Below are 72089 nucleotides of genomic sequence, written 5' to 3'. Positions count from 1 at the left end.
GAAGGAGGGGGTAAAAAAACAAGGGGTACATTTAGATGAGGTGAGATGTTGGACACAGTTTGGGATTCCAGTGAGTGATTGGTGAGTTCCAGGAAAATGAGGAGGTGGTCGGGGGTGATGGAGTTTGTGGTAGATGTGTTAGTTTTCCAATAGTCTTATGGGGTCATTACGAGTGAGCCGGTATGGGAAAATGCTGGTAAAATGGTTGGTACTACCACCTCTGGCATTTTCCACATAACGGCTTACTTCGAGTCTGCCGGTTGGGGCAGTGAACTATTGGCAGGGTTAACCTGCCGGGACTTCAGGCATCTACCGGCAGAGAAATCACTGAAGCACTGGCACCCCTAACAACTGTGCCAGTACTTCAGTGGCTCCCATCCCATGATGGAATGGGAATTTACTGCTGTTGCTGGCACCCGTAATATCCCAGTAACACCGGGATATCGGCTACTGGTAACTGCAAAGCGAGTCTGCCGGTATCCCGTCGGTCGCACCAGCGTGTTACCGGCAGACTCATTATGTGGCTCTAGTCTCCAAGTGTGTGTGGATTCCTGTTTTGTTTTTATACTTTTTGGAATTGACCATTCTTTGGGATGATATTGCCATTGCTCGGGGTGTGGTTGTTTAGGGTTTTGGTGCTGGACTTGTGCAGGCATCTATTGAGTAGATTACGGTGCTCTTCTCATGCTGGTTTTAGTTGAAAAGGCAGGTTGTTAGCTGTTTTTTTAATGTCATGTGGTCCTTCACTTCAGCACAGGTTTTTGGGTGTAGAGCTCCAGAGTTGGTTGCCAGGAGAGAGAAAGAGGTTCCTTCATGATATTTTCAGTCTAAGTTTGCCACATTTACTCTTTTATCATTGCTGAATTGAATTGGTCTCAGTCGTAGGTAGTGTGTGAAATTCCCTGTAATGTATTCAGGGCCAATGCTGTGGTAAGGTGATGGGCAATGCATAGCTTTTTGTAGTGAACCCTCTTTGATTGGGATACAGAGCAGTGTGCAGACTCTCAGGGGAAGTGTATTTATTTATTTATTTGCATTTATAAAGCGCACAAAAATAGCCCAGAATCATCGTGGCGCTGTTGCATGAGATCGACTTAGTTACAATTAAGGTATTGAGCTTAGTTGTGCATGTTAAATGATGGGTGAGATGGCTGCACAGGGTTACATCTTGTGTAGCATACCATTACATAGCAGGTTACAAGTTACAAAACAACAGTTAGAGGTTCAGTACATAGGTGTGTGGTCACGGGTGCATGGCGAGTCTAGGCGAAAAGTCGGGTTTTGATCGCTTTGTGGAATGCGAGGTGTGAAGGTTCGGACCTGAGGGGGAGGGAGTTCCATTGCTTAGCATCGATGAAAGGGAAGCTTACTCCCCACCCCTGCTCTGGAACGCTTGACTATGGGTATAGGGAGCAAGTTGGTGTAGGGAACTCGAGTGGGTCTCACGGTAGATGGTATGTTGACTCTCTGATAGAGGAATGGTGGGGCTGTACGATGGATGCATTTTTGTGTTAGGGCCTGTGTTTTAAAGAGGACACGATCGCAGACGGGCAACCAATGGGCTTGTCTTCTGCCCACAGTGATGTGTTCCCTTTTGGGGATGCCAATGACGGCCCGTAAAGAATTGTTTTGGATAGTTTGAAGTTTATCCATATTTTTTTCTGAACTGCCAGAGAAGAGGACGTTACAATAGTCCAGTCTGGAGCCGATTAGGGCTCTCGCATTGGACAGAGAGTTAGCAGTGGAGAGCAATGGCCTGGCTGAATTTAGACATTTACTGTAGTAGGCTGAAGAGGCGGCTATGGCGTTGACTTGTCTGGTCATGGTCAAATTGGTGTTGAGGTAGACACCAAGTGTTTTGACTGGTTGGGAGACTGGGATGATGATGTTGTCGATGGTGAATGATGAGTATCGGAGGTCAGGTTTTTCCAGCGAGTCTGCGGGTCCAGCAACAGAAGTTCTGTGTTTGCCCCATTTAGACAGAGGCAGTTTTCGGCCATCCAGGAGTGGATGGTGGCGTATGTGGAGCTAAGGGTTTTGGCATCTGTATCATAGTCACTGGACAGAGGAAGGAGGAATTGAGTGTCACTAAAAATTGTGTTTGTATGTACTAGGTTTTAGGGGTATGCTGGCTTCCATGTTTTGGACTCTTTAATGGCTTTTGAGTAGACATTCTGGATGTCCAAGGTGTAGACCTATAGTGCCAATGGGTTATGATGCATTGGATGCTATGGAGTTGAAGATGCAGCACCTAATATTGACGTTAACCAGTGGCTCTAGTGTAAGATTCCTGTCTTTTGTGATTCTGAAGATCCTCACTCTTGCCGTGGGCAGTGGACAAGAGCTCTTATGCCCAGTCAAGGCATTGGTGTGGCATTTGTTGGTGTTGCACTGCATATAATGAGCTCAATTTCAGGGTTGAACTTAAGTCTCATTAAAGTCAGCCAAGAGTCCACGTGTGTAAGGCATTTGCTGAGGGCTGATGCCTTCGCTGTTGGCTTATTTGTTACGTCGTAAACTAGTTGTGTGTTTGCTGCATAGTTAAAGCATGTGCGGCCTCTGTTGTTAACATGATCCAGTAGTTGTGTCACGTGTATGTTGAAGAGAAGAGCTACAAGGCTGGATCCTTGGGGTACTCTTCATGTCATGATGAGAGCGTGTGACCTGAAAGGGGCTTTAAGGGTTGTTTCTGTTTCCTTTGTTAGACATGGAGAGATGCAGCCTGGGGTGTTTTCCCTTACCCAATGTCCTCTAGTCTTTTTAGTAGGATCTCATGGCTAATGGTGAGGCAGGTGGCTAAAATGTCCAGAAGGATGAGTGCACTAGGTGAGTCTTTGCCTGCATTGGTTTTTAGTATGTTATCAACAATAACATGGATTCTGTTTCTCTCATTGGCCCGAATCCGCCTTGTGAAACATGGCTCTTCTCTCAGGATTTACAAAATGAATTAGTCTCTAAGCTTGGCCTATGTTAATTGTCACTGCAGATTCTTTTCCTGGAACTGTCATATTACAAGTATTGTTTTATGTCTTGTTGTAGCTCATGTCACTGTAACCAGTGCCTTGCTGCCCATAGGCTTAGCGTGCTATGCAAATGCCAAAATAAATAAATACATGCAGGAAGTAGCTCTTTTCAACATATTCCCGTAGCCGTTGATTGTTGAACTTCTCAAAAATGTTGATGATAAAAAGACGTGTTGAAGATTGGGCAGTAGTTTTCTTGGTCGTTTGGATCAGCAGTGTGATTTTTAAGGAGTGCTTTGATGAAGGCTTTTTTTGGAGGAGAGAAGGACAGCTCCATGCCCAATGGACGAGCTGAGCAGGGTTGGAAAATAAGTGTTAGCCTGGGGTGCTTAGTTATCATTTTGTAGATGTTGGGGCATGGAGTTGACCTTGGCGGGGAAGTCTTAGATGCTGAATGGATAAAAGGTGGTTAAACTCTGGGTACGAGTTTCTGTCAGTAGCATATCTCCAGTTAGGTAAGGTGCGGTTGTTCCTTTCCTGTCCATGTGATCTTCGTTTGGGTTGAAATGTGTCACAATTGAATGACAGAGTTCTTGCACAGATGTTAAAGCCATGTTTCAGGCTTCAGGGTATGTGAATTCTTAGATGATTCCAAAGGCTTCCTTCTGACAGCATTGTCCTTATTCAAGTTGATGTGAATAGTGGCCTTTGTTTGCTTTGATAGTTTGTGTTTTGTAACGTAACTGCTGATGATCAGGAAATTTGTTCGAGGGAAGTTGTTTCTACTCCAGATTTCTGTGAGGTTCCTTTTTTTAGGATCCAAATGAAAATAGGAAGTAAACCATTTGGCAACTTGTTTCTTTGTGAAACTTTGAATGGCTTTTTTGAATCTATGGTATCCAGAGTGGTGTTTATGCAGTTGCTGATGTCACTGTAATGGTCATCCTGTCTTCTGTCCTTGATGTTGGTTCTGAGATAGTTTTGAATGTTGCAAATGTTTCCAGGAGGATGTCCGGTTTGCTTTCCTGGAGGATATCAAGTGGATATCTATGTTTTGATTAGTGCTGGGGGTTCTTTGGATGATTTCGAAAAGCGCTGATGCTTCATTGATGATGTCTTATGCGATGGATAGGTGGTTTCCCCAAGGAAAGAAGATTGGTTTGGAAATGATGGTGACGTTCGGTTTGCAAATCCAATATTTGTCTGGCTTCGCGGGTGGGTCCCTTGATGAGTATTTAGGGGTGTAATGAACCGAGTTTTCCACAGAGTGAATTTATAGCATTGTTTCTCAAGCCAGATGTTGTAGTCTTTTTGTATGAGGAGGTGTTTACAGTCTACAGAAAGATTAGTAACTTCATCAGTAAGGTTGCCTGGTCTGGAAAAAAGGGGTTTTAGGATGGTGGTCTGTAAATAAGAATAAAGGTTAGTCTGGATGTGTGAGAGGTCAAGCAGACCGAGGCGAGTGATTTGCAGTTTGGGATGTTGTTAAGGATTGGTGTTGTAACTTTGAGTTGTCTGTCTCTCTGAACAAATTAAATTCCTCCTCCTCTCTTGTACTGTTGCAGGCTTCACATGTAACCTGTGGGAATGGTTTTGTGTATAACCACTGAGCTATCCTCTGAAAGAAAATTGTATGTGATAAAGAGTAGGTCTAGTTTGCTCTTGCATAGAAGATCGTAGATGTGAGAAGAATGATTGACAATGGAGACAGAATTGATGAGGAGGCATATCATACCAACCATTTCTTCATGGCTCCTTTGTGAAGAGGGAAGTAGAATGCCTTGTTTATTTTTTTGTGGTGTGACCATCAAACACCTCTTGATTGTTGCATTCACCCTAAAACAATGTGAGTAGGTTCTTTGAGGGATCGGGTTAATAGTCCTCACTCAACCAAGGAATGGTATTAGGGTGCTGTTTCATAGAGTATGGTGTAATCAATGAAGGCTAAAGTGGTTACTAGTGCAGTGAAGTAGATACTTAGTGCCTTGAAATTAGGAATTGTAGAGTGGCAATAAGTTACATAATGAATTGTGATGAAAATGTTTTTATCTATAACTTTGTTGAATTTTATATTGGGACAGATCGTTTTATTGTAAATAATATTTGTACTCAATTTTGGGTATTGTTGATGCTAATGGACCAATCTGAAATACATAACATTGAATTGAATACTAGCGTCTTTTTATTATTTCTTCATTGAGTTGCTGGCTTGAGGAGAGATTTACTCATCTGATGCTGATGCAGGAAGTTGTGTTAAGGAGGAATCTGAAGAAGATGGGCACAAAGATGGGCATCAAGTGCGTTTTAGTGGAGCTGCATCCAATGGCTCTCATTGATTACTTGTAGGTGTTGTGAAAGTAGAATCCTTTGCTTGCCTGCTTCTTTCTTCCACTGTGATCCTGCTATTATGTTATCTTCTAGGCATGAGGTTTTCTAGCTGTGTGACAGGTACAGGTGAAGATATTTTGTTAAGGAAAACTGGTGTGAGGTTCCGGTGATAAGGCTGTTGCACATACCCCAGAGTCATCATTCTGGTTGTACCTCTTGGGTTCACAATGTATGGTGGAACAGAGAAGTGTGGAACTAATTTGGGTCATCCAAATGGGTGATTTAGCAATGTACCAGATTAATCTTGCATTGTGCTGGTTGAGCTAGTGGAAATAGAGGGATATCAGAGAGTGTAGATAGACAAAATTGATGAGCTGAAAGACACTTAAAGCGGCTAAACAGGCTGTGCACTCGATTTTAGCACTCTAGAGCAATTCCTATGCATTAATGCAGGAGCAGGTATGCCTGTTTGTGAAAATACACCAAGCTAATATAGCCATGTAAAACTGAGTCTGGTAGTGCAAAACAATGACTTATATATTGTTATGTCTAATTTGATGAAAATTAGCTGAACAGTCCAAATTAGTACAGCAATGTAACAATAGATCAGGCAATGCAGAAACAATAGTACTAAGCAATCAGGGACTAAAGTGCCCAATGAGACACGCTATTCATGCAATGTATGAGCTATGTATGGGTGGCTTAGAGTATCATACACTGTAAACTTGAAATGTCTGAGGTATGGCTGGATGAACTTTTCTAGAGTGCTATCCAGGGGCGTTGCTAGGGGGAGGCTAAGGGGGATATAGCCCCTGATCTTTTGGTTGTAACCCCGGATAGAAACTCAGGAGCTACAGCCAAAAGACTAGCTAGCCCCCAGTCCCAACAGTTCCGACATCAACGTAGCCCCGGGTCTTTTCCAGACCTAGCAACTCCCCTGGTGCTATCCAAATGAACAATACATTTGAAGAAATCAGGTAGAGGTAGAATTGGGTGTGGAATAAATCTAGCATTATAAGAGTCGATCTAACCATGTAACACTGCTAATATTATGCATTCAAGGAGGGCACGAAAGATGATACATAATTAATGTATCAGTTCAGAGCTAGTAATATTGTATTGCAACAACATGTCAGGCTGTGCAGTGATAGATCTATCTGTGTGAAGAGATTAAACTGGATAAGCAAGGAAACATTTAGCTAAGCAACAATGAGTCTAGTTATGCAGCACTCATCTGGATATGCAACAGAGATCATGATTGTAACAGTCTAGGAGAGTGAATGGTTAGGAGGATAAGTGTCATGATCTCTGCTTCCAAAAGGTCAGGGTTTTCCCAACTCCCTTGGAAGCAGATCCATAACCCAGGTTCCGAGTGCCAACCAGTCCCAATTGGGACCTTTTGGACCCAGTCCTGGCGCCAGTGGCACCAGGCTCATAAATATGCCCAGTCCCAGCGCTGGAAGCGCCGGGCTCATAATGCTTGGGTGGACTTACCTGCAGCAGACCATGCTGCTTACTTGCCTGCCAGTTGAGTCTCTGATCCTCTTCTGTTTGGAACTACTTTTCCTGTTGGGTGGGGCAGGAGCCACTCCCTAGATTCAGAACACTGGAACTCTTCTGGAAAGCAGGAACTCTTTTCTTACCTAGGCGTGGCTGTGGAAGGAGACACCTAAGCACTACAGGAGGCTATTTAAACCACACCCGATGGATGAATCTTGCTTTGCGTTATTCTGCATCCTCAGCAGCAGAACGCTCATCGTGTCTTCTGCATCTGATCCTGGGCCTAAGGAAAAAGGCTTACCATTCTGAATCCAGTCTTCAGCAACACCTATAAAGACAAGAAATAACAGGTTAGCATTACGGTCTTCAGTGACAGCTCTTCACTTACCTGGTCCATCGGCTGTCACCAACGCCTCGCGCTGCATTCCGGCATCTGAAAGACAAAGGCTTACCTACTCTTCGTGCGCTCCGGAGGTCTTCACACTGCATTCCGGCATCTGAAAGACAAAAGCTTACCAACTCTTCGCACGCTCCGGAGGCCTTCGGCGCTGCATCCCGCATCTGAAAGACAAAACAAGGTGCGTTTAAAGACATTGGGGAACTTTAATACTCACGTGCCATTACTCCTTTCCACATCTAACCCAGTGGGTATTCCGGCACCCTGCAGCCGCCCGAACTTGTACCTGCAAAATAAAAAGACAGTTAGAGCGCATCGTGAAGCAGGCAACAAGCGCTTACTTACGTGCTTCCAGGCGCTTCTATTCATCACACGGGCTCCATCTTCAACTCACTTCAGCCCGCCATCCGCCATCGCCGGAACCCTGCAAAACAAGAGACATCATTACTAAAGACTTTAAAGACATTAGAATTACTCGAAATTTACCGTTCGTGCAGTAAACGACGGACAGCAGTCCTCTGAAGTCAAGAGGCCTGCTCCCCTTATCCAGTGAAGAAACTGGTTACAGCACCCTGCCTCGAGGCAGATGGAGAGCACGGCGTTCACTTACCTAAGGTGAGAGCGTTAACCTTTGGGGTTCTACAGGAGAAGAGAAAGGGAAGAAGAGAGAGACATTCAATAACCCAGTTCATTAATCCCACATTTTCTATCTGCAGACATCTTACCCTTCGAGCCAGACATACAGTGCACAGAGGTCCAGCCCAAAGAGCCAGCCGTGTGTTACACATCACCTTTGAAGATACGGTGTACGCCCAGTCAAGACCGGCGCCTCTACGGGAATCAGGTGAGCGTTACAATAAGAGTACAATATTTCACTATAAGTGAATAATTCTGGCTATGCAAGAATTAATCTCATAGAATGAAACAGTTCAGGCTATGCAATAAAACCTGGTCATATCTGGTGGTCCGGAAAATCAATCTGGTTAGATAACAGTCATTCTGGCCATGTCAAAGTTAATTTAGTGACATAAAAAGACATAAATCTGACTGTACAATGAACATCCTACTGTATAGTAATGCATCTATTGGTGTGCTTTAGTTAATCTGGATATGCAACAATAGAATTTGGATATGCAACAATTAAAGTGGCAATACAACAATAGCTCTAGCTATTGAGCAATACACTAGGTGAGATTAAGTTGGCTATCCAATAGTACCTATTAGTTTATTATATTAAGATGGCTATGCAGCAATGGCTGTTGCTATGCAACAATACATCTTACAATGTAAATAATTAAACTGATTATGCAACACTAAAACTGGCTATATGGCAATAACTGGTGGTGTGAGGAATGAAACCAGCTATGCAACAATAACATTTGTCAAGCAGTCAATGTGCTTATGCAACAACTAAACTGTTAGTACAACAACGAATCAGACTATGGAGAAGTTAGATCTAGTGGTGTTAGATTAATGTATACCTGGCTGTGGACCAATAGATCTGGGTATGCAACTATATAATCTAGTGGCATTGAAGAATTAAGCTTTGAATGTGAAATATTAGTCTGATTAAGTAGCAAAGAATATAACCGTGATTTAGTTTTTTGGGGGAAAATGTGGGTGATACATGGTTTCTTTCACCATTTGTAGAATATGTTCATTTCAATAATGGGGAGTGGAAAGGATCATTTTTGCAGGAGGGGTTTATATGTTTAATCCCGAAAAACGAGTGCTGATAAAGATTAATGTGTTGTTTCAATCGTGTGTTTTACAGGGGTGAATATTTAAAGCAAGTGAAACTGTCATGCATTGATTTATTTTTCCTTTAATTGTGCAATTACTCGTGCAGCAAATTACTTGGGGTAATTACGTCGAAAGAATGATTTTCTTTATTGTAACGCATGTTTAATCTGACAAAAGGCACTCATAGGAATGCTTTCTTGAAAGTATTATACAATATGAATCCGCATAGTTTTGCCACCACTATGAATGTTTTGGATGGCTGTTTGCGGAATCTATTTGTTGTTATCAACCACTGGTTTCACCGATTGTTGGTATTTCAAATTTGCCCTTTTTGGAACTTTTCTAGGTTCTAGAAGGGCGGGTAGATCCCCACTAGCCTTCCATTATCTATGGCCTTTTTTTCACCCTAATTCTTTATACCGCAAGTCGATAAAATCCCCAAAACCCCGTTCATTTATTCAAACCGTTGTTTTTACTCTTCCACCACCACCTTTTTAGTTCTCTCGGGAACACTTAGTGCATTCAGCAAATGGTTTGATTCTGCCATGGACTAGGATCACCGACTTTAAAGACTTTCAGGTACATCGCCAGGGCCATGCAGTGGCTCAGTCGCTATGCTGCTATACTGTCTGTTCTAGGCACTTTCTTGTTTATACTTGTGCAACATCACACTTTTTTATTTATTTTATTTATTTGTTTATTTGTAAGGCGTGAGAAGCCCACGGGCATCAGGGCGCCACATAAAGACAGTGACGAGACAAGGGAAGACATCAGGGAACAGGACACTAGGCAGAACCAACCAAGAGCGGTATCAGTCTAGCTAACTAGCTGTAAGTAGTTTGATTCAAAGCTACTGCAGAACACTCAACCATTAAAAGTTACTTCAGAAAACAATAACAATTCAATTTCTGACCAGATAGTCTCAAAAGCTAACCAGCATGAGGCCAGAACATCCACCTTGACCATGGTCACAATGAGAGCAAGCACTTAGAGGTAGTTGCAATATCACCTATAGCAGTCTGCAGTAGCATTTATATAACAAACATAGCCCTGGTGGTCAATTCTGAAAACGTGCCCCCTCTGGGCCCTGTTTTGTTTCTGTCTCTGACAAAGGATTTCAACCAAAACATATCTTTTTCTATTTTCAGTCACGGATGGTAGCAAATGAGGAGCATGGAACGGCAAACTGCATCACAGGGAGGCAAAAGGTAAAACAGGATGGGAGTGGCAGGCGAGAAGTCATCCAGTGCTGGACGAGGTTCTCTCTTGTGCAAAGATGAAGAAGCATCTATGCAGTGGCCCTCGTGACTCTAAACCCTGATTGACAGTCATGTGGAGTGGGGTGTCTTCTGTGAATTTTCGGATCTGGAGTAGCACCACACCTCTCTTCCATGGCACTTGGAATTATGGGACAGATTGGCAATAGGATGGTAGGTAACAAGAACATAGACATCTGTGTTTGCCCCCTTTGCACGAGCGGGTGTAGAATCTCCTTAAAAAAAGTAAAACAATTAGCACACCTCCTCGCTCTTCAAAAGAAACAGAAAAAAGACTCACTCACCTTCACATCCCGTTCCCCTTTATGCTCCCCTCCTCCCCAAATCACAGGAAAGACAGTGCATGGAACCCGATCATGAACATAAACTAATGCACACCTTTTTTCCTCCATGGCCCACAGGAAGAATGTGTTGTTTTTACTTTAAAAACGTTTCTTTGCAGCAACTGTGAAGGTACTAATTAGGCAGTCAATCAACCGCAGGGTGTTCCACTCCCGATTGTGCTGGCGGAGGGAGCTCCCTAGACCAGTTGTTGCACCTATGCTCAGTTGAAAGAGGCACACTGTTTCCCAATCCACCCCATTGTTTAGAGATGCGATTGCTCACAGGAGCAATATCCATTGGCATTACAAATGTGAGTCAGGCATGACGCGCACAGTCAGGCGGAAATTCAGACATGTGAGCACATGCCAAAGAACTGAAAAAAAGGTTCCTGTATTCTTCAGTTTCTGGAAGATAAAAAACAAGTTTCGTCTGGCACAGGCAGAGCTTGAAATGGGCAGCTGCTTTCAGACTCTCATAACTGCACTTATTTTATCAAAGTAAAAGCATGTCTTAACATGCAATGTTTAGCTATGTTAAGCAGTTTTTGTATAGCACATATAACATTTTCATGATCTCTTGGTGGTGCTGTGCTCTCTGATATACAGCATGAGGGGATATAATATGATATAAGTCATTTAAAACGCGCCTGTACACAAGTGTTTCTATGCGCAACAAGTCAAGGGAGGGAAGACAGAGGGAGGACAAGACAAACGATCTTACTAAGCCTTGTGTCATTCAGATCGTGCAAGCGTGAGAACGAGATGTGCAAGGAAAAAGGGGGGTGAGGAGAAGTGCCAGGGAGAGGGAAGGGAACAACAGGGCAACAGTGCTCTGAGTAAGTGCAGCACAGGGCAGTGCGGCTCTGGGTAAGTGCAAGGAGGCAAGGGACTGTAACAGGTCACAGTTATAGCCCCTAAGTGCATGGAAGGCCCGCAGGCAGTGCAGTGGCGACCGATCAAGAGAGAGACTTGTACCCAGTGAGACCCTGAGGGTAGTCACTTAACCAGTCAGTGCGGCAGACGGGTAGGTCAGCAGGCATCAGGGGTGGGGGAGAGAGAAAGCAGAGGAGAAGAGGAACGGTTTTACCTGCTTCCGGAACTTCAGGGGGCCCTGATCAAGTTTTAGAGGGGCAGGGAGGCCTATCCAGAGGGAGGCACCTGCAGAGGAGAGAGAGATCTACCCCTCACTCGCTGCCTGGCAAAGTGTCTGACCTTTAGAGTTGGAGGCAGCTGAGCGAAGGGCTCGAGAAGGCAGGTATTTAGGAAGAGAGCATTGCATATAGTGCAGGCCGTGGCCTCAGAAAGCCTTGTGGATATTGCAAAGTGTCTTGAACTTGATCCTTCCAGCCACCGGGAGCCAGTGGAGAGATTTCAGGGCTAGAGAGATACGGTCCCTCGGCTTGAGGCCAAGGATAAGTCTCACAGTCCTGTTCTGGATTAGATGCAGAGGGCAGAGAGTAGCAGAACGTAGATTGAGATAGAGGCTGTTGCAGAAGTCCAGCCTAGAGAGAACCAAGGTTCTGGAGACAGTGAGCTTCTGGGTTAAGGAGAGAAAGGGAAGAGTACCCTTGAGGAGGTGCAACTGGTGGTGGGACCTCTTGGCGACGTCCGAGATGTGAGGAGAGAAAGAGAGAGTGGGAGCAAAGATGACACCAAGTTTTTTAGCCTCACAGTAAGGTGAAGGAAGAGGGCTCAAGGAGGGCAGTGTCAGGAGTGCAATCCCGGTTGGCCGCAAAAGGTTGTTAAAAATACCTGCCCGGCGCCCCATGTTCCCAGTCAGGGGTACGGGCAGGTCTTACTACAGCGCACCGTTTTTTCAGCGTTGGCAGTTGCCATGGCACCATGGACGCCTAACGGACGTTCCAGGTCACATGATGCAACGTCACGTGACACAGCATCGGAAGTAAAACCGCGAAACACAGATGCGGCAGTGCTTCTGATTGAGCATTTTGTTGTGCAATCTGTTGGTGCTTCGTTTTTGGATTTCTTTTGTTTTCCTGACCTTGGCCTGCTTTTGGATATCTCTTGGAACTCCCTTATGACACTATACGGAAGCAGTACCCCCTTCCTCTGATTTCCGTGCTTCTTGATCAACTAGGCAAATCCACCATATTCAGTTGTATCTACGCGGTGCGTACAATTTGGTGCGCATACGCGAGGGTGATGGGTGGAAGACGGCTTTCAAAACTAAATACAGGCTTTATGAGTATTGTGTCTTGCCCTTTGGCTTATGCAACACACCAGTCACTTTCCAGAACTTTATAAACAACATATTCCATGACATGATGGATCAATATGTAGTGGTTTACTTGGACGATATTTTGATATATTCTACGGCTTATCAACAACATGTTAAGCATGTTTCAAGTGTTCTCCATCGCCTTCGCGAGAATCACCTCTATGCCAAATTAGAAAATGTGTTTTCCACACCACTGAGGTGGAATTGTTAGGGTATGATCTAACCAGCAAAGGGATACAGATGAATAAAGCAAAGGTCAGTGCGGTCTTGGACTGGCCCAGTCCTAAATCATTGAAGGAGCTGCAGTCCTTTTTAGGATTCGCAAATTTTTATAGGCGTTTCATACATTCCTTTTCAGGGATAGTGTCGCCTCTGACAACTTTGACTAAACAGCAGTTCTGTTGGACAGACAAGGCGCAACTGGCCTTTGAGTCATTAAAACGCTCCTTTACCTCTGCACCTATTTTGCAACATTCTGATCCTACTTCTCCGTTTCAAGTGGAGGCTGATGCATCAGGTTTAGCCGTAGGCACCATTCTGTCTCAACATTGCAAGGATACAGGTATGCTTCATCCGGTTGCCTTCTTCTCTCGGAAAAGTACTCCTTTCGAGAAGAACTATTCAGTCACTGACAGAGAATTATTGGCAATTCGTGAGGCATTCAGAGAATGGCGGCATCATCTGTTAGGGGCCGTTCATCCTATCCAGGTCTTTACCGATCATCGTACCCTCCTAGCCATGAAGTCGGTCAAGTGTTCCACTTCCCGGCATGCTCGTTGGCACCAGTTCTTTTCTATGTTTGACTTTACTATTACGTATCGTCCTGGCAGTCAGCATTCAAAGGCGGATGCCCTTTCACGTCTTCATGGCACTCCTCTTACATCCGATCATGTTGAAACACTTTTGTTGCCACATAAGGTGGTCTGCGGTTGTACCCCGCAGTCATCTCTTAGAGCTGCCCTCAGTGAGTGGGTTAAAAGTACACCTACAGAACTAACAGACTTGCATTTGGATGTAGTGAATATGCTGCCATACTTACAAGGTTGTTTGTATATACCAGACTCTAGTACTCGTCAGACTGCACTCCAGTGGTGCCACGATTTGGTCTTTTCGGCTCATCCCGGTCGCAGGAAGACTGCAGAATTGCTGCACCGGTGGTGTTGGTGGCCTTCCTTGTATCGAGACATGGCTGATTACATCAAGACCTGTGCTGTTTGTATTCAGTGCAAATCCTCGCCATCCAAGCCCGTATCTTTGCTCCGTCCCTTGCCAGTGCCGCAGCGCAGCTGGGCTATGGTATCCATGGATTTCATTGTGGACCTTCCCGCCATACAGGAGTATAACACTGATTTGTTTTTGAGGCATGTCTTCAGATTCTTTGGTCTGCCGTCCATCGTGGTTTCCGACAGGGGAACGCAGTTTACCTCACACTTTTGGAGATCCCTTACGGCTTCGTTTGGTATTAACAACCGGTTCTCAAGCTCCTACCATCCTCAAACTGATGGCCAGACTGAACGGTTGAACGCTAGTCTCGAGCAGTACCTACACTGCCTAATCCTTCAACATCAAGAAACCTGGTTGTCAGTACTGGTGGTGGCGGAATTTGCATATAGCAAATACCTCTACAGGGTCTTCCCCGTTCTATGCCCTCTATAGTCAACATCCGTGGGCCTTACGACTGGACCCCTCTGTGTCTATGGACAATCCGGCTGCTCTGGCTTGTGTCCGGGATGTTTCGGCTGTTCACAGGAGTGTTGAGGAACATCTGCATATGGCTCAGGAATTTGCCAAGCGATTTGCCGATCTGCATCGTTCACCTGAGCCGGATTATTGCCCTGGTATGAAGGTGTGGTTGTCCTCCAGGAATTTGCGTCTCCCTGGACGCAAGGCTTTACTACCCCGCTATGTGGGGCCTTATGTCATTAGTGAAGTGATCAATCCTGTGGCTGTCAGGCTCGTTTTTCCAACTTCTTGGAAGATACATCCAGTTTTTCATGTTTCGTTACTCAAATCTTTTTGTCCTGGTACCCATTTGTCCACTAACCCTGCTCCTCCGCCCGCTCCTCCTTCTGATGTCTTCGAGGTGAGGGCCATCCTTGATATGCGAGTGTGGCAGGGGTTGCTTCAGTTCCTGATTGACTGGAAGGGTTATGGGCCTGAGGATCGAACTTGGGAGCCTCTGCGGAACATTAACACGCCTCATCTGCTGGCTCGTTTCCTTAAGTCTCGGGGGGTGCGTACTCCTATGGGAGAGGGAACTGTCAGGAGTGCACTCCTGGTTGGCCGCAAAAGGTTGTTAAAAATACCTGCCTGGCTCCCCGTGTTCCCAGTCAGGGGTACGGGCAGGTCTTGCTACAGCGCACTGTTTTTCCGGTGTTGGCAGTTGCCATGGTGCCATGGACGCCTAACGGATGTTCCACGTCACGTGACGCGACGTCACATGACACTGAGTCATGCTGCGATGCTCGCGTCCGGAAGTAAAACCGCAAAACACAGATGCAGCGGTGCTTCTGATTGAGCATTTTGTTGTGCAATCTGTTGGCACTTCGTTTTTGGATTTCTTTAGTTTTTCTGACCTTGGCTTGCTTTTGGATATCTCTTGGAACTCCCTTATGACACTCTGCCTTCATGTGTACCAAACCTTGGACTTCTGATTGGATTGATTGTGGTTTTCCCTGTTCTTGCCTTGCCTCCTTGTTAGTGACTCGGATTGTTACTGACCTGCCTAGCTGTTGTTCTTGGATCCTTGTTCCTCTTTGTTTATTGGTACTCTGGGATAAACTTACCTTGGAATTTGGCTAGCTTCTCTTCTGCAACTCATCATCAGCGTGGATAAAAGACACTTTCCTGTTTCACTTTAAATGTCCTTGTGCCGGCGGGATAGGTTGTTTTTTCAGCAGCTTGGAACTAGAGACGCTTTCCTGTCTGCTGCGTAGGCATCCTTGTGCCGGCGGGATAGGTGTCTCTTTTGGAACTTTGTCTTCTCTCCGGATTTCCACATGGAATTGCAGGACTGGTATAGCCTTTGAACTCTGAGTGTCCCAGACCTTGGCTCAGGGTAAGATCTAACCAGTTTGTTGGTTTCTCTTTCTGGGTTACTGTTTGATCATTAAATTAATGGTGGGTCCTCCTATATTTTCATTGGTTACTGGGTGCGTTTTGGGACGTCACTTCCTTGTTCCTTCCCTGTCCTCATCACCTCCAATTAATTCATACAGGTGGGCACTCTTTTGATACAGGGCAGGGCGACATTCTAGTACTACTGGCTAGTAAACTGGATATTTTCTCTACATACAGGTGTTCGGGAGTGATGTCCTATCTTCTGACTACTGGACCCCTTTGCTTGTCAGTTTAAAACAACAGAGGGTTACAGTTGTAGGAAGAATTCTTCTTCTACTGTCTTCAGATCCATAGTGGTGAAACCTACTACGGAGTTCGGGGTGATTCATGACAGACAGCCAGAGTGAGAGAGGGAAAGTGGGAGTAGGCGTCCCAATGAGACGTATCTCCGTCTTACTGGCATTAAGGCAGAGATCGTTGGAGGCGCACCATTCCTGAATCGCAGATAGACAGTCAGGAATGAACGAGGGAGGAGAGGATGCTGAGCAGAGCCTGAAGGAGAACTCAGTATAATCTGCATAAAACTGAAAGTTAGAGGAGAAGTTAGAGATCAGGTGGGCCAAAGGGGCTAAGTAGAAGCTGAAAAACCAGGGTGAAAGGACTCAAGTTGGACCTACGAGGTGTGGTCCAAAAGGAAGGAGGTCAACCATTACAGGGCCTGATCCGTGATGCCCAGGTTCTCATGGAGTCAATTGATCAGGGTGGCATGGTTGACCATGTCAAATGCAGAGGAAAGATCCAAGAATGCTGGAATCAAGCTTAGAGAGCAGATCTTCACGGGTGTTCAGGAGAGCAGTTTCCATGCCTCTGACAGCTCTGAAGCCAGACTGATGTTCATGGAGTAAGCTGGGAGATGGCCAGCTTTTCCAGGAGTTTGCCCTGGAAAGGGGTTATAGAGATCAGATGATAGTTTGCCGGACAGGTAGGATCAGCAGACAGCTTCTTGAGGAGGGGGTGCACAAGGGAGTGCTTGAGGAGAGAGGGAAAGGTTCCAGTGGCGAACACGTGATTACAGAAAGTAATCCAAGGCTGGAGCAACAGTGTCAATATGGTCCTTGTTGCTTCTGGAGGAGTAGGGAAGCACCTGTTTGGATGATACTTTCATAGATCGGACTTGTCTAGAAACCTTGTCAGGTATAGTCAGAGAGAAAGCGGAAAAAGAGTGAGGAGAGGGAAAGTTGGACAAAGGGGGACCGAGAGAGAAAGAGGGAGAGGAGATAGAGGACAGGATGTCCCGAGTTTTAGTGGTGAAGAGATAGGCCGGAGCCATACTGAGGGCCTGGGAGGGAACAGGAGAGGTAGAAACTCTATCAGGATTGGGCAGTCCCATGCAGATTTTAAAGAGTTTGGCCGTGTTGTGAGAGGCCGCAGAGACGCAGGCTTGAATGCGGGCTCTCTTCTTGGACAGGACAGAGAGTCTGTATTGCCTTTGGAGCAGGCGGCAGGACAGTTTGCCAGAGGATGCGCCTGAGGCCCTCCACTTCCTCTTAACCACCCTGCACTTGCTTTTCAGGACGGCAAGGTTGGAATCATACCAAGAGTTGCACTTGGAGGCAGGCTTCAACCGAATTCTCATGACAAGGGCAAGGATGTCCAGAGTGTTTGAAATTGAAAGATGCAGATTAGAGAGGGATGTGTCAGAGTGTGAGTTAGCCACAGGAGTAGGAGGAGCAGAGAGAGTAGAGGCAAAGGCATCCACTGACATATGCTTCATGTGCTGGATTACCGTGAAGGTAGGTGACAGTGCTGGGGTGGGCTTTGCCTGAGGGATATATAGCTTTAGGTGAGAGGAAAGTAGAAAGTAGGCAGTCCAAAAGAGAGGAGTGGTGTGAAGGTTAGTGAGGGGGATGTCTGATGAGATGGGAACATCCAAAGTATGTCCAGCAGAGTTTGTCAGACCAGAGGGCAGGATGGAGAGAGAGACGATGTTGCAGAGGTTGCGGAAGAGCCCAGAGGAGGGATAAGAAGCATCCAGGTGGATGTTGAGGTCTCTGAGGAGGAAAAGGTGAGAGGTAGAGGCAAGGAAAGAAGAAGAGAGTTTAGCCCACTCTGAGAGGAAGAGGGCAACCTGTCCAGGTGGCCTGTGGATAGTGGCCACAGTCAGAGAAAGGCCAGGAGAGATAGAGAGCCTGTAAACCTGGCATTCAAAGGAGGAGCAGGCCTGTCTAGGAATGACAGAAGCAGGGAGCCACTCAGGAAAGATCAGGACTACTCCATCTCCAGGTCAGTTGGTTCTGGGTTCGGAAAGGATCTTGTAGCTGTCTGGGAGGAAAGTGTCAAAACTCGTGACAGAGCTGGCCTTGAACTATGTCTCGGTAAGAGCAAGGACATCCAGGCCAGGTTCTTCGAAGAGGTGATAGATGTCAGAGGACTGTTTGACAGCAGAGCGAGGCTTGAGATTAGCGACATGGAGCAGGTTGCCACCCAGCGGAAGTGGAAGAGGGGCCCAAGAGTGGGCATGGGTGGAAGCAAGAGGTGGCGGAGGAGCCAGCGGGTTGCTAGTAGGAGTAGCAGGAGAAGGAAGGAAGTTGATAAGACGTGGGAGACGAATATCAAACAGGAGGAGATTGGGCCATTCAGAAAGAGAATAATGATGACCTTGGAGGAGTGGAAAGAGGCCAAGAGGGCCTCCCACCAAGTGCCACCATTAATGGGAAAGGAAGAGATAGGAGGGAGAACCGAGACCATATGAAGTGTCCATAGGTCGTTTGAAGGAACAACTAAGAGGATGTTGGTGAGAGTCTGTCTGGTGGGGGTACTGATGTAGGTATCAGCGATAGGGAGACTTGGGTTGGAGACCAGCATGTCCCTCTTGAACTTCTTCCTTCGAGACCAAGTGAGAGGGATAGGATAGGAGATAGAGTAGTAGTTGGATAAGACGGGAGAAACAGAGAGCACCAAAAAAAGGCCTATTATTTTGAACACAGCAGCAATGTAAAACACCCAGATTAAACTTTCCTGATATGTCACAGCAGGCTGAAGGCTGCAGGCTTCTGGCTTCCCCGGTGGACACCGGCAGACACCATCTGGAGCTTCCACAATGGAGCAGTCCTTAGCCTTGGTGTCCTTTGTTATAGGGCTGCAACAGGCAGTCGGCTGCCCTAGGGACAAGAAACAAAAAAGGGCCTAGTGCCCAATCCAGACGGGGGGAGGGCAGAGGAGGAGGAACAAGGGGAAAGAAAGGAGAAGGAAGTAAGTGAGGCCACAAGGTGGCTAAGAGTAACACACAAATCAAATCCAGATTACACTTTAGGTCGGATATTTCAGTTTTCAAATTACATGCAGATGGAGCCAAACATACAGCAAAATGTCCCCAAAGCACTCACGAGCAGAACACTCGAGCTAACCTCACTGTGTGCATCAGCCAGTTCATGGGAAAATCTGGGCTGAAGCCAGAGACGCTCTGAGGCACCTAGGTGCTACAGCCAGTGCCCAATCAGAAACGGGGGAGGGAGGAGTGACAAGGGAAGGGGAAGGAAGGAAACAAGGCTGTGAGGCAGCTAAGAGAAACACACAAAACAAATACAGATTACACTTTAGGTCGGGTATTGCAGTTTTCAATTTACATGCAGATGGAGCTAAACATGCAGCAAATGTCCCCAAAGCACTCATGAGCAGAACGATCGAGCTAAACACACTGTGTGCCTCAGGCAGCTGATGGGAGTGATGGGGTACAATAAAATGTACAGGGGCAGCTCATCCATAATGGGTGACCGGACTGCAACTCGCCACCTATTACAGCCAAGACCAGTCAGCCCATTTAAAACACATTTAAAACACTGAACACTCCATCAACTGTAGCAAGCAGCGGAGGACACAGTCCTAGGTTGGCCTTACCTATCAAAGGGAAATGTGGTTTCCCTTTGACAGTGTTCAGTACCACAGCAAGGCCTGAGGAGTTTTGCTTCAGCAGCCATGCATCATCCATTGGGGATGTAGGCTGGGGTATTGCACATGTATGGTGATTTAGTGCTCATGAGAATGAGAGTGTGTATGTTGTAATGTTGTGTAGGTGCACTGGTTGAGTAGAGAGATTGAGGGAATTCTGTATGGTGCGAGTGTGAATTAGATCGTAAATTGTATGGGTGTGTGAGTGAGTGAGAGAAAATATTATTTGAATGCTTTATGAATGTGTGTATTCAGGGCGAGGGTGTATTCTGATTTGGCGGTTGGTGCAGTGCAGCCAGTCTGGACATATATTTTCACTGTCACATTACTTTATTTACTGAGCATCAATGTGGGGAAAGTCTCAACATATTTTTGTACTGGGCATGATCTTTTGTACTAGGTATCCAGGGAAAAGTTAACATGATGAATGTTCTTACATGGCCATACTCTCCTACCTCGGTGGAGGTAATCTTAAAATATTTTCTCACTGTGGCATGGCATTTCACTTCTGGGCAGTGTGACGATTCGCCAGGTATCGTCCCCAAGGGGAGTCCTTTCCCATGGGGCTAGGGAGGTGCAGCCACTACCCAATAGTCCCCCTAGGGGTGGTTTAATGTGGGAGGACCTCATGGAGAGGGGCTTCCCCTCTGGGGATAAGGACGACCAGCTGGGGTGCAAACCTCTGAACAAAGTCACCCCCCCCATTCCTTACCCCCACTTCATTTCAACCAACTATATTGAGAGTAGACCAATGTATTTATGTAGTACCTTAGTACCTGGAGCACAGCCAAGACAGAAAATACTAGGATGAGTGTCTCACAGGAGGCATGAGGAGTACCAAGGAGCCAGTGACAAGAGGTGTTGATGTTACGCTGGGATGGAGTAAGCCCTTTAAAGCAGAAATAGAAGAAGGACTCTGAATCTTCCTTCCTCGTCAGAGAACCCGGGATATTCAAAGTCCGCACTTGATCCAAGGAGAGGGCTCTGCAGAGGACACTGGTGAGTGGCTGAGGGAGTCTGTGATGGGTCCTGCATTAGCAGGACTGAGCCCAGCTGAAAGCTGGCGTGGCAGGGGCAGAACCTCCAGGAGGAGATGGGCCGTGCAGTCCTCTAACAGCGCTGAGACTGCAGAGAGTCAGAACATGCGGAATTGCTGCATAAGCAGTAGTGAAGGAGACTGCTGCAGGAAGCGGGAAGGAGACTGACCCCAGTACCAGGAGAGGCCGGCGCCATGCAAGCAAGTTCCAGAAGGTAACAGGAAGCACATGTGGACCATTAGGAATATGGGGGGAGTAGAGAGGTCTCCGACTCATGCCCGGGAAATCGTAAAGCCTATCAGAAGGCCATCAAGGGTCAGGGGTCCAAAGCAGAGTGAAGAGTGCATCCGAGGAGGGTTTCCTCATAGCAGTAGCAGGGATAAGCCCACTGACCACCATAGAAGGGTCTGGGACCCCAACAGAAGGGGGCCAAGCATACAAGGAAATCATCCTCGTATCAGTGACAGAAAAAAGCCCACTGACCACCAGAGAAGGGTCTGGGACCCCAAACAACAACCCGAGGAAACTATACTCACAGCAGTGGAGGATACAAGCCCATTGACCACCAGAGAAGGGCCTGGGAGCCAACTATAAGTAAAACAAGCATCAGAGGAAACCATCCTCACAGCAGTGGCAGAGCTAAGTCCACTGGAATCCAGAGACGGACTTGGGACTTTGCTGATAAAGTGAGAGAGTTCCAAAAGAAACCGCAAGTTGAAAATGAGCTTGCAAACACCAGGAGAAGGAAGTCATTCTTCTGCTGGGGGAACAATCCTTTCAAGTACACTAAAGAGATGCCAGGGAAAGGAAGACATTCCCCCTGGCCTTGTTGCAAACTATATTGATGAATGCAGACCAGTACCAGGAGAAGGAAGCCATTCACCTGGTCCATAAAATGGAGTGTACAAGGTGTTGGAACTACAAGCCAGGGGAAAGGATTAATTCCCCCTGGCATCCGTTTTCAAGAGCACATTTTGCGACACCAAGCGTAGAACAGGAGAGATAAGTCATTCTGCTGGAGAAGGAACTTCCTCTTAGATTGCTACAAGCCAGGTTAAGGGAGTCATTCCCCCTGGCACATTTTTGGGATCAACACCCATATACCGGAGAAGGGAGTCATTCTCCTGCAGAATTAACTTTCTGTTGGATTATATTATCCTTTAGTTGTAGTGTAAGGGATAGAAGTAGGTTGTGACACAGGACGGTAGGGTTTGATTTTCACTGACCTTCTGACGGATCCTTTAGTATTAGTTTGAGACAGGGAACCCCATCTTAGAGATAGGGATAGTAAAGTTCCATATTTTCCTCAAATAAATGTTTATAGCAACCACCATGCCACCGTTGTGTCAGTGTCCTTCTTTGACACCCTTACAGCATCAATGGTAAAGCCAGCATGATAAGTGTTCTTTTGTGGCCATACTGACTTAAATTGGTGGAGGCAGTCTGGACATATTTTCTTACTGTTGCATGGCATTTCACTATGGCCATAAGGGCCTGGTTTATGCCCAGGGCGACCTGGGCATCCACCCGGGGTGCCACTTTAGCCTGCCTGCCACGCTAGCTCTGGGGAGTATTTCAAGGGCTCTGCCAAACTGGCGTGGTGGCTGAAGGCGTGGCAGGCACCCTATTGTAATGATATGGCCCCGTTCATGTGCTGGCGCTGGGCACACCAGCAGGAGAGCGGGGTGCTTTTTATTACAATAGGGTGCTGATGCTAAACCAGCATGTGGCAGACTTTGAAAGGCAGCCCCATGATGGTTTGACAGCTGCGTTCTATTGAAGTGATTAACTCCCTGCTCCTGCATGGGAGCGGGGAGTTAAATACTTAATTAAATAGAGCATCGTTGCACGTTTTGTGGTAGCGCTCTATTTAACAGAGCAGCTAAAAATGTGGCGCTCACCTCTTACCCCGCAGCATGGACCCGGGTGGAGGGGTCCTGGGGGAGAGGGTGCCAAATTATGTTGACTCAACCGGGCGCTGCCAAAGCTAAGGCCAGACCTGCTGTGTAAAGCCAACATGATGAGTGTTCTTACAGAGCCGTACAGGCCTACATTGCTGGAGCCAGTCTGAACAGACTGTCTTACTGTGACATGTCACTTTCTACTGGGCATCAAGGGTAAAGCCATAATATGGAGTGTTCTTACATTGCCGTAGTAGCCTGCATGGATGCAAACAGTCTGAACATATTTTCTTACTGTGGCATGGCATTTCTTACTGGCATCAAGGGGTAAAGTCAGCATAATGAGAGTTCTTATGGGGCCATATGGGCCTACATTAGAGGAGTCAGTCTGGACATGTTTTTTACAGTGGTACAGCAGTTTTTAAGCCAATGGAGGTTTAGTCTTATATGGGAATATTTGCATATATTGATGCTGCAAGCATGAACATGTATGGGCACAGCTGGCATGAACATTATTTTTATTCCAGCATATATTCAATGGACAAAAGCATTGAGAACATATGTTGGAAAATGCTCCTGTGATTGTATTTTTTAATATGTTACCCTATACAACTAATTGCCAACGTTAAGCCTTTTTACCCAATTATTCCTCGTAAATGTGCAGTAAAATGCTCACTGTGTCTAACATTTTCTAGGTTGGAGGATCCTCCCAAACCCCACTTGGTGGGTTTGCTCTCCCTCGCTATGCGTGAAACAATTACGGCCCTCCAATTAACAAATTCACCAGCCGCCGCTGAATAGGGATATACTTACAAGTCTATAATGTTAAGAGTACAACTGGAACTTCTTGGAGAAAGAGGATACAGCGGGTTACAGGCACGTGGTACGGTGAGGGAGCAAAGGTTAAACCCATTCATTAAAGTAAAAACAAACAAAAAAGACTAAGGAGTCTTGTCGAGAATGGAGAATTCAGCATTCTGTTTATTACAGCTTGCAAGCAGACAAATACGCAGTGTCTCGATAAGCCCACCACCCAATGTAACCCAAGAATCTCCCTTCTGTTTCCGTCTCATCATCCCTTGTCATGTGATCGTCAACTTCTGGGTGGGTCACTCTGCTCTGACGATATCTGGCATCCACCTCCTCAGGTGATGGGCATAGGGCCATCGCCCCCTGACTCGATTGTGGCGAGGAATAAGGCTCCATTGTTCTGACCAGTACAGACTGACCAAATCAAAAGATGACAGCTCGGTGTTCTTCGCCCAGTTACACCGAGAGCCTCTGAAAGTGCTGCCTCAGCAGTCCAACTGCACATATCTCTTTAGAGAGCTCACAGGGACAAGCTGTACCAGAAGCCAATAGGTGAGGATTTCCCTATCCAATGTCCGCTAGTATTTAAAAAAAAATAATAAATGCACCGACTATGTGAAGTGTGTGACAATTCAGGAATTCAGATATCATTCCCTGTAACCTCATTTACTTAAGACTGCATGCACATCACAATATGCCTTTATGGCATTATCACAATACAAATCCTCTCATATCCCTCAGGGCCATTCACACACACAGACCCCCTTTTGCACTTGCTGAACAAATAATCTAATTATGTCTTTGCATTCCAACAATTCTACTCTTTAATCCCTCAGCTATGGTCCAATCCCGCTTTACATTTGTGCAGGTAAATCATCTAAAACTACAATTATTACTTTTCACAATACACAGAAACATTGTCATCATGTTCTAACAACTGCCCCAGCTCCTTCTGCAACATTATGGTTTCCTGCAGGGTGAAGAAGGGGCAATGACCAGGGACCGAGATGAGAGGGTGTATGCTGGAGGGTCTATTTTGATTACCATGGTTCCTTGTTGGTGACAAAATCTTCTACAGTAGCAGATTACCCCTCCCAATATAACATAAAATACTGTGGGAAGTGCAGTGGTGGTAATATGATGTTGTTCAGACACTTCTTGATTCACTGCACCAAAAACATCTCCTGGAGTTCATACACTGCAAAGGTGGGGGGTGCAAAGGCTGTAGTTCCTGATTCCAGCCAATACTAAACCACACATTTGGGGTAATTCCTGGGGCAGAGACACAGTATTGGAAGGCATTGTTGGGTGATTTGACTTCCCAGACATTGTGGCGTGTCAACCATTACCAGTTGTATCCAGCCCATGGACCAAGTAGTATCTTGCTTGCCAGTACACATACTCCCATGATTGGACCATGTGCAGTAAAGCAACATTCTTTATCCTCGCAGTACCAGCCACTGTACTTCCAGAAATGTCTCCATTGCCATAGGCATTTTGATATCTCAGAATCATTCTCCAGCATTCTCAGCCAGCTATTGTGTTGCATGTCTTCTTTGATCGATATCAGCTTGGTATTCAAGTAGACCAACACTTCTTCACACGCCATATCCCATTCCAGGTTCCTTCCTGCTTGTAACACGCCATCCATAAGTCTTTGGAGGGCATCCTTGGCAGGTTGACTGAGGGTGCCAATGACATGTAGCTCACCAATATGTGCCTCGCTACCTGTACGCTCTGATCCAGAGACGGTGGCTTTTTGAAGTCGGTGAACTCGACTTTCGAAATTGGACTCTTTGTATATCCCCAAAGTTGCAAGTGCAGTATTATCCACATTCCACTTTTTTGATAAATGAATACCCTTTTCGGTTGTCCTCCAAACAACTCAACTCGCTGCTGTGCCAACCGGATTGCAGCCCCTGAGTGCAGTTAGGGTAATGGGTGGTTACCTGGAAAGCAGACACAGGGACAGTAAACAAAACTGTAGCCACCGTTGCTTTTTATCACTATATATCGATATCCAGATTTGTCCAAGTTTGTACCACAATCATTGAATATATATCCATGAATTTCCCTATGTCCATCTCTGGATATTTCAAATGCTGAATCATAATGCACATGTTATTGTCTAGACTTCTGCAAACTCACGCTATACAGCTGTAGAATTTGAACCAATCTAGTACTATTCCTTTCATCCACAATTGTTAAAAGATACCTTTCCAAACATATATGTTGTTCCCTTCCTCTACCTACTATATAACACTAAGGTCCTCTAATTCACAATACCCTGGCACTACCACCCATTGCATAGCCATGAGTAAATTTATCAAGTCTGAAACTACACTTCCATTACCAACACGTTCTCTCCAGGCTGTCACCACCATGGTCCCTGTCAATTGCTTGTACCAATAGATGATTTTGGAAATCATCTTGTTCCTCCTCCTAGTGAAAAGGAACAAATGACAGTAATATGTCAGATCAGAAACATGGGATGACTCTGTGTACAAAACAGTACATTTTTCAGTGGTAGTGGGCATGTCAGTAGCAGCACTCGAATCTCTATCTCTAAGGTTAGGTCGGGGCATCATTGTGGGCTCTTCCTATTCGGTATTTAAGACTTTCAAATAGTCCACATCACTTATCCAATTTGGTAGAGCCTCACAGAGATAAGGAACTACCCCCACTGAACATTCAGATGGCCGTGGTATAAACCCCAAACAAAGATCTACCCCACATTGCCAGGCTACTTTCAGATGACAAGGCCCTCCTTGCCAGCGCACTATCCACTGCTTCCTAAACCACAGACAACCCCTGATATCAGCCGATGTCATGATGTTAGTCAAGTTCTTCATAGCTAAAATAGTTTGTGAAATAGAGCCATGTTCTCCTATGATGAAATTAGTGTATACCAGAACAGCTATACAAACCAAGAAGGGCACAGAAACTACACTGCAGGGGCTACTGCCGCTTGCAATGACTCACGTGCTCCCATGTCGGGTGCCTCTCAATCCTTACAGCTAAATTAGTGGTTAACAACACCAGATATGGCCCCTTCCACCTGGGGGCTAAGTCAGTCTTTCTTTGATGTACCTTTATCAGGACACTGTCACTGGGCTGCAACAAATTGCGTGTCTGGTTCCTATGGCAGAACAGCTTGGACCTAATAGTGAACAAGACTGAGAGAAGACATTACTGTTTTGACATATTCCAGTAATCGAGCATCAGACATCTGCAAAGTAACAGTTACACTTTTCAATGTGGGAGATACAGGCAGCCTCATAGGTCATCCTTAAAGGAGTTCCTAAGGGCTAAGTCCAGTTTTCCAGCTTGTTGTACTTCTCATACTACACAAAACCAACGGAAGGGCTTCTGGCCATTTCAACCCTGTTTCTTCCTGACCTACTTTGGCTTGTTTATTCTTTAAAACCCCATTTTGTGTATCTACTGCTCCTCCCAACTAGGGGTCGTGTTGGCACAGCAAATTATGCTGGATTTTTAGGATTTGGGTTGTTTGCCAATAAGGGAAATGTTCACAGCCGAAAAGACCGTAGCTAACTTGACTGTTACAGTCAAACAACCCATGTATTAGGAATACACTCCCTCCATGCCCCACCACTTACCTATTTGTGGCACATTGCCTTGGTTGCTGCCGCCGCCTCCCCTGATTCCCTGCAACACTGGTTTTGTGCACTTACGTGCTTGGGAACCAGCACCGCAGGGAGCTTTCCTTTTTTTGTTAAACATCTTTTTATTGATTTACGCGGGGGACACCCCTGCAACCCCCATTTCCATTATAGTGTACAGGAGGAGCGGGGGACACCCCCGCAACTCCTCTTCTCCTTGTTTGCTATAATGGGTTTGAATGGCACATTTGATTGAATGTTTGGCTGTGCAGCCTAAATTCGGTCAAATATGTCATTCGGTCTTTTAATTTTCTGTCTTTTTGGGTATTTCCTATTTTCAATGTGGACAGCAGCGTCCTGATGATATTATTAATAAAATGGGTGGTTTGATCACTATCATGTTATTCCAAACCTTGATACAAACTCACAAATCAGCAATTTTTGCAACTGTTACTCCAACTGCTTTCCTTCAGGGTTAGGCTTCCACCCACCCAAACAATTCATCTACCACCACGACTAAATACTGCCACTGATTATACTTCAGCAATTGAAGGAAGTCAATTTGTGACCCGACCAATGGACCATAAGAGGGAGGGTGTGCCCCATGTCTAATTGGCACACTTTTCCCCATATTATTCTGTAAGCAGAAAATACACATTTGACAGTATTTCTGAGCCATACAGGGACATTCGGGTGGAAAACACGAACGTTCCACAAAAATCGTCATTCCATCTCTTCCCAAATGTTCCTGTCCATGATACATCCGAATGAGGTGTGATATTAGTATTTTGGAGCCACTAATTGTACCTGATCATCTTGCCACAGAGAGTCTTCATGCAACTGGCAGCCATTCTTAATCCAATTGTACTTTTAATTTGAAAGGGCATTCTCCTGTACATATGCAAGGCCCTCCTGTGTCTTATACAGAGTCTCTTCATGTAGCATTTTAAATGGAAGCATATATGCATCACTCTCCTCTAAGGTAGCTGCCAATTTGGAGTTTCGGTCAGCAAAATAATTACCACAGATTATGGGGTCATCCAATGCCTGATGTGCTGCACATTTATCAATTGTGATCCGGCAGCCTTATAGTCTCCAAAAGTGCTAACACATATTGACCTATTGTTTATTGATTTGCTGGTTGGGGTCAAAATGGTAGGCTGCGCCAAACGCGGATTGCTAATTTGTGTAAATATTGGCAGACTGCTGGGCAGCCAATTGGTAATCCCTCATGAGGGCTAGCATTTCAACCACCTCCGCTGACATTAACAGGGGCAATTTTCCACTCTCCACCAATTCCCCTGCGGCACATACTGCATACCCTGCAACCACCTACCCACTTTGATTTCTAAAACACAACCCATCCACTCGAGGTCTGAGTAGGGCAGTGGCACGTCAGAGAGGTCTGTATGGGGCATCACCAGAAACCCAGTTACTGTCACACAACCATGAGGGGTGGAGTCACAGGGTTCTCTCTCCTGTGGGATAGACAACAAGGATGCTGGATTCAAAACTGAACATCTAGTCAGAGTGATGTTTGACGAGTTCATCAAAAACATGTGATATTTTCTAGCTCTTGATACAGATATGTGACGTATCATCGTTTTCAGTAATATTGATACTACTACGTGTGGAACAGCCACCTCCAAGGGTGACCCCAGCATGGTATTCTCACTCTGTTCCACTGCCAATGTTACAAGTCACAACTGACCATAGCCCCGGTGGCATCCCAGTTGCAACAGGATCTAACTCCTTGCTACAGTAGGCTACGGGTCAGTATTCCCTAACAGAAAATGACAAAATAATGAGGCTGAGAACGCAGAGTTTTTCTATTGCATTTTTTCGACTTTGTTGTACTTTTGTTCACAAAACATAGATGGGGGTTGAGTAAGGGAATACATTATGCTAAGGGTATGTGGGGGGCTGCAGGGGTCTCCTCTGCATTTGAAATAAAAAAAAGTGAAAAAAAACAAAAAGGGCATTTCTAAAATTAGATAAAAAATATTATGTGTTTTCAGCCTCATTATTTTTATTCAGTATTTCAACGTAGAACCTATGGGTCTATGATGAATCCTGTATCTCTGAAAAAGGCCAGCCAGTGCAAACCTGTTCCTCTCATGACAATACAAATGAAATCCCTTCTTAGAATCAGGCAGCCCAAAAGCAGGTGTTTCAGTGATTTGCCTCTTATTCTTAGTGAAAGCCTCTTCTGCCTCTGGCATCCATTTCAATGGTCACAAGTATTCAAGCATGTGTATGCCTGAAGTGGTTTGACTATTTCTGTATATCCCATGATCCATGCACAGCAGTAACCGACTGCCGCAAGAAAGCTCAAATTTGCGGCACTGTCTGGGGATTGGGGATCTTGTAAACTGTCTTCTTCTGCAAAGCGGATATCAGCCAATATGCCTTGATAATAACATGGTGCAAATAATGTACTCTGTGGGCACATAACTGTAGCTTCTTCTTCAAAGCTTTTTGGCCTTTCTCTGCCAAAGCTTTCAACAGTACCTGGATGTTTTCCTTAGAAGCCTCATACAAAGGTACGACAAACAACAGATAATCTACATATTGTACCAGTACTGATTTCCATGGCAACTTGATATCTAGATTGTTCTTTAGCTTTTGTGGAAAGGGGGTTAGTGACTCTGTGTAACCTTAGGACAAATGGGTCCACGGTTATTGGGCCCCCGATGAGAAAATGCAAAGAGATACTGACTATCTTGGTGTATAGGGACTGAGAAAAATGCTGGGCACAGATACACCACCATGAAGAGTCTGGCTTCTGATGGAATACAGGACAATATGGTGATCGGGTTTGGCACCACAAGGAAGGAAGGAATCACCACTACATTGACAGCCCTCAAGCTTTGGACAAAGTAATAAACCTCCATTCTTGGCTTTTTCACTAGAAAGATTGGAACGTTACACAGGCTACTGATGGGAACTATAGTCCTTTGACTCAGCAATGATTCAAAGGCTAGACTGCAACCTCTACTTTTACTCAACTGTGTATATATATCCTGCATCATTACCTTTGGTGGGCCAAGGCATAAATTAGTTTTCAAAAATTGATTAGCAGAGTTTGCTAATTAAAATATTTTTGATTCGCTAACAGGCCCATTTGATTAGCAATGTTGTACTGATCTTGTTAATGTAACCAGGAGTTATTTGTACCAAAGACATGAAATGAACACAAATACAGCAGCTTTGCTTACCGCTGAAATAAGACATTAGTGAGAGGAATCAGGCCTTGCAAATTCTTTAAACTTCAGCTAGACCTGCAGGTCGAGTAACTTAGTTTACATATTCAACCTAAGAGAAATTAATTCGACCCATAGCAACGAAGGACAACAAATTTAAAATGAGATTTCTGTAAAATGGTGCATGTCACTACAAACGTGCTTTGTTTGGCACACTGTTGCCCCTCAGAGGCCAGACAGGAACAGTGAACATTTTAATTGCTATTTACTGCAAACAAAGTAAATGTTAAATAAAAGTTTCAAACATCTCTTGTAAATGCTTCTCGCCCTTCATAAAATCTACTTGACTGTGTGACTTGGCGAAAAGACTTTGCGAGCCATTGATGAGTATCTCTAAAATGGTAAAGTTTAGCTGCATGAATGGACAGAAATAGATATGATAAAAAGGCTCTGAAAACAGTTTGGCCAGCTGTCTCCTGCAGGTGGTAACATATAATAAAATCAAAAAGCTAAGCAAGCTCTAGAGGCTAATTACAGTGTTTGGTATTGCAGTAGATGGATCTATTGATCACTACTTTGCGTAAGCATTTATTTTGCTTTGTGTTTTTATTATGTAAGAGGAAAGAAAGACTAAGCAGAGTGGATTGCGTAGCAGGCAGAGAACTGGCCAAATTAGGTGGAATATTGTAGTTTGTGGTCAGCTCACTTTCAGGGTACCTGGTATAAATCAACAGGGTGATATTGTAGAATCTCAAGGGTTTGGTCATGGGTTTAGCACCAGTTGCAACATGTATGCAACCTGAAGGTTAGAGAACTAAATTTGCCATCAAAAGCATTTCATAATCTACATGATTTTCAAACGATCACTAGTCAACAGGATGCATCTTACCCAACAAAATTAAAAATATAGTTGACGCTATGAAATTCAGATACGCTAACTCAAACTTTACTGTAAAGCATGAGGATAATGCAGTGTTTTACAGTATCAATACTGCAATTATGCATCATGTAACAACTTTCATTTTAGAAATGGAATTGCATGACTGTCTTTTTAAAAGATATAACATATACTGGTCTTTGCCAGACTAGATTTTGAAAGCTTTATAAAAGTATCATCCCGATTACTTCTGGTTTGCAATTCTTAAAAATTGAGCGTAGGAAATGATTACTGGTTCACTTTCCCTCCATTAGCACATGAAGTGAACAGAGAAAAGAGGGTGAAGAGAGCACCGAGGGCAAGAGGAATGCAGGGCGAGCTGTGGTTTCATTGAAGAGGGCATCTTAAATAGCTAACTTTGCTACACAAGTATTCATTTGATTAGCAAACCTACAGAATTGCATAGTAAATTGCTATGCAACACTGCTTATTTTATGCCTTGGTGGCCCATAAATAACAGAATACATTTGTTCATGCCAGTCTTCTGATCATTGCTCGTCTTTCTCTCCATTTGTACTTTCTTGTTCTTCCCTTAAGGTTGCCATTACTGCTACAGCATTATCAGAGGATACACTCAAATAACCCCATCTGGGGTGCCTCATTTTACACAACAAACCTCTCCCCAACACATTTCCTGGTGATGTGGGACTTAGAATAAAGGTGTGCTGGTCTGTAATGGGTCCCAGTGTAACTGTAATGGGCTTGGCCACCTGATGGACAATAGTAGTGTTAGATATGCATACGACGCTCACTATCACTCCAGATATTGGAACATGTGAAAAGGTATTTGATCACAGAGATGATTTATTTGCCTCAGTATACACCAGACAGGACACTGATTTCCTTGCACCTGACATAGGACATACAACCCCCTGATCAGCTGGAATAATAAGAGCTTCCAGAGTCCCTGCCCCATTTTTGTTGTCAGAAACCATTTGAATCCCACATCGGCCCATTTTGGTTTGGATAAACGGGTTAGCAATCAAATTCGGAAATCAAGGCATAGCCCCTTGAAGGGCTGCCTGCATTTGTACTTGCCCTCCCTGCTGTGGTATCTAATATGTGGTAAACTGCCCCCCACTATTGTTGTTTCTGCGGCGGCTGTTCCATATACCCTCCTTGATGATTTGGATATATTTGCTGCCCCACTTGGCCTCTGACTCTGCCCCTCTTTTGCCCCCCCCCATTTGGGGCTGATTCCCAGAATATTGTACTATACCTTGAAGCTGTCCCTACACTTGTCCTTGTAGACTCTGCATCTGTACGGTCATACATTTGTTTTCAAACTTTCCATCTTCTGTTCCTGGCAAGTGATGCAATGATTTGCCACTATCACCGACTCTGCTAACGGCTTGGTCTACATATGCATGCACATGTTTTAGGCTGCACTTGAGCCGTTGGTAAGAGGCCAGAAAAAATGTGTTTACTATGGCTTCCTGTGCTGTATTCTCTTGTTTTGTGATGCCAGAGTGCACCTTCAATCTATCTAATCTTATACTGCTTACAATTGGATATTATAGACCAATCTGTTTTTCTGGGGCATACCGCTGCAATTGCTGTCATTATCCTCTCCCTTGCTTGTACCAGGGTGTCCCCTGTTCCTGGATCTGTAACTAGCCAATTTACTTGGTCTACTAATCGCTGTCTCACCTCCGGAGGCATCACTATTCTCCTAAATTGGTTTGAATTGGTCCACAACGGGTTGTAACAGTTATTCCACAAATCGTTGGGACTCATCAGGGTATTTGTTTGCCAATATCCTAACGTCCACAGGTGTCCAGGGGACATGGACCTTGACAAGACCCTGATGGTGTTTTCCATCCTCATGTCCAGATGGCCCCTGTCTGAGGGGAGCTTGGAAATGCTGTGAATCCCTTCCCTACACTTTACCTCCCCTTGACATTTAGAGTGCATATAAGGGAGGCGGCCCCAGGGCTGACAGGGCCCCTGTGGGTGCCTGCCCACTTGGCCTTGCTATCCTAGGGGCAGAGGGCACCAAAGTTGACATCTCTACCAAGCGTGCCTCTTCACCCCGCACCCCTGTGGATGGCCTCATACTAGTGAAAAATTCCAGTATGTCTTTTGGTGTCTCACTAGCCAGATCTTCTTGATCCTCTTCACCCTTATCTTTGCTCTTTTCCCCTGCTTGAATTATCGGGGGCACATACGGACTACATCTGTCCCCCTTCTATCTCTTAAACATTGTATTTGTCCCCTCAGTGGGTCGTTCATCTCTGCCAGTCCCCTAATCTTCCCACCATTCCTCCAGTTTGTTGCTTCTTCCAGCCACGTGGCAACCCCTTCCCTCTGACTGTGAATATATGTGTGCCTTCTTCCTCCAAAGCCCTCCTAAGGACTCCTAGTTTGTCCAAAATCAATGTCCCTTCAATCAGGAATTGAGTCTGTCTATTACGTCGAGTCAAGTAATGCCATGAATCCGAAAAATCCCATGAAGAACTACTAAACTACCTAAACATATAGTAGGCTGGCTACCCCATTGGAGGTTCTTCTGCCTGTTTTAATTGCTGTTTGTCTATTTTTTTCTTTCCTTGGTTATCTCTCATGCACTCGCACCACTTGCCCCATTATCCAGACGCCCTTGCTCCAAGCATTCGTTGACTCCACTCCATCACAGTCCTGAGAGGGAACAGGTTTACTTTAATAACCAGAGACTCTTCTCTCCCTATTTATTTCTGGGCTTTGCCCTGCCCCCATATTATTACTCTAACCAGTACCCGGGTGTTACTCACATTCTGGGCCTCTTATTCCATTGAGTATCCTCCCCACCATGCTCAGTCACTACCCCTGGTATTTTGCCAAATTAATTTCTGGATAAAAGAAAGACAAAACGGAAAGAATCACAGCTATATAACAGGCAAATACTACAACCAATACTATATTCTTTTTATTTTTTTTATTTTATCGTGTTTTGATCAATACAATGATCTTTCACAATCATAAACAGAAAGAAGAAAACAATTTACACTTTCAAATATCAAATATAAAAATCCCAAAATATTGCATTAAAATATAAACATTCCATGTTAAATATACACTTAAGAAGGCACAAAGTGCACAATGACAATACACTTCTTCTATAAACAACAAATGCATCTGTCTTTAAGTAAGCCTAATTCATCCAACATTCCTATGACTTCTGCAGTTACAAATTATTCATTTCCAGTGTTCAGTCAATTCCAAATTTAATCAATCATACTCCCTTCTCTTAACATAAAGAATCGATTCAAATATGTTGTCCTGATTTCCCTGATCTTTGGGCACTCAACATATGTTTTAGAGTTTGTACAATCGCGTGTTCATTAAAAAAAACTTAATTTCGCCATCAATGGATTACGTTCTTTATCACAGGCCTATAAAATGTCCCCAGTGTGAAAGAGATTAAGATATAGTTGTAGAAACTGGGCTCTCATCCTAGGACAGGGAAATCGCATCAAATATTTGGGAAGTGTGCCTAAGGGTTTATCTATTACAGACAGAGTGGGGTATATATTTAAGCTCCGAACCCTTAAAATAGTGTGAATCCAATCTAGTTCCTTCATCCTTTTTTTTAACCCCTAAGGGATTAGAGATCATATCATTTTGTTGTTTGTCACCTTTAAATAAGGTATCCTATACATATCTCTCTATTGTTCCCAACATATTTTGGGGATCAATGAGCATGTCCTTACGGAAATCATTATACAGCAAGGTCTTGTTAGGTGACTAAATGTTCCCCATTAGAGTTACCACTCTCCATTGAAACCAGAATTGTAAGGAAAGAATACCCAATCCATAGCGCACCGAAGGCAATGAGTGCTGATAAGGGAAGGTTAAGCACCCTTTTCCATATGCAACCTTCAAACCTATCCCATGGCAATTCCAACGAGGAGATCTCCATTTACAAACTATACATGAATTTAAGGTATAACTTTTTCAATATAATATTGTAATAATGGTTTGATAGTAAACTTGCAATATTTATAAAGACTTTTCTTCATTTGGTAAGCCAGTTGATCAATCTTATTGTTAATCCACTTAATAGTTCTCTCCATATTGGTCTGCATGGCTAGATGGAAACCCAAGTATATGGTCCCCTGAGCTTCTTCCATTTCGGAGCCATCGATAGTTCATTTGAGGTAACCCGTTTTTATTGTTTTGCCTCCAAACTGAATTGTGTTACATTTTCTATGATTTATTAGTAAATCATTCCATTTTGCATAGTCACTCAAGGCATTTAGTAGTCGTTGGAGCCTAATTGGAGTCACATCAAGGAGGACAACATCATCGGCATATGCCAGCCAACTACACTCAAACCTCTGATTTTCAGACTTATCAACACCACTCCTTTCAAAGTATCCTTTAGGTCTGCCAAATATAGGTTGAAAATCAGCAGTCCAGTGTCCTGTGCGAAAATCGAGAAGAAAAAAGAGACCTCCCCGCTCTAAATATTAAACTTTGAGAATCATAAACAAGTGGCCAGTTCCTTTATATAAACATACCATTCATTGACAGCTCGAGTCATTCCATCCCTCTCATAGAGTTCTCCGTACCTGGAAACAAGGCCATGCACTCTGCATACCCCTGTCTGAAGTACAGGGATCACAGAATTAGTCCGCCCTGAGGAAGGCTCAACTTTGTTGCCATAGATACTGGCAGGCCGAAAACTGTACCAGTGCCCATTGTGTTTAAAGAAATATATAATGAACACTGATAAAATATGTCCAGATTGGTTACATATACGTAGGCAGACTATAGACATGATCATTTGTTGATCGTGATTGTAGAACACAGAAAAACAAAAACAACTTTGATGATTGTTTGATTTATGTTCATATGTTTTTTCTGTTTCCAAATTCAACTTTTTTGTGTTTTCAATTTGCAAATTGTATTTCATACTTTATGTTGTTTCAATCCTGTTTGTTTCTTCATCTTTCACAAACTCTGTTTACTTTATGTTAATTCAAAAAAAGATCTTTGACTCTTTAAAATATTGGTTTTAAGTTCTAGGCATGTTTCACTACCAGTCATTGTTTACTGCATTACTATTAAAAACGATGATATATTTAAACACTTGTTTAGGTTTTTTTTTAACTTGTGACTCTTTGAGCACAGCATTAGATGAACTGATATGAATAATGACAACAAAGTGAGTTGTCTTCAGTGTGGATTCCTTTTTCTTTGTTTAATAATGTATACTGCTCCAAATCCACACCTGCACTACGGGGGCAACCCTATTTTTCGTAAGAGATAAATATAGCTTAAAGAGGCATGGCAGCAGTATGCAACCATTCCTCAAGCCCATTGATATCTGGATCTTTTACAACAGGTTCCCACAGGGTTACCATAGGAATCCAGGGTCACCCTTATGAATGAATCAAAGTGGATAGATTCCAATATTGAAAAATGCAGAGCAAGAATTTTTCAGTTTTCGCCAAAGTATAGAGCGAGTCACCATATCATATGCTTTAGAAAAGTCAATAATAGCTGTATATAATAGACACTGTGACCTAGTTTGACACGTTGACACTTTCACATTTAGCAAAGAGATCACTAGACCATTTATCATGGTTGACATTCCCTTCCTAAAACCTGTTTGTAAGTTTGACAAGATTCCTCTATCCCGAGCCCAATACTCCAAATGTTCCAGGACAACCGATGCAAATATTTTACTATCTGAGTCTAGTAACGCTATCGGTCTATGGTTGGCTGGCTCATTACTGTCTCCTTTTTTATGAATAGGGATAATTACAGATTCTTTCCACGTTTCTGGCATTTCATGGTTATTTATTTTATTTATTGTGGCTTGTTAGGCGCCTATACAATAGGAAATACTGTTTCAAAGCGCCCACAGGGCAGGGAAGGAGCGAGGGTGGGAGGTGCATTACAACAAAGTATTTATAAGCAGAGGGGGTAGAGGAAGAGGGATGAATCTACTATGCCTTGGGAGCATTCAGAACGTGCAAGTGCAGAAAGGAGACGAAAGAGGGTGTAGGTGCTGGGAGACCGAGCTTGTGGGTGAGGCCATAGACAGAGTCTAGGATTGATGAGTGCTACACAGAATGGGCTGCGGGCGGTGTAAGTGCAAGCTTCCAGAGCGGAGGGTGAGCAGATGCTAAATGCTGTGGATAGACAGGAGCTGGGAAGAATTGTTGTTGGGAGGTCAACGCCCTGAGGATGCATAAGGGACATGACACTGATTCAGCAACTGTGGGATTAGCAGAGGAGAGAAGGAAGAAAGAAGGAGGTGCCTTAATTTAATTAGAATATCCCTAAATAGTTAGTATAGCAGGATTGACCAGACACCTTTATTCTGTTTTAATATGGCATTATATAAACCATTTGGGCCTGAGGCCCTGGATGAGGATGCTTGCGATATCAAGCTCTACGTGTCATCTCGCATAAATTGTATGTCCAAGGCAACTGTCTCACACCTACCAATATCATTCCTAGGTTATGCTGTATTATCATTTTCCTTTGTAGCTGGCACATTACCATTGGAATTATTCCCTTACCTTCACCAAGTGTCTCCACTGATAGAATGACTCTGTATTTCTTATTGGGCCTTACTGAGGTTATTTATCAATGACCAGACATTACAAGTGTTGTTTCATAATAGTGTGTATAGTATCTATTCATCATCCATTTGTTCCATCAAAGCTCTATAGTGAATTCAAAAACACAGCTCAGTATATTGCAGTCACTCGGCAAATAATCTTTGATCTCAAATGTACTGCAGGCTTCCAACATAGTTGTTTTACAAGACTACATAGTCAATACATGACAAGTGGGTACCTCTTTTCCAAGTTATCATCGCACTGGGATCCCTGATTATGCTCTCATTTACCACTGATAAATCTCACTCCTTAAACATTGATTTCCATTAGTCCCATAATTGTAAGTTTGGGCATTGTTTTTTTTTCTTAACATTCATGCAAAACAAGTTCAAATCCCTTGCCATAATCACGTGTTTGTTTCCCTTAATTAGCCATGGCCCTAGTAACTCGGCAATATGCTCCAAAGGAAATGTAATTCAATCACCATTTGCTTCCAGTAAAAAGTAATTATCAAGACATGCCAGATTTTATTTTCATTGATGATATCTATGGTTATGGCTAGGATGACCAGAATATTATTTGATATAACAACAACAGCCTTTATTTCTTAAATTAGTGTGGCAATCAGCAAGCCTGCTGATGACCTACCACCATCAGATTTGCTTGCAGATTGTTGAACAATAGTAAAGTCATCCAGCCAAATTTCAAATGTAAGCCAGGTTTCCTGGAACAGTACTATATCATAAACATCAACGAATTCATTATCTGCTCATGTTCATAAAGCTATTGAACCCTCTCGTATTCTAGTCCAATAATTTTATTTCACTTCTTGCTAGAGGCCCAGATTGGATCCCCTTTTCCCACTAATTATTTTTCAGAAAATTCAATAAGACAATACTGCATACCCAGACCAATAATCTCCATCTAATTTCAGCCTATCCCCTAAAAACATCCTATTCAAATTGTCCATGCCTTAGTCCCAAACGGGGCATTCGGTCCCTGTGCAGCGCTGCATGCATGCTCACCAACCCCAGTATTCCGGTCCGGAAACCCCCTTTGGAGATTTTTGAACCTAGGTTTCCTACCTTATTATCTTGAGCGCTTGAGGAGGTGTCCGGAAACAGGTGCTCGGGATCCAGTGGCTCGCAGTGTTGCGTGACAGAGCCGAGTCGTGGTCACCATCTACCAAAGTAAAAACAAGCAAAAAAGACTAACGAGTCTTAGCGAGAATGGACATTTCAGCATTCTATTTATTACAGCTTGCAATCTGATAAATGGACAGAATCCTGGCAAAAACCCACCACCCAATCTAACCCATCCCAACTCCAATTGGCCTACCCCTTATGTTCCCTTATGGGCCAACCCCTTGCAATAAATGTCACTCCAATTCTATCTTTCCCACCACCAAAGTACAACAATGGCATCCCTTGTGACTTTCCAGAGTCTGTCATATGTTTCCTTCTCATCATCCCTTGTCATGTGATCATCAAATGCAGGGGCCGGTCACTCTGCTCTGATGATATCTGGTGTCCACCTCCTCAGGTGAGAGGCGTAGCGTCAATTCCGTCTGACGCGATTCCGTCGAAGACTAAGGCTCTATCGTTCTGATCCCCATTAACCGGACAAATCCAAAGATGGTGGCTCGGTGCGTTCACCCGGTTACCCTGAGAGTCTCCGAAAGCGCTACCTCTGCCGTCCTACTGCACATGTCCCTTTAGAGAGCTCTGGGGAGAAAAGCATTAGCAGAGGCCAATAGTTGGTGATTTCCCTATCCAATGTCCGCTACGATTTAAAAGAAAAATAATAAACACTAGGGCTATATGAAGTGAGTGGCAATTCAGGTATTCAGATATTAAGACTGCACATAACAATATGCCTTCATGGGGTTATCACGAAACAAATCATCCCCCTTCCCTCAGGGGCATTCACGTTCTCACACTATTGATTAATGTTTTGGGTGGATCCACTGATCCCATTCGGCTAAAGAATAAGAATAACATTATTATTATGTGTATTATTATTAACAATAATAACAATAACAGTGATTATTACTAACAATAATAATAGTAATCAATTGTGTTACTAGTATTGTAAATAATAATAATAACAATAACAACAATACTAATAATACTAATAATAATAATGCTATTCTTATCCATCAGCAGGAGGGCATCAGTGGATCCACCAATTTTTTTAATCAAAAGTGTAATTATTATTATTGTTAATAATAATAATAATAATAATAATAATAACAATAATGGTATTCCTGTAAGTTCTCCATGTTCTGACCTTCCTTACTGCTCTGTTGATTCCCTGAGTCTGCCCTAGTGATTCTCTCCTTTGCCATCTTCTGCTGTGATGACAATACTTTCAAATGGAGAGCACCAGTAATTATAGTTCTTCTCAATAATAAACAGCAGGTATCATGGCATTGGGAGCTGCACTTCTACCTTTCAAATTCAAGCAATAGGTACAAATAAAATGTATTTATTTATTTATTGTGCTTTTGTAAGGCGCTTATACATGAAGTAAATTGTTTTTATCGAACTTTGGAGTTTGTAAAGCATTAAAATACCATGGGTGTGGCCTGACACCAATGAGTGCTGTTTGGTTGAGGGTTGCTGCATCCTATTGGGTTCCCAGTAGACTGTAAACTTACATTTAAATATGCTGCATACGTGTCATGCATAATGACAGAGTAATTGCAACATTAAGAGGCAGACCCAAGGCTGTCAGATACTTTTACCAATAGGCAAGAGGCGGAAGCTATGTTGGGGTTGGGGTTGCGGTGCGTTTTGTGAGAGTTAATCCGCGGCTTGTGTTGGGTGGCTGAGGAGTTTGAAATGGTACATACGGCAGTTAGTAGTTATGTAGCACGGCATAATGGGAGTGCAAAATAGGCAGGTGGTACTGTGTTTGGTATCCAGACAATCGCTTGCTAATTGGGTGTGCTGCCTTTTTTTCTTCTAACAGTAACATAATTGCATGAGGTAAAGAAACTATATACGACATTCCTTGTAGCGGTCCCTGGTCTAGGTTCTTCTTGAGGTGCAGGTTTGAGGGAAGCCCTGGCCTTCGTGACACATTTGACGGAATGGTCAGGACCAGTGTGCAAGTCTCAGCATTGGTCATCAAGTTACCGCCTCATTTTACCCGCTGCCTTGAATCGTTGTTCTGTCTCCCAGTTTCAATTCACTCTCCAATGGTTCCTGTGCTGATTCTCTGCTGAAACTGCCCTCCGACTCACCATCCTCTTCCGCTCTTCCGGGCCATCACAATGGAGAATGCACTGTGCTCTTATCATTCTCTTTCTTTTGGGGAAAGAGGCTTTAAATGCTTCTTCGTTCGCCTATCCAATGACCTTTGCTGTATAGCTATGATATCTTTTTAGCATCCATTAACCTGTTGTTGCGAAAGAGCTGCATCCAGTGTCAGAAAGGGCGTTTGGTAGAGATTAGCATAAGTCGTTCTTCATTCATCAAGCACTGCTTCACTGACTGTTGAACACAGGCTCGGGTCATAGATATAGAATTCTCTCTTTACATTGGAGTTCGCCTGTTTCCAATCATTCCCTATATTTGAGGGTAAGGCGACTCATCCACAAGCCTATAAATTGATATACCTAGGATCTCACAGATTGATTAAGTGGGACAACTTGGATATCTACCTGGATACCCTTGATTCAAAGTTTCACAACAAATCACCTGTGCAGCACCTCCTCGATTGAACGAACGCCCTACAAGAGTCACTCTACTCAGAACAAGGTAGACTTGTTTCTAGCGATCGTAAGGCCTTTGGTCTTGATAGACATTTAGGGGAGATTTGTGGGGACGAGAAGACCCATAAGATGGCATTTCTTCTGGATGCAAAAAGTAGTAACTGAATGCAACTTCCTCCCAACAGCAGAACTCTCTGTTGATGAAAGAATAGGCAGATGATTTGTGCCCACTTTAACTGCAAATGGGCTATATTTGATGCTTTTGATGTAGAGCCAATATGGGGCCACTTTGGGGTCTAAGCTAATGGATCAATAGGTGAGTGACTACTGGTACCTTGCCCCTACCATGGTTGTGTGCAGCATGAGCTTTACTCATGTGTTCCAATGATCAAAATTATGTCCGTGATTATATTGAGTTGGTGAAAGAGTTCATAAATAATACAGTGGGATTCCCCACCCCCCTTTTTCTGTATTTGTGATTGTTTGAATGTTTGTCTTGTGGCACTGTTTGATGCACAAAGTTAACTTGTTATGGAGGCGACTATGTATATGGGGAAAGTAGAATTTTGCTCTGACTAAAGTAATGTACAATTGAATTAATATGGTTAATATTGACTTGTATAGTTGCTTATACAGTAATGTATAACAAAATGATCATATTGTTTGAAGAGGTTCATTGTGGTAATGTTTTACCTCTTTAATTTGGAAACATTAAATAAAGATATTTAAAAAATTAATTAAGTCCGTGATTTGTTTTTGGGAAAACATTTGAATTAAAAAAGGTAAGAGAAAATGAAAGTGTACTTTATGAGAGACTACTGAATTTAAATAAATTCTCCACCTATCACTTTCCTCCTCCAAAGCCAAAAAAACATTCTCTTTTAGGGCTAACAGAAAATAATAGAGGTAGGATTGCTGTGCTAGCCAAAAAAACAATGTAGGGTGTTTGTAGTTTTGAATCAGATCTCCTGCCTGAAGAAGACATCCGCGTGGTCTTGAAAGCTAACAGACAAATGACACAGTAAGTCCTCTCTCTCTTGCGCACTTCAGCTCTTTATCTCCAGCTGGATGTACTCTTGTGCAATACAGCCAGGGTACGGGAAGGGCCTGTCTGGAGACATTGTACTGTAAGAGGTGGGGAACCTCATTCTCTAGCATCCTCTTCCCTTTGAGTTCCTCCACCTTTTTCTCTCTCCTATTACACCTTCCCTTTCTTCATTCCATTTGAGCACACAAATAACCTACATGCATTCAAAAATGATAGATACATCTAAGTGCGTAGATGAGAACTAAATTCATAGAATGATTGTTGGGACCAAGAACAGGTGGTCAGTTTTCAAAATAATGTGAAAATGGAGAAGAGGAGGCGTGAAAGGAACTGGAGAGCCAAGTATTTACAACGTGTCTAACCGTAAAGCAACATAATTCATTTCGCTAAAGTGTTTACCCAAAGACATAGGGCCTGATTCATGGAAAAGTCTGCATTCTCCCCACAAAGTGCACGCACTGAGAAAAGCACTGGGCGAATCTGCACGCAGAATAAAAAATGTGCGCCCCGCGTATTCATGGAATTCACTGCTCAAAATAACTGTATACGCCAGTCATGCCTGGAACACCCCTGACACTCCCCCACGCAAAGCAAACACAGTCAGAGCAGCTAGTTTTGCGTTCACGCCTGGGCGCAAATAGATGCACCCTTCAAGCAGGCCTGCACCTCGGGGACCCAGCGTGGGGTACCCCGTAACTGTTACCAGCACCCCGACAACATGCTTACGATATATTGTAACTCAGGTAAAACTCAGAAATTCTGCGTGCGAACCCCTGTAAACTGTTCTTGCTCCACACAACACTGCATACACGCACCCCTAAGTCTGATTTGATACTTGGTTGCTTACCCACCCCCATAAATCCGACATGCAAACCCACCTCTGTGCTGCGATTCCTATGTGCAAGTGTATTTACGCCTGTCTTTGGTTGGCGGAGAGAAGGAGGGATTTGCGTGGGCATTTTGCCGTCGAAAGGCTGTGTGGCCACATCAATGAATACGCTTTGTCATGCGCATTTGTGGGCATGCTATTTCATTTATTTATTTGTCCATTTATAATGCACCGGAACCCGCAAGCATCAGGGCGCAGAAGAAGAAGACGGAGAAGGGAAAGCCATGGATCGAGGTCACGGTGAGTCCTTAATTATTCAAAAATAAAAATGTGCAATTGCTTTGTAAAACTCAAGAGATTAGGTTCTACACATAGTTCTTTCGGGAGCGTGTTCCAGGCTTGAGCTGCCTGAATAGGAAAGGATCTACCATATCATCTAACCCGATTACTAATGGGAGCAGCCATATGTATACCATCGCTTCATATAGTAACTCTCCTAGGGATATGCATCTTCATACGGTCTTTTAAGTATCCTGGGGCTTGTCTTTAGTAGCATGTATGTAAGTGCCTTGAAGCGAGTCCTGGCTTCCACTGAGAGCCAGCACACATTTTTTCTGTGTACCGAGGTTCATATCTATGCATGTTTTTCATATGGCATTATTTTCCAGTATCTGCAAATGTCCTAATCCTCCATTACTAGTGCCAATATGCAGAGTACTACAGTAGTCGATCCTAGACATAATCAATGCTGTGACCAAGGTCGTACAATTAGCTTTGGAGACATAGGATTTGACTAGTTGCAATAGCCTAAGGTGATCCTGAGTTTTATTGATGACGTTCTGTATATGAGCATCTGAGCTGAGTGATGCTTCAAAGACAACTCCCAAGGTCTTCACTTTTGCGACTGTGGGGATAATGTGTTTATCGATGGTAAATCCAGCATATAGATCCTCAAGTTTCCGTCACTCACCATCCAATTCTGGATAGATTTGTAAATCAAAGATAACCTCTCAGTATCTTTCTCATACACTCCACACAGCTCGATAACGAGTTGTTTGATGTCAGCAGAAATGGTGAAACACACTCCTAATTTATCCAGTAAGACACATAGAGGTTGGCAGTAGATATTAAACAGAGACGTTGAGAGGCAGGTGCCCAGCAGGCACACCACATTTCAATGCTTCCAAGGGCGTGCCAGCATTACCCCATACAACTCTGGACATTCGATCCAGGCGGTTGCTTCATCCGAGCATCCACCAATATTCTTCAGCCTGTTTATGAGCTTTTCATGATTTACTGAGTTAAAGGCTGCTGATAAATCTAGTAGCATCAGCAGCCCCACTTTACTTTTGTCCATGAAAAGAAGCATTTCCATCTGCAGGTCCACCAGTGCACTTTCATTGTCATAGTGAGCCCTGAAGCCAGATTGCCTCGGGTGTAAGGCCTCTGAGCCTTCCAAATGCTCCTGTAGTAAGGCTGTTGAAATCTTATCTATTATCTTCAATAAAAAGGGTAGATTCGATATAGGTCTCAAATTAGAATAATCCTTAGGACCCAGACCCATTCTTTTAATCAAATCACTTCCCATAACACCCACTTTTTCCCTTGTTCTTCACCATTTTCCAAGTTCCGCCCACTACCCCTGTGATGAATCAACTTCTGGGACACCAGTGGTCCAGGGCTGAATATCGGTTTCTAAACCATCAATCAACCCCACACCTCTACTACACCAGAAGGGATCCGAACAGATTGGAATACTAGTAAATTATAAGACCTCCTTGTCCAATTCTTGTAACATGGAGAGAACGGCAGGCTTATCTCCGCAAGGTTGTGGATTATTGGTTAGTTGAAAAACAGCAGGAATACAATTATTACCCAATGTTAAAAGGGTCTGTCCAGTCAAGGTTGTATACAAAATATCTACTTTATTATTACTACAGCAGACAGTTCTAGCATACTACAATTGGAACCCACACTATAAAGGATCACGGAGGACAGACAGTTTCACAAAGGAAAGGGATGCACTCTGGATACTGACAAGAGAGTAGTTGGTAAAGCAATCAGTCTTACCGCTCAAGGTTATTTGGTTACAACACCAAGGGGGCAAAGAGCCGTAACTGTCTCTAGGAATCAGGGGGGCAGGGTCACAATGTACCTGGTGATGAAGAAGTTCTTGGTGCTCGACAGTGCTGACGCGGTTCCAGCGCGCTTCGCAGTATGTGAGACAGAGTTAGTGGCGGGAGACAGCTGCGGGTAGCAGGTGGCAAGCAATTCTGCTAGTGAGACTGGATGGACGTCTGCAGGCTGTCTGCCGCAGTGGCTTGGGCCAAGAATCATTGTCTCTGTGCTGGTTGGCAGATCTGGAATGCTGGTCGAGGCATCTCGGATGCCTCTGGTGACTGTGATGTGACAACATTCACCGGTGCAGCCGGATGTGGTTCGAGGACTCGACTGTCTCGAAATTGTGCTTAAAAAGATGGATGCTGGATGATGATTGTGTGGCACTCCTCCTAGCTTCTTCGCAGGGCTCATTTCCTTACAAGGCAGATGGCCAAAAGCACAAGAGGGTGTTAGCAGGCAACGGCCTTGTCCTTTGTCCAAAGACTCTCCGGCACTTCCCACCTAGGATGCTGGCTGTCAGAACCTAGCAGGGCGTACTGTGTGCTGGCTGGGTACTGGTTCTGGAGCTGCTGGATGGGTCCTCTGAGTCCGGTATCTCCCTCTGTTCCCTGGGAGATGTTTAGGGGAGGGATCTTGTTTCCCTCTTGGAGCTCCTAGTCTTCCTACAATGGTGGAAGATTTAAGGTAGACTGTACCTTCAGCTCGGGTCCAAATGAGTACTTCTTATTACTCCTTGCGAAGTCTTCAGATGATCTGATCAGTGAGGGTCTCAGTCTTCTTTTAACACCAAACAGGGCCATGGAATTGGTGTAGGCAAATTCTAACTTAAGTGAGCCAATCCTAGCTCTCCACCAACAATCTTTAGTGATGCTTCAGGTCAGTACCAGGGTGCTTGGCAACAGACAGGGGAAGGATGACAACATATACTTCTAAGTCCGACCCATCTTCCTGTCTTCTGTACATCAAAGTGTCTCCCTATTTAACTGAGCCCTATGCTGTGCTTCATCACAACATGGGCCTCCTTTTGTTTCCTACAATTCGCATGCTTCCCTGCTCTGAAAGGAGTGGTTTCATACAGGACATTCACTTGTTGTTAGTAGCAGGTTGACACATTGCATTACAAAGAGGTATTGCCACCTGGTCTCCATTGTCACTTCCTGCACCCAGGCCTTGCCTGAGGTCTGCTAATTAACATTCTTCAGTATTTGCCACCACCAGCAAGGTTTGACAATGGAGATGCAAATCCCTGGGGCCTTGAAATTCTAATCAGGCTGCCCACAGCCAAAGGCTTTTGATGTACCCATGGCTGTCGGGTGTCAGGTGTCAGCTACACATGACACAGGGGAGGGCGGCACTGGTAAGCTGTGTCCTCCCAGAGTACAAGACTATTTTTCTGCTGCGCAGTGAGCCTGGAAAATATGTGCGGGAATAGCCCCACATATTTTCGGAGGTTGTTCTCCCATCATTCATTCCTTTAGATAAACAAAAAAAAGGCCAGGCGAGCGCACTCTTTCCGTGGGAATGGTCGAATCCCTCACAACCCCGCCCTCTGCGCAGGCCTCGACCATGCTCTGTGTGGTGTCTCACGCAAGGCACTCGACCACTACGTGCAAGCCCCAGAAAAGTCCTGCGCAGTCGATTCCATGAATCGACAAACAGAGATTTGTGCACAGAATGGCACGCGAATCCCTGATTTTCCACACAAAAAAATAGCATGAATCTACCCCATACTTTTTCATTGCAATACAATAATTCCAGCTCCCAGCGCTCCTTGCTCCTGACTCCAGGCCAGGGGCTATGAGTGGGGCCGCTCCAGAGATCTTCTGTGTGATACATCGACAGCAACAGGAAGGGGCTTGCACTGTGCAGCGCTTCAGTGAGACCCTCCATGCAGTGTGCAGTGCTTAAGCGGGATCCTCCATCCCAGCTCATTGTGGCCAGTCAGGTCGACCAAATATTATGCACATAGCTCTCAACCATTTGTCTTGCAAAGGCGGGTGAAATCACCCGATTTTGTTTCTGGCGGGTGAGACGCCCATTGGAATGAATGGGCGTGCAGGAGGCCTGGCGGGTGAGTCAGCCCTTTGAAAGGCGGGTGACACCCGCCAAAAGCGGGTGAGTTGAGAGCTATGTATGCAGTGTTAGTGAACCACTGAACTGCCAGTTATGGCTTTGCAAAGCTAGCAGGTACTGCAGGACGGCAGTGGGACATTTAATTAAACAATCAAACAGTACACTTCAAAACATGTGTATGTATTTGTGGGTGTACTCAGTGACGTGTAATTAACATGTGACTACGAACCTTCCATACTTGGTTCAACACTGGCCAGAGGAAAAGAGTACGTAGACCCTTCCGTGCACTCTTTGGCCTGTCCTTCATTGATTCAGAGTCACGGGGCGGCCTCATAGTTCCATTTAATAGCCTCAAGTCGGCGTCCGCTTGTTACCGCGAACGCTCTCCCCACTTTTCGGCAGATTCCAGCATCATGAAGAATGCTTTTGTTTGGTTTCCATGGAAACAGGATCTTTTTAAAACGTGTTCATCAGTTTCTGCTTTGGGGGATGGGGAGCAGACAGCTTCCTAAATCTAACACCTATTGAGAACGACTCTTAAGCTGTTACACACACAGTGTGGCCCACTTCCCATATATACCCAACACAGCACCCCTCCTTCATGCTTATTTTTCTGTGGGACAATGGGCGATTGGGTGTTACAGACAGAGACAAAGGTCACTTTCCATTGTAGAATGCAATCCGGAATCCCGACCCTCCCCCTTCCTCTTTTCCTCCACCCCCTGCAGAAAGATGCTGTCCTCATTGAGAAATCTGCTGGCACCATTCACGGGGTCGAATTTGCAGCCAATTGGCTGGCAGGCTGATGAGCACTGTTTAAAGGGGACACCCCCAGTCATGTGTCAGCGCGCAATGTGCCAAAACGGTATTTCATAACATTGTAGCCAAGGCGTCGAAGAAACCTGCTCGTTGAGTTGAAGAAAGCAGAGGAATCGTTGGCTCGTACACATGCCCGATTCAGCAGGCGCCATCACTTGCAATGCAAATCTCGTAAGCGAGGAGCGAACCGGCGCGCGGGCTCACCGACGCGTTAGCAAACATTGCCGCATTGGCTGAGCGCTATGTCTCAAGGATGTGGGGTCATAGATTTCAAAAGTGTGCGCCAGGGAAAAAGAAAATGCAGCATCAGTAAACTGCTGAATTTGCGGCACGTTTCCTTAATTAAAATACGCAATCTACAGACTGCCAAGGTTGATGATATTACTGTGCTTTATGATTGAACACAAGCAGAGGCGTTGCTGGAGGGTGGGGGGAGGGGGGCGGCGGAGGGGGCTATAGCCCAAGGTCTTTTGGTTGTAGCCCCGGATAGAAGCTCAGGGGTTACAACCACAAATGCTAGCGAGCCACCAGTCCCAACAGTCCCAAAATTATCTTAGCCTGTGATCTTTTCCAGACCTAGCAACACCCCTGAACACAAGTTATCAGAGTGAGTTGTTTCATAAGAATAACATACGTCCTGCGTGGTAGGGCAATGGATGCATGTTATAAACAGGGCCATCTTAAGGGAATTCATGGAAAGGGCCGCGTCTGGTGGTCTGGCCTAGCTCTTAAAAGACGAGCCAGGGAAATGGCTGAGCGAAACGGGAGAGGGGCCACCAGTGGCGTAGGAGACACCTACAATTTAGGGGGGGACAGGGGACCCCTTGTGGTCATTGCTAAAGACACAAACCTTCCCCATAGATCAGTTCACCCCTGCATAGTTGACGTGATTGAGCTCCATTTAGTACAGGGGTGCACAACTGACAGAGGGCCGAAAGTACCTTATATGATGGCTATAGTGTGCCGAAAAGTAAATATGGGTGGGGCGGTAGGCACGGTGGGGCGTGGCGTGGCAGGAGGCTTTTTAACCTCCAATTTTTATTAAACACATGGAAAAAGAATACGTTTTTGAGGTATAATGATTTTTATTTGTATTTTAAACTTATATTTTGTACTACACATTTTCCATTGTTATTTATTTCGATTTAGTTATTGCATATTGTCTGTTTAATTCAATTATATATATTTTATTGACACTTGATTGGACATTCCATTATTTTGGACTGCTATACTTTGCTGTTTGGGTTGCCAAAGAGGAGTATAGCCTTCGTTCAGTCAGGTTTCCACAAAAAGCTAAGGATGTACATCTCCTAACTGTGCCTGTTTTAGCTTTATTTTTGGGTTCACTCTTGGAGTGCAACACTATGCCCTATTGCCCCCACCCCTCAACCAAACACTATGCCCCATTACCCCCACCCCTCATGCAAACACTATGCCCAAGACACCCACCCCTCATGCAAACACTATGCCCCAAGACACCCACCCCTCATGCAAACACACTGCCCCAAGACACCCACCCTCAAGCAAACACTATGCCCCAAGACACCCGCCCCTCATGCAAACACTCTGCCCCAAGACACCCACCACTCAAGCAAACACTATGCCCCAAGACACCCACCCCTCAAGCAAACACTATGCCCCAAGAAACCCACCCCTAAAGCAAACACTATGCCCCATGGCCCCCACCCCTCAACCAACACTATGCCCCATGACACCCACCCCTCATGCAAACACTATGCCCCAAGACACCCACCCCTCAAGCAAACACTATGTCCCATGGCCCCCACTCCCCGACCAAACACTATGCCCCAAGACACCCACCCCTCAAGCAAACACTATGCCCCAAGACACCCACCCTTCAAGCATACACTAAGCCCCATGGCCCCATCCCCCAAACAAACACTATGCCCCATTCCACCAAGCATGCACCATGCATACACACTCATACAGACCCCAACCCCCCCACCCTCAACTCAGCACACAAACTCACAAGCATAAACCATGCACCCATAAAACTCAAGCCCCCCCCAACTCAGCACACAGACCCACAAGCATACACCATACACCCATACAGAGCCGAACCCTCCACCCCCAACTCAGCACACAAACTCACAAGCATACACCATGCACCCATACAGACCCGAACCCCCAACCCCCAACTCAGCACACAAACCCACAAGCATACACCATGCACCCATACAGACCCAAACCCCCCCGTAACTCAGCACACAAACCCACAAGCATACACCATGCACCCATACAGTCCCGAACCCCCCCAACTCAGCACACAAACTCACAAGCATACACCATGCACCCATACAGATCCGAACTCCCCACCCCCAACTCAGCACACAAACCCACAAGCATACACCATGCACCCTTACAGACCCGAACCCCCAACTCAGCACACAAACTCACAAGCATACACCATACACCCATACAGAGCCGAACCCTCCACCCCCAACTCAGCACACAAACTCACAAGCATACACCATGCACCCATACAGTCCCGAACCCCCCAACTCAGCACACAAACTTACAAGCATACACCATGCACCCATACAGACCCAAACCTCCCACCCCCAACTCAGCACACAAACCCACAAGCATACACCATGCACCCATACAGACCTGAAACCCCTCCACCCCCCAACTCACCAAACAAACTCACAAGCATGCACGCATACAGACCCGGAGCCCCCACCCCGCATCTCAACATACACTGAACGTGCACACAACAACAACAAACATTCAGGCAGGCCCGAACCCCCCCAACCCCACCCCAGCATCTCAACATACACTGCACTTGCACACAAACACATTCAGGCAGACCCGACACAACACACACACCCCCCTCCTCATCTCAACACACACTGCAGTTGCACACAAACACATTCAGGCAGACCCGACACACACACCCCCTCCGCATCTCAACACACACTGCACTTGCACACAAACACATTCAGGCAGACCCAACACACACCCCCTCCACATCTCAACACACACTGCACTTACACACAAACACATTCAGGCAGACCCGACACCGCCCCCGCCGCATCTCAGCACACACTGCACTTGCACACAAGCACATTCAGGCAGACCCGACACACACACCCCCTCCGCATCTCAACACACACTGCACTTGCACACAAACACATTCAAGCAGACCCGGCACGCCCCCCACCTCTGCATCTCAACATATATTGCAGACATACAAATACAAACACCCATACACACCTGACACACTCCCCCACCCCCGCATCTCAACATACATACATAAACAAAAAACACAGTCAGGACGGACCCGAGACAGACACACACACACACACACACACACACACACACACAAACATACAGCCCCCCCCCCCCCACTATGTACTTACCAGACGTGCTGGAACACTGGCAAGGCTTCTGGCACTACGGCTGGTGTGGGCGTGACAAGGCTGAAATGCCTTCCGGCATCAAGCCTTACTGGCCACGCCAGCCGTAGTGCTGGCACTCCATTGGTGCAGCACACACGCACTACGTGGCTCGTAGGAGCTGCGTGGTTCGTGTTCACTGAACCCATGAGGTCCAGTGTTTTGTCCGGCCCGGAAGACAGCAAAGACTTTCCTAATGGAGGGCGGCCGATGCTGCTTGCAGGCCGCCCTCCATTAGGAAAGCCTTTGTTCCTGGCGGGCTGGACAAAAAGGCATGGCGGGCCGCAACTGGCCCGCGGGCCGTATGTTGTGCACCCATGATTTAGAATGTCTCTTTTATCTTTACTGTGTTTTTATGTGCTGTGTTTGTTGTTTTGTAAGGGCACCACATGCATACATGGATGCTTCTGGGCTTCCCATCCATCTCAGCTGATTTGAAGGTGGTGGATACTGCAGGTAAACATATTCATTTAAGGGGTACCTCCTATCAAAATCTCACAGGCAGGGGTGCTTTTGAGAGTATAGGGCAACCTGTGCTTTCTGATTTTATGCAGTCATTTTCTAACAATGATTTTAGGATGTACTCTGTGGCACTCAGCAGATTTACTGCAGCATTGGTGGACAATCTATGGCACACTGATGGGCATATATGACGATGCAGGACATTTCACGCGGATTGTTGGGAACAGGCTGCTAAGCAATTTAATGCACGTGACATTTCATGCGCTACATTTTGGTGGCATTTCCTGACTATTTTTTAAGATTCACTCTACTGAAACTGCTTTATGAACACATCATTTTGCTCCTTTCCTTTTTAGTTTTGGTCAGTTGGTGGCCAGCTGCTGCCACCGCATGCTAAGAGTGGCTGAGCAGATCACCTGGTTTAACCAAATTTTTTGTTATTCTCAAAGTAGTGCCTAACATGTGCCTGCCTGATGCCCTGCACAAGTAAACAAACAGTACAAAAGGTTGTCTTTGCTACAATAGGTACCACCTGCCTTTCCAGTAGTAAGGGATGAAAGCATTAATGGGAATCCTCTGAGGTGGCAGCGGGGAAGGAAATGCACCACAAAAACTGAAATGGAGACGGGTGGAGGGAGAGAGGGGTGTCATGATCCTCACCCGTAGAGGGACATGTCATCCCTGCTCTCCTCTCGCCTGCCATACTGATGCTCTCATAGCCCAATAAGCCCATTTCCCCAAAACAAATATTTAGCAGCAGCGATGCAATTGCATGGTCACACCTCCTCACCAGGATTCAAATGACAGCGCCCGCCTCCTGACTGCAGCTACTTATGAGGATTCCTTCCTTGGAGAGCCATACTGTTTGGCTACTGGCTCTTTCACAAATGCACTGCTCCCAGTAGCCAAGGCGATCCACAACCACAAGGCATTTTAGCTGAGCAGTGAAACAGAGGAATCTGTCAGACACGCGCTAAAGACAAACTTTTAATCCGGGTCACGCTTCGCTATATCCCTTGAGGTCGACATCACAGTGGGTGCATGACTCTATTCCTGGGCATATGAGTAACACCTGGTAAATGCGGCTGGTTCTGTGCAAAATCTTTTATCCCTGACCGTCTGAGCTGATTCTGCATATGATGTAAAGTTTTCAATATTTTGGCAAATGAGCGTGTGCCTTACATCCAAGACTGTACTTTTGCATATGAGACTGTTCCTCAAATACAAGGCTGTACTTGGCCCTGGAGTTCAGGGCCTGGTATGCATGGAGTCATTTTGCATAAGATGAGTAAAATCCTTGATACAGCCCTGGATATTACTCGGTGGTGCTTTGAGATAATTTGCAGAATAAACAAGCTATACATGTTGATAGATTAAATTACTGGTCGCCGGGGCTGCGCTGCAGTGCACTGCGCATCATGTGATGTGAGCATGAGGAGCACAGAGGACACGTGCATTTCTTTTCCCGGACGGTGCCCCACCTCAAAGACGCAGGCGCGGGCAGAAAAGAATGATGTGCACCAGCACCAGCCAGCCACAGCCAGTGTGACTGTGAGCGATGAGCGGAACCACCCAAGCTGCCCTAGATGCTCGCTCTCACTCATATAGTCCAGGCCATCCCTGATTTTACTTAACGCTTCCCTGCTGCTTCATCACTTCACTTCTTGGAAAAATAAAAATAAAACTCCTGCCTCTGATTGTGGGGGGGAGAAATGGCGTTATATCCCCTTGCCAAAAATTGTGGGGGGATTTGTCCCAATTTGTCCCAATTTCCTAGACCCTTGGGGGCCACAAAAAGGGCAAGTAAAGGGATTAAGGGAGATTAAAGGGGATAGTGAGGGCTTGAGGCAAGAAAATTAGCTAAATAGGACTGGGTGCAGCAAAAGACTTAAGGTGTTGCGGCATCAAAAGGGGCTAAAGGGGGCTGGGGCAAGAAAGTGGGCTAGAGGGTGACAAAAGTGCCTATTGAGACTGGGGCATCAAAAGGGGCAAGAAAAGGAGCTAAAAGGAACTGGGGCAGGAAACGTGGCTAAAAGAAACTGGGGTGACAAAAAGGGGCTAAATGGAGCAAGAACAGAGGTTAAATGGGACTGGGTGGTCAGAAAAGGGACAGGCGGGACCAGGGGCAGCAGAAGGGGTTGAGTGGCACCAAAAGGGGCTAAATAGGATTGGGGGTCAAAATAGGTGCATAAAAGGACTGGTGCAACACAAAGGGCTAAATGGGACTGGGGTCATAAAAGGGTCAAAACTGCACTAGGGTTCAATAAAGGGGCAAAATGGGAATGGGGAGCTAAAGAGGTTGAGGGACAATGAAAACGGTTACATGGGACTAGGGGTAAAAAAAGGGCAAAACGGGACTGGGGATCAAAAAAGGGCAGAACGGGACTGGGAGCAGCTAAAGGGGTAGAGGGGCAACAAAAGCGGCTAAATGGGACTGTGCCGTCAAACAAGGGCAAAACATGACTGGGGAGTTAAAAAAGGGGAAAAATAGGACTCGGTCAGCTAAAGGGGTCACCTCTCCCAACTAACACTGTATGCGCTTTATTGTGGGTGACTGCTAGTTTTTACAACCCTTGTTTGTAGGAACAAATCTCTACACCTGCATCATATTGGTTGCCTTCATGACCATAAGTCTGGCTTCAGAGCTGCCAGAAGCATGAAAACTGCTCTCCTGAACATCCGTGAAGACCTGTGCTCCAACCTTGATTCTAACACCCCCTGTGTCCTCATCTTGCTTGATCTCTCTTCCGCCTTTGACACGGTCAACCATGCCTTCCTGCTCAAATGTCTCTGTGATGACCTCGGTATCACCGGTCAGGCCCTGGCATGGCTGACTTCTTTACTCTCTGACCGACCCTCCCAGGTCCAACTTGGGTCCTTCCTCTCTGCTATCTTTTCCTCTACCTGTGGTGTCCCCCAGGGGTCTATCCTCTCTCCCTGGCTGTTCAACCAATACCTGGCACTTCTTGCCCACCGCATTGCCGCTCTATGCCCCAACTTTCAGTGCTCTGCGGATGACACTCAGCTCATTTTCAGGCTACCCTCAGCCACCTCCTCTCCGTCTCTCATCACTGACAGTCTGTCTGCTATCCAGGAGTGGTTTGCCACCAATGACCTCTGCCTTAATGCCAGTAAGACTGAGATTCTCCTCATCAGCACTCCCACTCCCTCCTTTCCTGTCTCTCTCTGGCCAGCCTCTCTTGGCCCTCTTCCTGCTTCCACCTGCGAGGCTAAAAACCTCGGGGCAATCTTCGACTCCACACTCTCCTTCTCTCCTCAAATCTCTGACGTCTCTAAGAAGTCACACTACCAGCTGCACCTCCTCTGAGGTATTCTTCCTTTCCTCTCCTTCCCCCAGAAGCTCACTGTCTCCAGAGCTCTGGTTCTCTCTGGGATGGACTACTGCAAAAGCCTCTTTCTAAATCTGCCTGCCTCTACTCTCCGCCCTCTGTAACTCATTCAGAACAGGACTGCGAGACTTGTCCTTGGCCTCAAGCCCATGGATCGTATCTCTCCAGGACTGAAATCTCTGCACTGGCTCCCAGTGGCTGCAAGGATTAAGTTCAAAACCCTCTGCATTGTACACAAGGCCTTCTGGGGCCTCAATACCTTCAACTCTCTCTTCCCAATTATCTTCCTTCTCGAGCCCTGCGCTCATCCGCCTCCTTCAGGGTCAGTCGCTTCTCCAACCAACAAGTTGGTGGTAGATGTCTTTCCTCAGCTGGGGCCTCCCACTGGAACAGCCTCCCTGCCTCCCTGAAACTTGAGGAAAACCATCTGCGGGTCTGGAAGCACCTCAAAACCTTTCTCTTTGCTTCTGCTTTCTCTCATCCTCTCCCCCGCTGACCTCCTAGCTGAAACAGTACTGGTTACCTGGCCACCCTCTGACCTCGGGCCCAGATCCCTTACCCGCCAGTCACACACACCTGCACTGTCTGCCTGGCAACCCCACACTTGGGACTGTTCCTGTATCCCTACAGTCAAACCACCAGCACTTGACACCTGATTCCTGCACTTACCTCTGCACTTTCCACCTGCTGGCCATTACTTACATTTGTGATTACTTTTCCCTGGTACTGCACTGTCACTTTCCCCTCCCCCTGCACTTTCCCTTCCCCTATCCCATGCACTTGCACGATCTGAATGACACCTGGCCTAGTAGGATCATTGTCTGTCCTCCCTTTGTGCCCCCTCCCTTGCCTCGTCACACCTTGAAACACTTGTGTATAGGCTCGTTATAATTGCCATATCATATCATATCATATAATATTGATGCTGTGTACCGTTTTATAGCCAACCCATTATGTGCTGGTACATTTCTCTGTAGAGCAGTAGGTGTTGCTGTCACAAAATTATATACACACACAGGTTTATCAACCCTAAACATAGGAAAGGCTGCGTTTGCTTGCTGGAGTTTGGTACTGTGATCTGGCATCTGACAGCAAATCTCTGCAATGAGTGTTTACCACACAAAGATATCTTCTGAAAAATCGTAGCACGTCAATTTATACATTTTCATTTCAGCTTTCAGGGTTGCACGTGATCAATCAATATATTCCCCACAGAAGGGGGAGAATGCTACAGGAGTTGTGTTACAGAGAACGGACAAACTGGGGCAGATTCTCAGAAATTATTGTAAATGAAAAAAGCATAGATGAATTTTCTTTTATCATTTGTGCTAGTTTCAGAAATTCACAGGTCACCTTATTCTCAAAGGTGAATTGCACATTTAAGGGGTGGATGAACAGTAGCATAAGGATGTGCTGTCCAGCCCTCTCAAGCGCCTGACACTAATCTGTTACAGGTTTCCAGTGCCCACATGCAAGCTTGGAGTGTATTTTAGAGTGACAGTCCCTTAGTGGCCCCCCCTAGGGCCAAACACCCCCCAATTCCCTTCTCAGAACTAATCAGGAAGATAATTCCAGGGGACATCTCAAATATATATTTGGGGCACTATCATACTCACGTTTGACAGTTTGCTTTTGAGGCATGGAGTTAGCAGATATCCTCTCAAATTGGAAATGTCCCAGTCAGCAAGCACCTCCTGGCACTTTCTTCCCTTTTTCAGGACAGGAAGTCTGCCTTCATGTTGAGTTGGTTCAGAGTCCTTCATAAACAAGGTACACGGTGTAATTCTCCAGATGGTATCCAGATTCAGCCCTCAACTAATGAACTAATCAGGACAGTTGCGTGTCTCCCCGACATCTTTTCCAGATTTTGAATCCTCTCCTGTGTGCTCACACTAGTTTTAAAGTGTCCAGAATTCACATTATTATGGCATAATTATGTCATACTATGTGATTGGCCAAATACTTTCATTGGCCTGCCTCTTAGTTTGACACTCCTATTGAATGCACACCCCTAATGCTCATTGGTGGTTCATATTTCTATATTTGAAAGTGGCAGAGGCCAAAACTAACCACACTACTTTTGGCAGCAAACTTGTTTTTTCCATAATTCAAAGCAGCAAATCTAGACACACAGCTATTTGTTATATTCCTTCATAAAATTATGAATTTCCCATTTTAATACTTTTTGATGAATGTATAAAATGTAAGTATTATAGTTCGAGAATTATGAATACTATTAGCTTTCGCATATAGGGTCAAGTGTAAATAACATGAGCAGCTTAGGGAAATGTACATGATTGCACATGCCCTGTTTTTCAACTTGGGGCCTCGTGCTCAGGACATGAGTTATATGTAAGCAGCTCCTTCTGAGGCCTTAATTAACGATTGACAGGCCCCATTGACCTCCTCACATTAGTCCCATCAAATGTCTGATTTATATGAAAGAGAAGGGCGAAATGGGACCAACTAATGGATGGATTTGCTTTTGAGGCTTGGCCATATAATAGACCATCTGGCCACTTTAGCTGTTGAACGTCTGTGAAGACTCCAGATTTCATTTTATTGGAATGCCAGTTGTTTCTCTGAAGAATGTCCACTGGAAGACTCCAAAAGGTGAGGAAGAGGGGTTAGCCTGCTCCTTGTTAAAACCATGGTCATCTTGAAGTCAACAAAATGTAGGGCCATGTGAAATGAATAGGAGTGTTATGTAAACCAATAGAACCATTGTTTCTATTTTTACTTAATTTATGATTGTATAATTTTTACATTCAACATTAATTCACATGATTTGAATACAATGCATTGCAAGATATAGTCCACATATCAATATACTTGCCCTCATTAAAAGTTTGCCGGTCTGGATGCAAGGGTGCTGGTAAACTCACCGGCACCCTTGTTTCCGGACCAGCAAACTACAAGTCTGCCTGATGTGGCCGATGTGCCCTACAGGTCTGGCCCTGCCGGGCACAGCGGCCATGGTACGCAGACTCTTCACGGGAGCACCAGCACCGTTGCTAATGGTGCCAGTGCTCCTGTGTCCCCACTCCCATAGAGTCCTATTGGACTCCACTGTGTTCCACTTAGAAGCAAATAATAGGCTAGTTTAGAAAATCAGGTGAATGCATTGGATTTATGTATTGCTTGCCATACATATGTCTACATTGCAGACTGGATTTCTTTCCTTGCTGATACAAATGGCACACTTGGGCTTTTTCGCTTACCCAGTGCTCAAGGAAACAAGTGACTTTTGAAAATGTTACTGAATAAAACTATGCATTCCTTTAGTGCCTCTAACTTTACATTGAGCCAGTCTCCATGTCTTGTATCAGGAATTGTCGGTTGCAGAAGGTGGCACCTATTCACTTGTTTTGGACTCCCAAATAGTTGAATTATATATGTCACTTGAAGAAGTGCACCTTTTCAGCACTTCTTACTTTGAATTCAGTCTTCATTTGCCTTTAATTCTCGCCACTTTACAAATAGGAGCCATTTCTATTGCCAGTCTCTATTTTAATCTCCGTGCAACCATAATAAGACTTCATAAATGCAATGTTAGCTAATCTTTCATATTTATAAAATACCAAAATGACAAAACTCTTATGCTTCATATTGTACTGGTATTAACCTAACTTCTAAATAAACTGGAATTGTGGGGACACACAATGAGGGACTCAACATACTCTTTAAGAAACTATTTTCATCCAATTCTTTGGGTTGAAGAGAAGTAGGGCCCCATACCTCTGCCATATATAGGGCAGCTGGGCTTGAATGAATTCTATGCACTTCAAGGGCTTTAATAGTGATTCTCTCACCAAAATTCCTTGAAAAAGATAAAGTGAAACCAGAACGGTGTCACAAGACACAGCCACTACAATCGACCTGATAACTCTGAGAGCCATTTACATCCATTCGGACACTCAGGTAATCAAAATGGTCAACTTGGTTGATTTATAAACCCTTATATTTGAGAGAATGCTTGTTCTTAAAACATTTATGGTACAACATTACCACTGTCTTAGATAAGTTAATCTCCATTGCCCGATCCCCACAAAAACGTTCCAAACCTATTACTGTTTCATTATTCATCCAGGGGACTGGGAGATCGACATGACATCATCAGCAGGTAGGAGAATGCCTCACAATCAAGGCTTTAAATTAGTTCAGCAGGAGAATTGATATCCAAAGAATATATATATATATATATATTTTATTTTTAATTTTTTTTTATTATTATTATTATTTTATTAGTGCATTTGGAAGAATATTGTCGAGCTTTCACACTACATTGTTAATAATACAGTAAAACAGAGAAAAAACAATCATTCACTTATCAAAACACTAAAAATATTTTACTGTATGTCCTAGTTGACTGAATTTAGGCTGTACGAAATGATAGTACAACCAAAAATTCGGTCAACTAGGCAATACGGTTCCATTATAGTGCACAAGGGGAACGGGGTTGCGGGGGTGTACCCCGCTTCCCTTGCTCACTATAATGGGAACGAGAGTTGCAGGGGTGTCCCACACTTCCGGGACATTGGAAGCGGGGCTTTTTTTTAAAAAAAAGGAGAAAGGGACCCTGCAGTATCAGTTCTGAAAGGGAATGCTGATAGATAAGTGGGGGAGGGTGGGGATGTATTGGAGGGTGAGAGGAGGCATGGATGTGTTGATTTTGGCCATGCCAAAATTAGTTCCGCAGCAAAATTGACTACGGTCAATTCCACTGCAAACAATTATGCCATGGTCAAATCATACTAAGCTTGCGTTGACTCTTGACTTCTTCAGGGTTTCCAAGGCACTCCAACACCTTGTACTGTGCACCGTGCATCCACAGCGGACCACAGCAGACCACTCGGTTCCATCCACACTGCGCAGGTCTCTGTGCTGTGTGGGAGATTACATGTTGGTAAAGCAGCAGCTCTTCCTTACAGCAATGAAATTAGAGAAAAGAACTCTCCTCAGCCCACAGTTCCAAGCAGGTACAGCAGACTACTCAGTCTCGTCCACTCCGCGGAAAACAATAAAGGGGAGACAACACAGCCACTTCTCACTTCAATGGTGAAATCAAAGGCATCTCTGCATTCAACTTCCCATCCAAATTTGACCGTAGCCAGATTTCCATTGTATAGAGCCCTTATTGCTGAATATATTAATTGACTCCAGAATCATCCATCGTTTGCTCCTATCAAAGGCTGTGTTAATGATGAAGACTAAGTATAATAACATATTCCTCCGGACACAACACTTTGGTAATAGTGCACAAATGAGTAAGCCTTTTTCCAAAGTTGATTTTGTTTCTCTAAAACCACCTTGAAGAAATGACAAAAACCTTACCCAACAATAACATATTGCACAATGTCCATCTTTTATAGTCCACATGTTCCTTGCATATCAGAGCTTGAAACATGACCTTCACAGGGCTATGCATGACATCAGTGCCCAAGTATTTTACACCATTTGCACAACACCCGTATTCCCAGTTAGGCACCTCCATCATCTAGTACTCTGTAAAAACAGCGTTGGCGTGAGACCAAATATCAGAGTCGACAGCAGACACCCGTGCTTCAAACCAAACTTCTATGCAATGCTCAGGATCACGATGACTAGTCATTAGAGCCAGAGCAGATGGCACTGATCAGATTAACATTTTGGGGAATCAATTTTGATGCAACAACTCTTATAGAAAGATTCGACGTACCTGGTCAAAGTGCTTTTCTCCATTTAGACACAATGCTAACATGGGTGCCTCAGATCTTCAGATTCCTAACTGCCATTTCTATGTATGGCAGTCCTCATCCTTCCGTGAAGAGTATTATCTTCTATATAATTTCAAATCTAACACATAACTTTATTTCATGAGCAGAAAACTGATGTTTATCGGTAACCCTGTGAAGGGCAGTTTGTTGTGACAACTATTTTCAATTGTAAAAGAAAGATGATGAAGCCCAAGATGCAACTGTACTGGCAAAGGGCACACATAAGTGTAAATGGAATGATCAGAAGGAAGAGCTCAATTGGATGTGAGATCTTGCTCAATGATTGGGAAAACGACTCTGTACAGATCTGAGATGGTACATGGAAGAAGCGAAAATGTTATGACTGGACTCGGCCAGGCACATCAATAAAGATATCCCTGCTGCACCACTTCTCCAGTACCTTCTGCGACTCATAACACAGCATCAACAGCCTCTTTCATGAGGACATGCCATGCACAAATGACGATGACGTGCCCACAAAGCAAGACTAATACACGAGGAAAGCCTCATCAATGGTCTCATCCAGGCGGAAAGCCTCAGTCATGAGGGGAGCCTCATCAACAACCTCATCCCAACTAAGAGAATCATCAGTGGCTCCAGCTTTCTATTGAAGATTAACATTTACCCGATCATCGTTCACCACTCCTCCTGGAATGCGAGTATGTGCAGCGACCCCACAAGCAACTAAATCAAATTATCATTGCTGCGGAATGCCTCATGAAAAACCTCATCCACAATGATAGATTTATCTGTGAGCATAGTCTTTTCAGTGAGGGGATTCTCATCAACAAGGAGTATGTGGTCAATGAGGATAGTCACCTTCACAGTTTTGTCAACAACAATAGTCTTTTCCAAGAGGAAGGTCCCATCAGTGTTCTCTGGTCCATGAGGAATGTTACATCCAAAATGACTCAGCAATGAGGCACTGTCTACAACCTCATAAATAAGGGACTGATGATATAAAACCTCATCAACAAGGTTGGCAAAGAAGGATTGCTCATCTACATTCTTGTCAAAAAGGAACTGCTCTCACCAAGAAGGAAAGGCTCATCCACCAGCAAGCAACAAAGAATGGGCAAACAACCCTCTTTGACAGTGGGCCTCATTACGAGATTGGAGGTAAGGGAAAAACGATGCTGGTAAAGGATTACCGGAATCGCTTACTGCTCCGGTCTATTATGACCCGCCAACCCGCTATTAGCGGCACCCTAAATAACGGTGCCTCTAATAGCGGCATGGGCGCGTACACGTGCCCCTTCGGGGAGCAAATACCGGCATGCCGGTAATAGGAGGACATCACAACCCACGTGGACATGCAAATACCGGCACCCCAAAGCCGATAATCAGGGGCTGCACGATGCCCCAAATACAGGCATCGCAGACCACCCGCAAACAGCAATCAGCAATCAAGCCAAATGCCACACACAAAATGAACAATGTCCAGCCATGGAATGTTTTTTCACACAACGGGTGTATTAGTTCAAACAGCACAAATTTGACCACTCCCCCCCCAGCCCCCAGTGAACTCCCAAACCCACCCAACAAACCCCAAAAACCCCCAGTGAACTCCCAAACCCACCCCACAAACCCCAAAAACACCCCAATATACTCCATAAAATGCTCCCATTCACCCCCAACCATGTGTCCCACTCCCATTGTCTGCCCACACTACTTCCAGAACTTTTTGCTGTCCGGGCGCGGCATCTCGGAGTGCCGTTCACTCCTTCGGGTCTGGCGCAGAGGGCTGGAGGGGACTGAAGATGCAGGTGTGGTGGCTGTTGATGAGTCGGAGGCAGGTTCCACGCCTGTTCCAAGGCGTGGCCGCTGCATGTGGAGCAGGATTGAAGTGAGTAATTGTGTAATTGCCCCCAGACAGTCCCTCATGAGCACAGCCGACGCATTCACAGTGGCTGTGTTTGCTGTAATGGCCGCTGTGGTCCCCTCAATGGCAGTGGCGATTCCCCGCCTGGTCTCCTCTCCACCGGCAATGTACTGCCGCACGAGGTACAACAAGGCCCCCTGTCGGGCCTCCACCCTCGACAGATGTGACTCGAGGGTGTTGGTGGGAGCCGGAGTAGTGGGTGGTGCACTCACGGGGCCTGCATTCTGGGTGCTGTCCTCCTCGATGGTGCTCAGGTCCGAGTCATGGAGGCAGGGATCAGCACTGCTGTAGGTGGGTGAGGGCTCGATATGGGGCTGTGGGGGGACCGGGGGCATGGGCTGGGTGGACATGTCACTTCTGTGACTCCCTCCTGGTCCACATTGCCATCCAAGTCATCCTCAGTGGTGGCCGGCGCATGTAGGGACTCCCCTCCAACTGGTGTGGGTGTGGGCTGCTGGGTCTGAAGTGTGTCCGGCACACTGGCAGCAGGTGTTGTTGGCTATGTTTCGGCTCAGTCAGGCACACTGCCTGTGGGTGTGGCCTGCTTGTCTGCCATGGAGGTGGAGGTGGCGCTAGCCCTTTTCTTTTGGTAGGACTTGGATGCCCTCGCAGTGTTATCTTGCCTGGCATCTTCCTCATCGGTGCGTGAGGGTAGAAGAGATGCAGGGCATCAGTAATGGTTTTACATGCCAGAGGCATTGAATTGTGCTGTTCAATATTCATTCATTCATGCATTCATGTCTTACAGGTGTGTCACACAGGGTGTTCTGAGGGGGCATTTTGGCATTCACTGCATGGCAGGTGGCATGCCGTTGATTTGGGGTTTGTGTGATGTTTTACATGGGCACGGTCCAGGTGTGTTGGTTATGGGATTGGCACTCAGCATGCATTTCTGTGTGGCAGGGTTTGGGCCGCAATCTGGTCTTGGATATGTTAATGTGGGTGTAGGGGCATGCATTGCCTTGCCTAGACTCTCTTCCACATCACTTGTGCTATGTCATGGTTTGCCCTACAGGGATGTGCATGGTCACTCACCTCCTTCTGGGGATGATGCCGCACCCATCTCCATCTCCCCGAATCCCTCAATCAACTCTGGATCGATGAAGCTGCTTGCGGTCTCCTCCCAGGGCATAATTTTTGCAGGAGAGTGGGGACCCCCGCCTGTGGCCATGGCCACCCTCCCTCCTGTTGCTTGCCATGATGTTACAGACCCTCAAGCGGAGGTCGTCCACCTCTTATGACAGTCCCTGACAGTACATGGAGTGGTCCCCACAGCCGACACCTTGCGGGCTACCTCATGCCAGATGTCCTTTTTCTTCTGCTGGACCTCACACTTCATGTCATGGGATTTAATGAGGTCTGCATGTGCAGCAAGAATGTCTGCTAACATATTCAATTCAGCGTCGGAGAACCGCTGTTTCCGCAGCCGGGGGGTGGTCTTCCAGGTAGCCTTGGACATCCTCAAAGTATTGCCACAGAGTTCAACAGGTATCAACTGGTGGTTAGGGAGGTTGGCAATGGATTGTGTTTTTAAAGATGGCCGCCGGGCCATTTCCCCTTCCGACGCGATGACGTTATTTCCGGGTCCGGTTTTGCAAGCCCGGCATTAACATGTTGTTATTACCAGGTCGGTATTTAGGGGTTCCTCCTAGGCGGTGCCGGTATCGGCGGGTCCCGTGATGGTGCTATCGGCGGGTTGGAGGGCCTTTTGCAGCATGCCGATATGGCCATTATCGGCATGGGGATTTGCGCGTGCTCGCGCACTTGTAATCACCCGCTATTAGCGGGGCCATAGGAGCACGGATCCGCTCGTTCCGCCATGCCGGTAATGACCCCGTTTTTACTGTGCTACTCATAATGAGGCCCAGTATGTATTAAGGAGGCTAAATGAGCATTGGAGGGATCTTGGCCAACCCACCCTGAATGGTACCATAGTCCATGGCATTGTCAATGAAATCTCCTTGTTGAGGACCTCTTTCTTGCTCCACTTGCCAATGACACCCACATCCAAAGGCAAATATTCTGGGGTAGGGGATCCAAGGAGATCAAAGCATTGAGCAACAGTCTCCTTGTAAGATATGTTTTGAGTGGTCCTGGAACAAAGGCTTACACTCATTACCATAAATACTTTGTAAACCGGTTAGACTAACCTTGTGTGGGAAACCTTGTTGCAGTGTCCAAATGAAACCTCATGTAATTTAACACACAGGAACTTGCTTGTCTCCTAGAGCCACTATGCACCCTTGTTCCCACACTTGAGGATATCAAGAAGTAATTAAAGAAGAACGGTACAAATTGTAAACCATTCATAGATGATCGGGCAAATGTCACTTGACACATCTACAGAGACCGCAATCCTATGTGTTAGTCTCCCGCGGGCAAGACCGCAGGTGAAAGTGTAAGGCACACAGTCAGACCGTTCGGGTCTAGCAGAACATAGCGGATCTACTACATATGTAAGTCTGTATTTATACATTATGACACAGAGTTGACTCGATTGGTTATGAAGTTCAAATTTACTAACACATATGCGGTCGATCTCATTACAGAGACCACTGTCGATCAGGTATTCTTCCCACGGACAAAACTGCGGGTGGAAGTGCCAGTTTTCGATCATTCATGTTTATTGAAGGTTAGTGGCACCGGCTCGGCATACTTATTGAAAGTAAAATGATATTAAGGACCAGTTGGTTTATACTGTGACCATCACACTGATTATTTTTTATTTTTTTATTATTTTTGTTTTCTTTATTGTTTTTTTATTCTTGACATTTTCCAACCTCGACATGATTCATGAAATTCACACGACATGATTCATGAAATTCACACCCCCTGAATGAAAACGGGCTAATGTATTATTGCTACTGTGTTCTTTCTGACTTATATGATCTTGACAACATATGCATTTAATATGTTGTTATGTAAATGTCTCATTAATGCTTTGTTACTGATGATATTTTTGTTCGATTTTGTGGTTTAATGTTGACTATGCAATGATAGTTGAGACCAAATATTTTATGACAAGGTGTAATCACAGGCCCTGAGGAAGCGTTTCGACCCGAAATACATAGGCCGCATGTGATGAATTCTGCCATGACAATTTGATTTAAAGATTGGTATACTATGCTAATGAAGCTTGATTAAACCTTTTTGAAAGAAGGAATCAATTCAAGAATACTTTCATTATTACAATTTTGAACTATACCACTGTACAGTGGAATAAGGATGTGCATCCCGCACCGCTAGCCACACGGTCAAGGTCTTTTCTCTCAAATGGCCCTATTTGTCTTTTTGATCCATAACACACACATTATTATTATTATTATTTTTATTGTTGTTATTATTATTAGGGTACTTATTGAGGGCAGACTTAGCTTCGGGAAGCAACGGAGCGCTTTACAATAATAGGGGAAGAACGCAGTGAGGGAAGCAGAGAAAAAAGGAGTGGGGAGCTAACAGAGGAGGGTGGGCAATTGATAGCATGGGGGAATACAGTGGGGAGCAGTAATGAGTATGTAACAATTTACTTTGTGTTTTCACATAATCCATTATGCCCTATGGACATGCATTTATCATATTATTTATATATATTAAACCTACTAATTGAAAAATAATCCACTTCACTGATGGGGATATTAGATGGCTATGTGTCAAGATGCTCATCTTATCCACGGGAAAAGCCTCATCAATGTTCTCATCCACGGGGAAAGCCTCAGCCATGGGGAGAGCCTCGTCATCAACCTTGTCTTCTAGGGGACCCATCAGTGACTCTGAGCTCTCTATCGAAGATGAACATTTTTTCAATCAATCATCTTTTGTCTCACTTTTGTGGTGTCTCCAAGTTGTGCCTCATTATTAGCTGCTGTCCCCCAAATGTTAACAACAGGGTCCCCACTTCTTCAGGAGATAACCCTGCTCTTTGGATTCTCTTCTCTATGGTCTCCAGCCTTACCTCCATAGAGGAAACTATTGTTTTCCCTTATCTATTATTGCTTGTAAACTGTTGATTGCTGCAATTATATAGTTAAACCATTTAGCCATGTTCTGAGATGGTGGTGGTGAGCCTTCACCTCCAAAAGCATAGAACACCAGTTTAGTACATGGAGCAACCAGTGTATATTTGATACTGGTCACTGATTACTAGCAATATTATGGCGGTATCACCAAGTGATGTCCTTCCCTTTGGTGTACTGCCATTAATGTTCCTATGGTGGAGGCTGTGTTTATTTATAACTATGAGTTCTAACCACTTGGATGCATAGTTTCTTATAACTAGACTGTACTGACTGTGTAACAAAATGACTAAAACTCCCATTCAGCCCACCACTGTGTCTAAACCAACAGTGATACCAATAATAAAGGTGATACAGGCACAGCCTTAGAATCCTTGTGTGGTTTTTCCAGGGTCAAGGTGTGCTGCTGTGCTGCTCATCCCTGCCAGGAAGATTTCTAGAGAGTGCTTGAGGTGGCTATCACCTCACCAAGCAGGTTCCAGAGTATCATTGGTCTCAGCTTGCAGTAGACCTTGTCCAGTGAGCAGATAACCCCAAATATTCTCTGGGGATGGCTGGGGGAGAGAGCGTACTCCTTTCTTTGAATTCTTTAGCTTCTCCTCTATGGAAGAGGACTTTCGGTCAGACTGTACCCCCCAATGCATTTCCATGTGTAATTCTTCTTCTGTAGTACAAAGGTGATTCAACAGAAGGGGTGATCTAACGCCCTAAATAGGCAATCCGCAATAGCTGATTCTAGTCTTCTGGGAAGTGCCCAATCCTGTCTGTTGTGTTCTGCATCTTTTGCATGAAGGTGTGAGTCCCAGAACGCTTTGTCTGCAGGAAGTGAGCGATCAGTACAGAAGGTGTGAGATTCCAAAATGGGAGGACCTTTCTGTGGACTAGTACACCTCTCCTGGCTCCTCCAACTCCTCCTGCTTGTGTCTTCCCTGATTCAAAGACTCTCTGGTAATTACCACCCTAGTGTGAACTCGGTATTGTCCAGGCAGAGATTAACTTTGAAGCAGAGGTGCCCAGCTAACCTGTTGGGGAGATTTCCTGTCCTCTGGAGAAGGAGACATGCCTTCCCAGAGAGATAGCTCAAACAGTGGGTTTTCTGGGCTGGTCCCAAATGGTTGTGTTGGGTGAAACACAATCCAGATGCTGGAACTCATAAGGCAGTGTCAGTAAAATGAGTCTGACAATATGACATCAATAGGTTTTGGCACCACATATATTATTAGATTCCCATCATGTCAAAGGTAGACATGGCTTATAATTAGATTGCAATGTTCCAGCAGGCTCTGGTGGCACACAATTATAGAATTTTGGATCAGGGCTACCCATGGTTAAAGGCAGGCCCTGGTTGCTGGAACTCTGGATTTCATCAGGCTGTTGACATGAATGCACATATTCCTCGGCAAATGCCATTTTTCCCAACTACAAGGCATCTGCTAAGAGTCCAATAGATCTGCTCAGCAGAGTCACATGTTTGTACATACTGTTAAGCATAGAACATTATGGATCGCAGATCTAACTTCTAGAGATAGATTTAGATTTACCTGCATCATTTCATAAGTAAAATAATGTCACCCTCATAGATCACTATCTGTCATAGACTATCAGGTCCTGTGTATTCTACTCTGACTATGAAATATATGTCGATCATGTCCCATATTGGAGGCCATTCTGTGTTTGTTATCAAGGTTATGGCAGTTGTAGTGGGTTCATTGCTCTCATCACAGATTGTGAATGTTCATACATGGCGTTCCACTTTGCATATTGGCAGTCTACCAATAATGTTACCTGAAATCCTGCTTGGTGAACGTTGTGCCCAGGTGACCCCTACCCACTGCCTCTATAAGGGTTTTACATACCATGTACGGCAGTCTGAATCCCATTAAGTACTATGACCTGGGATTCAAACCTAAATTCTGGTGCTAATTTTTAGTAAATTTGGAACATGGGTGCTAGAATCTTTTCTTGGGACGACGTCTCCTTGGTTTTGTGCTTAACTGGTGAAAAACATGATTATCCGTTACGTGACCGTACCTTTCTTCACTGAAAAATCCTTTTGTCCCTACAGTGGCATCAGTTAGTCTGGCTGCAAGTTTGAACCATTCGCTTGATGGATGGATATATGAGGATAGACACAAAAAGCAATATACCACCCAGCCACATATTCAGCAAAAAATGGATCAGCAGTTTATGATCCTATGATTAGGAGGATCTTTTCCCCTAAGCCCATGTTAAAGTGCAGTGTGGGCCAGGCACATGCCAGCATCTCTCTTTTGATCACAAAGTAATATTTCTGGAGTTTGGTGATGGATCTGAAGTCAACGGTGTTGGCATGATAGTATTGTGAATCTTTTTTACATGGGTAGGATGCCCAAAATGTAGATGCTAGAGCAGACCATGATGGTGATGCATTTATTTTGGTAAAAATGTTTCAGCCAAGACTATTGTATACTGTTTTGCTCTGTGGTATGAAATGCCTGTCCTGCCTTGCTTTCACACTGTAAAAGTCTCTTTCTTGATGAGGCTATGCATGTTCTCTCTTGCAGTGGAGAAGCCGGAAAAATATGTGCCTATTTTTTCCTTGGTCTCTTTGATGGTGTCAACTAAGCTTTGTGTTGGAAATGAGGATCAGGAAGACTCAGGAGACAGGTTGCAGGTTTGAAGCAGATCAATGTATCCGTGGTGTTTCCGAATAAGTTTGGTACAGACTTCCTAGTTCAAGTCTTTAGTTACAGGTAAGAGGTAAAGGCAAGTTGGGGGAGACATTCACGGGCACATCCACTCTTCAGCAGCTCCACGACGAGCTGTTGCTGATGGAGCAGTCTCTCAGGTTCCAGGTAAAGCATTCCAAGTAACATCATAGAGCCCCTCATGAACAGAGCTTCACCCAGACATCTCCACATACTCATTGTGAGAGAATGGAACAATTTGCACTGCTGTTATATGAGGCCACTGGCTTGCATTTATGTAGTACCTTTTTCATATTGCTGAATAATGTTATGCTTGGGAGGACCCATAGATCATTGTTATATTTTTCACATTTTTGGGAAGGTCTGCTATCAAATTCAGGAAAACTTAAAGGAATCAGTATTCTTTTGTATTGACATGTGCTTTCAGGGGTCATGAGTGCTGTGAGGGACTTAAGGATTGGCGGTGTTTATTTTGGTGATACATGCTTCATATAGCTAGAGAGCTTGGTAGAACAACACTTTTCTCAATTTGAGTATTAAGTCAGCGATGTTAGGCAAAAGATAATGGTAAGCTACCAATTTTTAATTAGGGCTCTGCTCGTCCACGCAAAGCCAAAGACCTGTTCCGCCTGGATTTTTTATAAGGACTATGGGACTCAATCACTCAGAGACTGCCGCGGGCTTGATAATGTTGCTGATTGGCAGCTGATCAGGAAGTACTCTGAGAGCTTCACTGGCTGAAATGGCTAGGGGTCTGACATTGTGAACTGATCCCTCCCTTATTTGAACTTAGTTCGCATGCCTCACACGCTGCTGTTTTATGGAAGGTGCCTCTATGCTTTGACCAATACCTCTTTGCTTGACAACTGAATGCCCATGGACCCTTGATTGGGCCCTCCAAAGGTTAGAGGTTCCTCCTAAGTCCAATATAATTTTGCTGCATGTCTGTCATACGTCACATGTAGCCTAGCAAGTCAATATTGTGTTCCTTCTTTGAGTCGGGCCTGTGTCTGGTTAGTGCAGAGACTTCAGGGTATTTGGGAACAGGACCTTATGCAGGCATTCTGAAGTGATAGTTAAATCAGAACCAGAGTTTGCTATGGGTCTTGCTGGCCCTCTGTCCAAGAGTGCATCACAGTAGTATCACCCCTGCTTTCTGTCCCTAACCTGGGGCCGGAGCACTCCTTACCTGATCTGGTCAGGGACGGTCCCTGTGGGAACCACGTGCCCACCCCCAGGCATGCTGGATAGGGAGGGGTGCTAAACTTGTAAAATAAAATTGCTGTAAATAGGAGATGGGCTACACCATGAGTTCTAACCTTATTAACCAGACACAGACACCAAGGTGGTAGGGATCCCACTGGGACGCCTCTTTATTTAAAAAAGCATTTAATCCCTAGTTAACCATTCATTACGTTATTCCCTTCCTAAACGCCCCCTAAATGAGGATCTGCTCCATTAGCCCACCCTTCCTTGGAGGGGTCTCAGGAGAACCATAAGGTGATATTGACTCAACAACTCTCTAGCAAATTCCTGGTACCACCTACTGAAGCATGAGGCCAAAGAATGGCCTCTGTGTGTGGTCCAACCCCCTTAGGCAGCCTCAGGCAGGCCACCCTTCCTGCTCCTTACCTCACGCACCTCTACTCCTAGAAACCTACACCTACTCAAAAAGTCCTGCTTAACATTTCCCCTTAATTATTTTAGCACTCTATCTTCCCCCTGTTTAACATTTCTACTATGTATTAATATATCCACTGCACTACTTAACGTTTACTATACAATAAACTATATACTAATAACATAAAACATATAACACATGTTTTTATACACACAGGTGGCTGCTGCATTCTGCCACCCCTTTCATAGTATCGTTGATGCTGTCCATCTGGTGGCTGGATGGGGGGGACCTGTCCCCTAATGAATCTGGTTCCTGTCCCCACTTCTGCTTTTTTCTGGGTGGCGCCTTCCACCATGTGGGGCCACCCATGATCACCATGTGGGCCGGGCTCCTTTATAACTTCAGGGTGTGCCTTATGGGCTGAGGGGCCCACTCATACTCACCATTG

This window comes from Ambystoma mexicanum, chromosome 2p (genome assembly GCF_040938575.1).
Source record: "Ambystoma mexicanum isolate Mex_15411 chromosome 2p, UKY_AmexF1_1, whole genome shotgun sequence".
NCBI lineage: Eukaryota > Metazoa > Chordata > Amphibia > Caudata > Ambystomatidae > Ambystoma > Ambystoma mexicanum.
The sequence above is the reverse complement of the archived record's forward strand: the minus strand, read 5'-3'. Positions refer to the sequence as shown.